Raw genomic sequence first — 72089 nt, forward strand, 5'->3', positions numbered from 1 at the left:
CTGTCCTGTCCCCGACTCTGTCCTGTCCCCGACGGACTCTGTCCTGTCCCCGACTCTGTCCTGTCCCCGACTCTGTCCTGTCCCCGACTCTGTCCTGTCCCCGACTCTGTCCAGTCCCCGACTCTGTCCAGTCCCCGACTCTGTCCAGTCCCCGACTCTGTCCCCAGTCCCCGACTCTGTCCTGTCCTGACTCTGTCCCTGTCCCTGACTCTGTCCCAGTCCCTGACTCTGTCCAGTCCCCGACTCTGTCCTGTCCCCGACTCTGCCCAGTCCCTGACTCTGTCCAGACTGACTCTGTCCCTGTCCCTGACTCTGTCCCTGATTGACTCTGTCCTGTCCCCTGACTCTGTCCTGTCCCTGACTCTGTCCTGTCCCCGTCTGTCCTGTCCCTGACTCTGTCCCTGACTGACTCTGTCCCTGACTGACTCTGTCCCAGTCCCTGACTCTGTCCTGTCCCCTGACTCTGTCCAGTCCCCGACTCTGTCCAGTCCCTGACTCTGTCCTGTCCCCGACTCTGTCCTGTCCCCGACTCTGTCCTGTCCCCGACTCTGTCCAGTCCCCGACTCTGTCCAGTCCCCGACTCTGTCCAGTCCCTGACTCTGCCCTGTCCCTGACTCGGTTCCTGACACCGTCCCTGACTGACTCTGTCCCTGACTGACTCTGTCCTGTCCCCGTCCTGTCCCTGACTCTGTCCTGTCCCTGACTCTGTCCTGTCCCTGACTCTGTCCTGTCCCTGACTCTGTCCTGTCCCTGACTCTGTCCTGTCCCTGACGCTGTCCCTGACTGACGCTGTCCTGTCCCTGACTGACGCTGTCCTGTCCCTGACTGACGCTGTCCCTGACTGACGCTGTCCTGTCCCTGACTGACGCTGTCCTGTCCCTGACTGACGCTGTCCCTGACTGACGCTGTCCCTGACTGACGCTGTCCCTGACTGACGCTGTCCCTGACTGACGCTGTCCCTGACTGACTCTGTCCCTGACTGACTCTGTCCCTGACTGACGCTGTCCCTGACTGACGCTGTCCCTGACTGACGCTGTCCCTGACTGACGCTGTCCCTGACTGACGCTGTCCCTGACTGCTGTCCCTGACTGCCCTGTCCCTGACTGACGCTGTCCCTGACTGACGCTGTCCCTGACTGACGCTGTCCCTGACTGACGCTGTCCCTGACTGACGCTGTCCCTGACTGACGCTGTCCCTGACTGACTCTGTCCCTGACTGACTCTGTCCCTGACTGACTCTGTCCCTGACTGACTCTGTCCTGTTCCTGACCCTGTCCTGTCCTGTCCTGTTCCTGACTCTGTCCCTGACCCTCTCCCTGACCTCCTCCCTGATTCTCTCCCTGACCTCCTCCCTGATTCTCTCCCTGACCTCCTCCCTGACTCCCTCCCTGACCTCCTCCCTGACTCTGTCCCTGACCTCCTCCCTGACTCTCTCCCTGACCTCCTCCCTGACTCTCTCCCTGACCTCTCTCCCTGACCCTCTCCCTGACCTTCTCCCTGACCTCCTCCCTGACCCTCTCCCTGACCCTCTCCCTGACCCTCTCCCTGACCCTCTCCCTGACTCTCCCCCTGACCTCCTCCCTGACCGCCTCCCTGACCGCCTCCCTGACCTCCTCCCTGACCTCCTCCCTGACCCTCTCCCTGACCCTCTCCCTGTCGCTGTCCGACCCTCCTCTGGTCAAATCTAAGAGTTTCAATATTCACAGCCCTATGTACATATATACAGTCATTTACACTGCTGTTACCAAATGTTAATCTTTAATCAGAAACTAAATGAAGTTAAATGCCATCTATAAGAGCTAAAGAATACAACATGTAGTTCATGCTGTTTGTATATCATTATGTCTATCAATGTTGGAGACTACATTCAACATTATCAAGAAGGCCTAAAACTTACGCTAATCAGCGTTTCAAATATAACAAGTCAAAACAGCTGAAAGTGTTAGAAAAATTATTAAAAGTTCTCTACACTACAAATTAGAGTTGTTTCCTATAATAATACTTGTTCTTTTTTGTATGTGTTCTATGTGTGTAGGCCTACCCCCATGTGTGTGTGTGTGTGTGTGTGTGTGTGTGTGTGTATTGCACAGTGTCGAGTGCAGACTGTGTTGACCACACGGTTGGGTTAATTCATAGTTTGTTCCTCCTCTCTTCTCCCTGCCTCTAAAGACAATAGGAATAGATACAACTTGTTTGTGTTAAAATACAAGGGTTTCCCTTTGTCTGGCACCAGGCTAACTTCCCAAATCACAACCTCTCTGGTCGCCATTTTGGAATCCTATCACATCCATCGATCAGCGAGGTAGAGTTATTTTTACCCAGCATTCCTCTCTGCGAATGTTTAGCTGTTAACCTGTAAGAGAGAGAGCAAGTGGAAAGAGAGAGAGACAGAGAGAGAGAGACAGAGAGAGAGAGAGACAGACAGAGAGACAGAGAGAGACAGATAGGAGAGAGACAGATAGGAGAGAGAGCGAGAGAGAGACAGAGAGAGAGAGAGAGAGAGAGAGAGAGAGACAGAGAGAGAAAGACAGAGAGAGAGACAGAGAGAGAGACAGAGAGAGACAGATAGAGACAGACAGAGAGACAGATAGAGAGAGAGCGAGAGAAAGACAGAGAGAGAGACAGATAGAGACAGACAGACAGAGAAAGACAGAGAGAGAGAGAGAGAGCGAGAGAAAGACAGATAGAGAGACAGATAGAGACAGACAGAGAGACAGATAGGAAAGAGACAGATAGGAGAGAGACAGATAGGAGAGCGAGAGAAAGACAGAGAGAGAGAGAGCGAGAGAGAGAGAGAGAGAGAGAGAGAGCGAGAGAAAGACAGAGAGAGAGACAGATAGAGACAGACAGAGGGACAGATAGGAGAGAGACAAGAGCGAGAGAAAGACAGAGAGAGAGAGAGAGAGACACGGAGAGACAGAGAGAGAGACAGATAGGAGAGAGCGAGAGACAGAGAGAGAGCGAGAGAGACAGAGACAGAGAGAGAGAGAGAGAGAGAGAGAGAGAGAGAGAGAGAGAGAGAGAGAGAGAGAGAGAGAGAGAGAGAGAGAGAGAGAGAGAGAGAGAGAGAGAGAGAGAGAGAGAGACAGAGAGAGACAGAGAGAGACAGAGAGAGAGAGAGAGAGAGACAGAGAGAGACAGAGAGAGACAGAGAGAGAGATTATTAGAATGGTTGATCGTTGACTCACAGGATGTTGATTCATGGGAATGTGACTTACAGGCAGGACTTGAGAGGTGGTGTGTGTGTGTGTGTTCCCAATGTCACCACCAGGGGTCAGTAGCTTCGTCACTAACTGTCAGGGATGGGATGCCAACTGGCAATTTGATGCAAAAATACAATTTAATTCATTCACTCGTCAGCACTGACAAACCGTAAGTGTGTCGTGATTGTGTGTGTCACATTTAAACCTGCTGAGCTAGACATGTGTGTTTTTGTCACTGATGACTAACTAGGGAGTGAGTGTGTGTTGTTGAGGGAGTTCTTCCCAGCACCACAATGACAGGCAATGTGTTACTATTCCATAATTCAGCAGTCACTAGAAGAATATGATCTCCTCTGTGTGCTGCCAGGGTCTCCTGAGAGAACTCAAGAAGCAGATTGTTCTGTGGACTGGAAAGAGGAAGAGAGGAAGTGAAAATAAAACGAGAGGGAGTATCAGCAAGACAGGAAGTAACCATCACCTCCTGTGTACCCCTGGCAGCTGGTGAGGATGATGACGAGGATGACTTGTTCGCCCCCAGCAGAGATGAATCCTCCACTGGGTCTGAGTCACTCGACTCTGGGCAGAACGTCATCTCCACGGAACCAGGCCTCTGCTCCTGAATCTGAGCCACCTGAAACCTGTCAATCAAACGGAAGATTGGTGCATGGATATATACAGTGCATGGATATATACGGTGCATGGATATATACAGTGCATGGATATATACGGTGCATGGATATATACAGTGCATGGATATATGGTGCATGGATATATACGGTGCATGGATATATACGGTGCATGGATATATACGGTGCATGGATATATACAGTGCATGGATATACGGTGCATGGATATATACGGTGCATGGATATATACGGTGCATGGATATATACAGTGCATGGATATATACGGTGCATGGATATATACGGTGCATGGATATACAGTGCATGGATATATACAGTGCATGGATATATACAGTGCATGGATATATACAGTGCATGGATATATGGTGCATGGATATATACGGTGCATGGATATATACGGTGCATGGATATATACAGTGCATGGATATATACAGTGCATGGATATATACAGTGGTGCATGGATATATACGGTGCATGGATATATACAGTGCATGGATATATACAGTGCATGGATATATACAGTGCATGGATATATACAGTGCATGGATATACGGTGCATGGATATATACGGTGCATGGATATATACAGTGCATGGATATATACAGTGCATGGATATATACAGTGCATGGATATACGGTGCATGGATATACGGTGCATGGATATACGGTGCATGGATATATACGGTGCATGGATATATACGGTGCATGGATATATACAGTGCATGGATATATACAGTGCATGGATATATACGGTGCATGGATATATACGGTGCATGGATATATACAGTGCATGGATATATACAGTGCATGGATATATACAGTGCATGGATATATACAGTGCATGGATATATACAGTGCATGGATATATACAGTGCATGGATATATACAGTGCATGGATATATACAGTGCATGGATATATACAGTGCATGGATATATACAGTGCATGGATATATACAGTGCATGGATATATACGGTGCATGGATATATACAGTGCATGGATATATACAGTGCATGGATATATACGGTGCATGGATATATACAGTGCATGGATATATACAGTGCATGGATATATACAGTGCATGGATATATACGGTGCATGGATATATACAGTGCATGGATATATACGGTGCATGGATATATACAGTGCATGGATATATACAGTGCATGGATATATACAGTGCATGGATATATACAGTGCATGGATATATACAGTGCATGGATATATACAGTGCATGGATATATACGGTGCATGGATATATACGGTGCATGGATATATACAGTGCATGGATATATACAGTGCATGCATGCATGGATATATACAGTGCATGGATATATACAGTGCATGGATATATACGGTGCATGGATATATACAGTGCATGGATATATACAGTGCATGGATATATACAGTGCATGGATATATACAGTGCATGGATATATACAGTGCATGGATATATACAGTGCATGGATATATACGGTGCATGGATATATACAGTGCATGGATATATACGGTGCATGGATATATACGGTGCATGGATATATACGGTGCATGGATATATACGGTGCATGGATATATACGGTGCATGGATATATACGGTGCATGGATATATACGGTGCATGGATATATACAGTGCATGGATATATACGGTGCATGGATATATACAGTGCATGGATATATACAGTGCATGGATATATACAGTGCATGGATATATACAGTGCATGGATATATACAGTGCATGGATATATACAGTGCATGGATATATACAGTGCATGGATATATACAGTGCATGGATATATACAGTGCATGGATATATACAGTGCATGGATATATACGGTGCATGGATATACGGTGCATGGATATATACGGTGCATGGATATATACGGTGCATGGATATATACGGTGCATGGATATATACGGTGCATGGATATATACGGTGCATGGATATATACGGTGCATGGATATGCCTACGTACAGTTGAAGTCGGAAGTTTACATACACTCATTAAAACTCATTTTTCAACCGCTCCACAAATTTCTTGTTCAGAAACTATAGTTTTGGCAAGTCGGTTAGGACATCTACTTTGTGCATGACACAAGTAATTTTTCCAACAATTGTTTACAGACAGATTATTTCACTGTATCACAATTCCAGTGGGTCAGAAGTTTACATACACTAAGTTGACTGTGCCTTTAATTAAACAGCTTGGAAAATTACAGAAAATGATGTCATGGCTTTAGAAGTGTCTGATAGGATAATTGACATCATTTGAGTCAACGTTTGACCTCTGTCATTGCCAACAAAGGGTATATAACAAAGTATTGAGATAAACTTTTGTTATTGACCAAATACTTATTTTCCACCATAATTTGAAAATAAATTCATTAAAAATCCTACAATGTGATTTTCTGGATTTTTTTCTTCTCATTTTGTCTGTCATAGTTGAAGTGTATCTATGATGAAAATTCCAGGCCTCTCTCATCTTTTTAAGTGGGAGAACTTGCACAATTGGTAGCTGACAAAATACTTTTTTGCCCCACTGTATATCCACAGTAAAACGGGTCCTATATCGACATAACCTGAAAGGCCACTCAGCAAGGAAGAAGCCCCTGCTCCAAAACCGCCATAAAAAAGGCCGACTACGGTTTGCAACTGCACATGGGGACAAAGATGGTACTTTTTAGACAAATGTCCTCTGGTCTGATGAAACAAAAATAGAACTGTTTGGCCATAATGACCATCGTTATGTTTGGAGGAAAGAGGGGGAGGCTTGCAAGCCGGAGGACACCATCCCAACCGTGAAGCACGGGGGTGGCAGCATCATGTTGTGGGGGTGCTTTGCTGCAGGAGAGACTGTTGCACTTCACAAAATAGATGGCTTCATGAGAAGGAAAATTATGTGAATATATTGAAGCAACATCTCAAGACAGTCAGGAAGTTAAAGCTTGGTCGCATATGGGTCTTCCAAATGGACATTGACCCCAAGAATACTTCAAATGTTATGGCAAAATGGCTTAAGGACTTCAAAGTCAAGGTATTGGAGTGACTATCACAAAGCCCTGACCTCAATCCCATAGAAACTGTGTGGGCAGAACTGAAAAAGTGTTTGCGAGCAAGGAGGCCCACAAACCTGACTCAGTTACACCAGCTCTGTCAGGAGGAATGGGCCAAAATTCATCCAACTTATTGTGGGAAGCTTGTGGAAGGCTATCTGAGACATTTGACCCAACAATTTAAAGGCAATGCAACCAAATATCTAATTGAGTGTATGTAAACTTCTGACCCACTGGGGATGTGATGAAAGAAATAAAAGCTGAAATAAATCCTTCTCTCCACTATTATTCTGACATTTCACATTCTTAAAATAAAGTGGTGATCCTAACTGACCTAAGACAGAGAATTTTTACTAGGATTAAATGTCAGGAATTGTGAAAAACTGGGTTTAGATGTATTTGGCTAAGGTGTATGTAAACTTTCGACTTCAACTGTATGTACACAATGCTCACACTTAGCAACAGTATGTGTGTGTGTTTCCATCCTCACCTCCCAACAGACCGGGTCACCTCCCCAGGAATCCTCCACTTCCCTTCAGGGAGTAACCCTGACCCAGCCCTGGGCGTCTGGGAGATCTTAGTGGTGGAGTGGTGTGTGTCCACGGGGGGCAGGAGAGGGGTCTTCTGGAGGTCCAGAGGGGGTAACAGGAGAGACTGAGGGGGTTTGAGGGGGGTCAGGAGGAACTTTGGGGGTTTGAGGGGGCCGAGGGGGGGCCATTTCTTCTGGGCACAGCGGGAGCAGCAGTAGCCATGTCGGGGGCCAGACAGACCAGAGATGGTGTGGAGGTGAGACTGGTGAGGACATAGTCTGGGTAAGGAGAGGAAATGAGTCAACGGAGACAGCACCGGGAACCTGGAGTTGGGAGAGAGAGAGAACATGTATGAGCAGGTTTGCAGGCGCACACACACACACACACACACACACACACACACACACACACACACACACACACACACACACACACACACACACACACACACACACACACACACACACACACACAAAAGCAGGTATGCACAGACGGGGAAATGACCATAGTGCTTCACACATGCAAAACACACACTTTTACATGGTTTTGGCGTGTGTGTAAGTGTAATAGGTTAGGGACAGACAGCAATACCCCACATCTGGTTTCTGTCCAACTACATCGCCCTCTTCAGAAACCAACCCCACTAGCCTAATGAAATCCTTGGCCTACTGAAGCCCCTGGTCTACTCAATCCCCTGGTCTACTGAAGCCCCTGGCCTACTGAAACCCCTGGTCTACTGAAGCCCCTGGTCTACTCAATCCCCTGGTCTACTGAAGCCCCTGGTCTACTGAATCCCCTGGTCTACTGAAGCCCCTGGTCTACTGAAGCCCCTGGTCTACTGAAGCACCTGGTCTACTGAATCCCCTGGTCTACTGAAGCCCCTGGTCTACTCAATCCCCTGGTCTACTGAAGCACCTGGCCTACTGAAACCCCTGTTCTACTGAAGCACCTGGCCTACTGAATCCCCTGGTCTACTGAAGCCCCTGTTCTACTGATGCACCTGGCCTACTGAAGCACCTGGTCTACTGAAGCCCCTGGTCTACTGAAGCCCCTGGTCTACTGAAGCCCCTGGCCTACTGAAGCCCCTGGTCTACTGAAGCCACTAGCCTACTGAGGCCCCTGGTCTACTGAAGCCCCTGGTCTACTCAATCCCCTGGTCTACTGAAGCCCCTGGTCTACTGAAGCCCCTGGCCTACTGAAACCCCTGGTCTACTGAAGCCCCTGGTCTACTGAAGCCCCTGGTCTACTGAAGCCCCTGGCCTACTGAAGCCCCTGGCCTACTGAAGCCCCTGGTCTACTGAAGCCCCTGGTCTACTGAAGCCCCTGGTCTACTGAAACCCTGGTCTACTGAAGCCCCTGGTCTACTGAAGCCCATGGTCTACTGAAGCCCCTGGCCTACTGAAGCCCCTGGCCTTCTGAAGCCCCTGGCCTACTGATGCCCCTGGTCTACGGAAGCCCCTGGCCTACGGAAGCCCCTGGTTTACTGAAGCCCCTGGTCTACTGAAGCCCCTAGCCTACCAGGGAAATGCCTGGCAAGGGGCAGAGCCTCCCTTTATTAAAATGCAGTGTCCAAGCGGCTCTGCCATCCCAGCCTTTATGAAACCACCCAGTGCAGAGCTGTCTATTGTTCCATTGTGTGGGAGGGTCCTGTGATGCTTCTCTGACCCCAACGACCCCCACTAACCTCTGGTTACCCCTGGACCACAGAAAAGGTATGTCTGTTTGTGTGCGTGTGTGCATAATGCTTGTGTGTGTGTGTGAGCATGTAGAGCGTTCCAGAACGCACGCTGACAGGCAATGTCACAAACTCACAGGAGAGAACAGCAGAATATTTCAGAACATCTGAAGGTCTTTTCCATTAAGCTGCACATTATATCCTTCTGCTGTCTGTGTTCTATACCCTATCCAATAACCTGTGTTCTATACCCTGTGTTCTATACCCTGTCCTGTAACCTGTTCTCTATACCCTGTCCTGTAACCTGTTCTCTATACCCTGTCCTGTAACCTGTTCTCTATACCCTGTCCTGTAACCTGTTCTCTATACCCTGTCCTGTAACCTGTGTTCTATACCCTGTCCTGTAACCTGTGTTCTATACCCTGTCCTGTAACCTGTTCTCTATACCCTGTCCTGTAACCTGTTCTCTATACCCTGTCCTGTAACCTGTGTTCTATACCCTGTCCTGTAACCTGTGTTCTATACCCTGTCCTGTAACCTGTTCTCTATAGCCTGTCCTGTAACCTGTGTTCTATACCCTGTCCTGTAACCTGTGTTCTATACCCTGTCCTGTAACCTGTGTTCTATACTCTGTGTTCTATACCCTGTCCTGTAACCTGTTCTCTATACCCTGTCCTGTAACCTGTGTTCTATACCCTGTCCTGTAACCTGTGTTCTATACCCTGTCCTGTAACCTGTGTTCTATACCCTGTCCTGTAACCTGTGTTCTATACCCTGTCCTGTAACCTGTGTTCTATACCCTGTGTTCTATACCCTGTCCTGTAACCTGTGTTCTATACCCTGTCCTGTAACCTGTTCTCTATACCCTGTCCTGTAACCTGTGTTCTATACCCTGTCCTGTAACCTGTGTTCTATACCCTGTCCTGTAACCTGTGTTCTATACCCTGTCCTGTAACCTGTGTTCTATACCCTGTCCTGTAACCTGTGTTCTATACCCTGTCCTGTAACCTGTGTTCTATACTCTGTGTTCTATACCCTGTCCTGTAACCTGTCCTCTATACCCTGTCCTGTAACCTGTTCTCTATACCCTGTCCTGTAACCTGTGTTCTATACCCTGTCCTGTAACCTGTTCTCTATACCCTGTCCTGTAACCTGTTCTAACCTGTCCTGTAACCTGTTTCTATACCCTGTCCTGTAACCTGTTCTCTATACCCTGTCCTGTAACCTGTTTCTATACCCTGTCCTGTAACCTGTTCTCTAACCTGTAACCTGTGTTCTATACCCTGTCCTGTAACCTATGCCCTGTCCTTCCTGTTCTCTATACCCTGTCCTGTAACCTGTAACCTGTTCCTGTAATATACCCCCTGTCCTGTAACCTGTGTTCTATACCCTGTCCTGTAACCTGTTCTATACCCTGTCCTGTAACCTGTTCTCTATACCCTGTCCTGTAACCTGTTTCTATACCCTGTCCTGTAACCTGTTCTCTATACCCTGTCCTGTAACCTGTGTTCTATGCCCTGTCCTGTAACCTGTTCTCTATACCCTGTCCTGTAACCTGTTCTCTATACCCTGTCCTGTAACCTGTTCTCTATACCCTGTCCTGTAACCTGTGTTCTATACCCTGTCCTGTAACCTGTGTTCTATACCCTGTCCTGTAACCTGTTCTCTATACCCTGTCCTGTAACCTGTTCTCTATACCCTGTCCTGTAACCTGTTCTCTATACCCTGTCCTGTAACCTGTTCTCTATACCCTGTCCTGTAACCTGTTCTCTATACCCTGTCCTGTAACCTGTTCTCTATACCCTGTCCTGTAACCTGTTCTCTATACCCTGTCCTGTAACCTGTGTTCTATACCCTGTCCTGTAACCTGTTCTCTATACCCTGTCCTGTAACCTGTTCTCTATATACCTGTCCTGTAACCTGTGTTCTATACCCTGTCCTGTGTTCTCTATACCCTGTCCTGTAACCTGTTCTCTATACCCTGTCCTGTAACCTGTTCTCTATACCCTGTCCTGTAACCTGTGTTCTATACCCTGTCCTGTAACCTGTCCTGTAACCTGTGTTCTATGCCCTGTCCTGTAACCTGTGTTCTATACCCTGTCCTGTAACCTGTTCTCTATACCCTGTCCTGTAACCTGTTCTCTATACCCTGTCCTGTAACCTCTTCTCTATACCCTGTCCTGTAACCTATACCCTGTCCTGTAACCTGTTCTCTATACCCTGTCCTGTAACCTGTCCTGTAACCTGTTCTCTATACCCTGTCCTGTAACCTGTTCTCTATACCCTGTCCTGTAACCTGTTCTCTATACCCTGTCCTGTAACCTGTTCTCTATACCCTGTCCTGTAACCTGTTCTCTATACCCTGTCCTGTAACCTGTTCTCTATACCCTGTCCTGTAAATACCCTGTCCTGTAACCTGTTTCTATACCCTGTGTAACCTGTGTTCTAACCCTGTCCTGTAACCTGTTCTCTATACCCTGTCCTGTAACCTGTGTTCTGTACCCTGTCCTGTAACCTGTGTTCTATACCCTGTCCTGTAACCTGTGTTCTATGTTCTATACCCTGTCCTGTAACCTGTCCTGTAACCTCTATACCCTGTCCTGTAACCTGTTCTCTATACCCTGTCCTGTAACCTTCTCTATACCCTGTAACCTGTAACCCTGTCCTGTAACCTGTTCTCTATACCCTGTCCTGTAAATGCCCTGTCCTGTAACCTGTGTCCTATACCCTGTCCTGTAACCTGTTCTCTATACCCTGTCCTGTAACCTGTGTCTCTATACCCTGTCCTGTAACCTGTTCTCTATACCCCCTGTCCTGTTCTCTATACCCTGTCCTGTAACCTGTTCTCTATACCCTGTCCTGTAACCTGTTCTCTATACCCTGTCCTGTAACCTGTTCTCTATACCCTGTCCTGTAACCTGTGTTCTATACCCTGTCCTGTAACCTGTGTTTTACACCTGTCCTGTAACCTGTGTTCTATACCCTGTCCTGTAACCTGTAACCCTGTCCTGTAACCTGTGTTCTATACCCTGTCCTGTCCTGTAACCTGTTCTCTATACCCTGTCCTGTCCTGTAACCTGTCCTGTAACCTCTATACCCTGTCCTGTAACCTGTGTTCTATACCCTGTCCTGTAACCTGTGCTATACCCTGTCCTGTAACCTGTGTTCTATACCCTGTCCTGTAACCTGTGTTCTATACCCTGTCCTGTAACCTGTGTTCTATACCCCTGTAACCTGTGTTCTATACCCTGTCCTGTAACCTGTTCTCTATACCCTGTCCTGTAACCTGTTCTCTATACCCTGTCCTGTAACCTGTTCTCTATACCCTGTCCTGTAACCTGTTCTCTATACCCTGTCCTGTAACCTGTTCTCTATACCCTGTCCTGTAACCTGTTCTCTATACCCTGTCCTGTAACCTGTTCTCTATACCCTGTCCTGTAACCTGTTCTCTATACCCTGTCCTGTAACCTGTGTTCTATACCCTGTCCTGTAACCTGTGTTCTATACCCTGTCCTGTGTTCTATACCCTGTCCTGTAACCTGTGTTCTATACCCTGTCCTGTAACCTGTTCTATACCCTGTCCTGTAACCTGTTCTCTATACCCTGTCCCTGTTCCTACCCTGTCCTGTAACCTGTTCTCTATACCCTGTCCTGTAACCTGTTCTCTATACCCTGTCCTGTAACCTGTTCTCTATACCCTGTCCTGTAACCTGTTCTCTATACCCTGTCCTGTAACCTGTTCTCTATACCCTGTCCTGTAACCTGTTCTCTATACCCTGTCCTGTAACCTGTGTTCTATACCCTGTCCTGTAACCTGTGTTCTATACCCTGTCCTGTAACCTGTGTTCTATACCCTGTCCTGTAACCTGTGTTCTATACCCTGTCCTGTAACCTGTTTCTATACCCTGTCCTGTAACCTGTTCTCTATACCCTGTCCCTGTTCTCTATACCCTGTCCTGTAACCTGTATACCTGTGTAACTGTTCTACCCTGTCCTGTACCCTGTCCCTGTCCTGTAACCTGTGTTCTCTATACCCTGTCCTGTAACCTGTTTCTATACCCTGTCCTGTCCTGTAACCTGTGTGTTCTATACCCTGTCCTGTAACCTGTGTGCTATACCCTGTCCTGTAACCTGTACCCTTCTATACCCTGTAACCTGTTCTCTAACCTGTGTTCTATACCCTGTCCTGTAACCTGTTCTCTATACCCTGTCCTGTAACCTGTGTTCTATACCCTGTCCTGTAACCTGTGTTCCTGTACCTGTGTTTTACCTTGTCCTGTAACCTGTGTTCTATACCCTGTCCTGTAACCTGTGTTTTACACTGTCCTGTAACCTGTGTTCTATACCCTGTCCTGTAACCTGTGTTCTATACCCTGTCCTGTAACCTGTGTTCTATACCCTGTCCTGTAACCTGTTCTATACCCTGTCCTGTAACCTGTGTCCTGTAACCTGTGTTCCATACATTGTCCTGTAACCTGTGCTATACCCTTTTAACCTGTGTGCTATAGTCCTGTAACCTGTGTTCACCCTGTCCTGTAACCTGTGTTCTATACCCTGTCCTGTAACCTGTGTGCTATACCCTGTCCTGTAACCTGGTTCCACCCTGTGTTCACCTTGTCCTGTAACCTGTGTGCTAAGACACTGTAAGGAGTTCTGTAACCTGTGTTTTACATTGTCCTGTAACCTGTGTTTTACAGCACTACTGTCAGGCATTGTGTGAAGACACAGGAGTTCAAAACAGGGTTCCACCATTTTAGTGAATGGAAAAAAGAAAACTGTGTGGTCAGTCTTCGTATAAATAAAAACATGTTTTGACGACAATGATTCCACGGAGGACCGAGTGTCTTCACTCCTCCCTTGCACTTGATTGATGAACTAAGGTCACTGATTACAAAGGCTCTTTCCACAACTGGTTGTCTAGGTCTTAATTGAAAGTAAAACACTAAAACCAGCAGACACTAGGCCCTCCATGGAAGGAGTTTGACAGCCCTGATTAATTGTAGCTTGCAGTACCCCGGTCAGACTTTAACTTGAGTTACTCAATGAGCGAGCACAGACATCTGCAACATCACTTCCTGGAGTAGCTCAAACAGTCATGTCTTCATGAGACACCATCTTAACGGACTTCATTTGGCTTAGATGGGCTATTGAGTCTTCACATAGGATCTCAAAGGGAGGGGATATTACTGGAAACTTTCTAAGTTTACCAGTAAGCTACCAGAATGCTTGTATCTTTCTATATTTTTTTGTCATTTATCACAAAATATCTTGTGGCCCTTTTGAGTACTTCAGATTATCTCAGTTGTCTAATTATCTCTGGCCCACTGTGAGGCCTTACCACATGTCAAATATATGAAATAATTAAGCAAATGATTTTAAAATAAAAAAAATAGAATGACAAAGCTGTAAATCATTATACTAAATATAAACTGTCAATTTAGTGAATACTAAGTGTTTTAATATGAGGGTTTCAGCATGAAATATCCTTTATATATTTTCTCAAACTAAGGAAAATATATGTATTTTCAAAATATAACAAAATATATTTGTTGTCAATGTTCTGATGTCAAACTGGTGACAATTGAGGTAATTGATTACTTGCGTAGCCTAGTGGTTAGAGCGTTGGACTAGTAACCGGAAGGTTGCGAGTTCAAACCCCTGAGCTGACAAGGTACAAATCTGTCGTTCTGCCCCTGAACAGGCAGTTAACCCACTGTTCCCAGGCCGTCATTGAAAATAAGAATATGTTCTTAACTGACCTGCCTGGTTAAATAAAGGTAAAATTAAAAAGAAAAAAAATTAGGATATTTTCTCATGAACCATTATGGTCTATTCTACTAGAAAGTCATGGATAATATGGAAACAGATATAATACATGAAAACCATGTATGAATACATTTAGTTGTGTTAGAGTCTGTATAAAGATGTTTTGTCACTGGCTTACTCACAATACCCACAATGTTAAAGTGGACTTGTGTGTTTTTTAAAATGTGTATGTTGCATGAACTCATTCTGTGTGCAACAATAATGTTTAACATGATTTTTGAATGACTACCTCATTTACAATTATATGTAATGTCCCTCGGTTGAGCCGTGAATTTCAAACACAGATTGAACCACAAAGACCAATTCCTGGCAATGAAGGGCACCTATTGGTAGATAGGTAAAAATAAAATACAAAATACATTGAATATCCCTTTGAGCATGGTGAAGTTATTAATGACACTTTGGATGGTGTATCAATACACCCAGTCACTACAAAGATACAGACGTCCTTCCTAACTCAGTTGCCGGAGAGGAAGGAAACCACTCAGGATGGATCAGCAACATTATAGTTACTCCACAATACTAACCTAGTTGACAGAGTGAGAAGAAGGAAGCCTGTACATAAGAAATTCAAAAACATGCATCCTGTTTGCAACAAGGCACTAAAGTAATACTGCAAATGTGCTATGTTTTGGGCAAATCCAATACAACACATTACTGAGTACCACTCCATATTTTCAAGCATAGTGGTGACTGCATCATGCTATGGGTATGCTTGTAATGGTTAAGAACGGGCAAGTTTTTCAGGATAAAAAATAAAGGAAATGAGCTAAGCACAGGCAGAATCCTAAAGGAAAACTTAGTTCACTCTGCTTTCCACCAGACAATGGGAGATTCATTTCCCTTTCAGCTGGGCAATAACCTAAAACACGAGGCCAAATCTACACTGGAGTTGCTTACCAAGAAGACAGTGAACGTTCCGGAGTGGCAGAGTTACAGTTTTGTCTTAAATATGCTTGATAAACTATGGCAACACCTGAAAATGAGTGTCTAACAATGACCAACAGCCATTTTGACAGAACTTGACATATTTAGAAAATAAAAATTGCCTAATGTTGCACAATCCAGGCGTGGAAATCTCTTAGAGACTTATCCAGAAAGACTCACAGTTGTATTTACTGCCAAAGGTGCTTCTACAAAGTATTGACTCAGGGGTGTGACTACTTATGTCAATGAGATACGTCTGTATTTAATTTTCAATAAATTTGCCAAAAAATTCTAAAAACATATTTTCACTTAGTCATTATTGTGTATTGTGTGTAGATGCGTGAGCAAAAAATACATGTCATCCATTTTGAATTCAGGCTGTAACACAACGTAGAATAAGTCAAGGGGTATGAATACTTTGTGAAGGATCTGAGTACAGGCATTGCTCTCACCCAATAGGACTAAGCAGAACACTGTTTAAGGTAGGTATGTCTATGCATGTATTATATTTAGGGTTCTCACTTGATTGAGGAGGCTTTGCTGATGGCCATCTGTTTACTCTCGTACTCCAGTAGCAGCTCCTCCAGGGCAGCAGCATTCTCTACAACACATACAGCACTTCAGCAAATACTGCCTAGAATTACTACATACATAACTGTAGGAGTGATTGCACCCACCCACCCACCCACCCACCCACCCACCCACCCCACACACACACCACACCACACACACACACACACACACACACACACACACACACACACACACACACACACACACACACACACACACACACACACACACACACACACACACACACACACACACACACACACACGCACAGAGAGAGATATTCTTTAGGGAAGATATTATTGACAGTGGATGAAATCAGATCAGTGTGATGACCGCGCTCAAACTCAATTGGCTATTATCTCGTATTGATGAAGTTAGTGGTTTCAAAACCCACAAACCTATTAGCAGAGACGTCTCTCTGTGTTTGCAGATCTGAACAGACTAGGCAATATGCCTAAACCTGGCCTTGTAATGGGCATAGGAGAGCCCACACCCATCATTTTCACTTTCAAATAACCAACACAGAAGGGGTAAAGGCTAGGGGTTGCTTTATGCTCAGGCCTATGACATCATCAGAAACAGTGACGTCATCAGAAACAGTGACGTCATCAGAAACAGTGACGTCATCAGAAACAGTGACGTCATCATAAATGAACTAGTACCTTTCTTCTCTGTGATGAGGCGCACTAGAACACTGATGGTGTCTTCATTAGGATCGTCTACGATGTAGGGACAAGCATTACCTACAGAGAGAGAGGGAGCGAGAGAGAGGGGGGGGGCGCAGAGGGAGTGAGGGAGAAAGAGAGACGGAGGGAGAGAAATATTCAACATTACTACCCAGAGAAAAAGACAGGCCATTTTTAAGTAACAGACCGGGGAATCAGACAGTGACTGAACTGGGTTTAGAAATAAGGAAACATTCCACAGGGATTTGAACCAAAATTACTTTTCATTAAAGAGGAGGCACAAAGGAAATCATGAAGACGGTCTTTGTCTATTTGAATATGTGTGATGTATGTGTTTGAATGACACTTTAGTGTGATGTATGTGTTTGAGTGACACTTCAGTGTGATGTATGTGTTTGAGTGACACTTCAGTGTGATGTATGTGTTTGAGTGACACTTCAGTGTGATGTATGTGATGTAAAAAGTGTGATGTAGGTGACACTTTAGTGTGATGTATGTGTTTGTGACACCAACAGTGGGAGATGAGTGAAACTTTAGTGTGAAATCTCAGTGGGATGTATGTGTTTCTGTTCAGTGTGATGAGTTCTGAGTGACACTTCAGTGGGATGTATGTGTTTCTGAATTTAATGTGTTTTCAATTTAAAGAGTGACACTTCAGTGGGAATGTGGAAAATAAATAAACATAATTAGTGGGTTGTATGTGTTTGAGTGACAACAGTGTTTGTTCTTCACTGGTTGCCCTTTTCTTGTGGCAGTGGGACAGGTCACAAATATTGCTGCTGGGATGACATCACACTGTGGGATGTATTTCACCCAGTAGATATGGGAGTTTATCAAAACTTCAGTGGGTTTGTGTTTCAAACTTCTTTGTGGATCTGTGTAATCTGAGGCAAATATGTTTGTCTTCAGTGTGATGTATGTGTCATGACATTGGGCAGGAGGTTAGTGGAAGTGCAGCTCAGTTTCCACCTCATTTTGATGATGTGTGAGTGCACATAGGATGTATGTGTTTTGACTCTCAGTGAGCCATGGTTGCCTACTTTCTCAATATGCAAGTCTATGCTCACTAAGCTTCCTTCGGTTTGGGTCATGTAGTCAGGTATTCTGCCACTGTGTACTCTCTGTTTAGGGTCAGTCACGGTAGTCAGGTATTCTGCCACTTTGTTTCTCTGTTTAGGGAAAATAAATAAACATAATTATGGGTTGTCAGGTATTCTGCCACTGTGTACTCAGGTCACAAATTTGCTGCTATGACATCACACAGTATTTCACCCAGTAGATATGGGAGTTTATCAAAGGTGGGTTCTGCCACTTTGTACTCTCTGTGTTTAGGGTCAGTCACAATATGGTCATAGTGGGCAGGAGGTTAGGAAGTGCCACTGTTTGTACTCTCTGTTTAGGTCCAAATAGCATTCTAGTTTTGCACTGTTTTTTCTTAATTCTTTCCAATGCGTCAAGTAATAATATTTTTGTTTTCTCATGATTTGGTTGGGTCTAATTGCGTTGCTGTCCTGGGGCTCTGTGGGGTGTGTTTGTGTTTGTGAACAGAGCCCCAGGACCAGCTTGCTTAGAGGACTCTTCTCCAGGTTCACCTCTCTGTTATGGAAGGTTTGGGAATCACTTCCTTTTAGGTGTTTGTAGAATTTAACGTATCTTTTCTGGATTTTGATCATTTGCAGGTATCGGCCTAATCCTACTCTGCATGCATTATTTGGTGTTTTACGTTGTACACAGACAATCGTTGTACACAGAGTTTCAATTTGGTGTTTGTCCCATTTTGTGAATTCTCTCTCTCTCTCTCTCTCTCTCTCACACACCCTAGTACAACTGACTATCCTACCAATCCTCGACTTCGGCGATGTCATCTACAAAATTGCTTCCAACACTACTCAGCAAACTGGATGCAGTTTATCACAGTGCCATCCGTTTTGTTACTAAAGCACCTTATACCACCCACCACTGCGACATGTATGCTCTAGTCAGCTGGCCCTCGCTACATATTCGTCGCCAGACCCACTGGTTCCAGGTCATCTACAAGTCCATGCTAGGTAAAGCTCCGCCTTATCTCAGTTCACTGATCATCCCTAAAGCCAACACCTCATTTGGCCGCCTTTCGTTCCAGTTCTCTGCGGCCTGTGACTGGAACGAATTGCAAAAATCACTGAAGTTGGAGACTTTTATCTCCCTCACCAACTTCAAACATCTGCTATCTGAGCAGCGAACCGATCGCTGCAGCTGTACATAGTCTATCGGTAAATAGCCCAACCATTTTTACCTACCTCATCCCCATACTGTTTTTATTTATTTACTTTTCTGCTCTTTTGCACACCAATATCTCTACCTGTACATGACCATCTGATCATTTATCACTCCAGTGTTAATCTGAAAAACCTCCTCATGCCTTTTGCACACAATGTATATAGACTCCCCTTTTTAAAATGTTTTTTTTCTACTGTGTTATTGACTTGTTAATTGTTTACTCCATGTGTAACTCTGTGTTGTCTGTTCACACTGCTATGCTTTATCTTGGCCAGGTCACAGTTGCAAATGAGAACTTGTTCTCAACTAGCCTACCTGGTTAAATAAAGGTAAAATAAAACTCTCTCTCTCACACTCTCTCTCACACTCTTTCTGATCTGTCTCGCTCTGTATTCAGCCTCTCTGATAAAAGGTATGTATGTATGAGAGCAACCAACAGAGAATAGATGTCTCTGTAGCAACCGGCACCAACCCATAGCACCAGAGGTGATCAGATGGGGGAACTAGAATAGCTCACTCCGCTACACGCTCCATTCAACACTAGGTGTTTGCTAGAGTGTGTGTGTTGGTCTCCATGGACAACAATATCTCAGCAGCAGCCTGAGTTGACCTATCTCTGTGTGCTTCCACAGCCAGCTAATGCTAGCAGATATGTATCACAGCCAGTAATGCTAGCAGATATGTATCACAGCCAGCTAATGCTAGCAGATATGTATCACAGCCAGCTAATGCTAGCAGATATGTATCACAGCCAGCTAATGCTAGCAGATATGTATCACAGCCAGCTAATGCTAGCAGATACGTATCACAGCCAGCTAATGCTAGCAGATACGTATCACAGCCAGCTAATGCTAGCAGATACGTATCACAGCCAGCTAATGCTAGCAGATACGTATCACAGCCAGCTAATGCTAGCAGATACGTATTCTGTAGAGCTTGTACAACCCCATGTTCTCAAATGAGTGTTCCCCTTGAGTGGAGTTAAAAGAGAACTGACGTAGGAAAAGGTGTCACACACACACGAATGGGTAAAGTGCTGGTGTAAGGGATTTCTCTTCAGCCCACTCAGGACTAGCCCACTGTCAGACAGCACTGTTATGTAAGCATATATACAGAGAGAGAGAGAGTAGGGGGGAGAGAGAGAGAGAGAGAGAGAGAGAGAGAGAGAGAGAGAGAGAGAGAGAGAGAGAGAGAGAGAGAGAGAGAGAGAGAGAGAGAGAGAGAGAGAGAGAGAGAGAGAGAGAGAGAGCGAGAGAGAGAGAGAGAGAGAGAGAGAGAGAGAGAGAGAGAGAGAGAGAGAGAGAGAGAGAGAGAGAGAGAGAGAGAGAGAGAGAGAGAGAGAGAGAGAGAGAGAGAGAGAGAGAGAGAGAGAGAGAGAGAGAGAGAGAGAGAGAGAGAGAGAGAGAGAGAGAGAGAGAGAGAGAGAGAGAGAGAGAGAGAGAGAGAGAGAGAGAGAGAGAGAGAGAGAGAGAGAGAGAGAGAGAGGAGAGAGAGAGAGAGAGATGGATGAACAGGAGGGATGTTAATTAGATGAGTTCTAACCTCTGTTGCCTCATTCCCTCTATCACCCAGTATTGCTCTTCGCTCTCCCCTCTTCATCTTTCATAGTTCCTTTTCTTTTTCACTATTACCCATCACTTGACACCATCCTCCTCTCTTAACACCCCCCCCCCCCATCTCGCTCTCTCTGTCTCTCTCTTTCTGTCTGTCTCTGCACCACTGCAGCAGCTGCCCTCAATGCTGCACGCAACAGTAAACCCTAAAGACCTGAGACCTGGAGCATGTCCAAACACACAGCAACACACTGACACCGAGGGATGGAGCAGGGAGGGGAGAGAGGAGAGGAGAAGTGGAGGATATGATGGAGAGAAAAGGAGAGGATAAGTGGAGGATAGGAAAGATAGGAAAGGAAATGAGAAGTAGATGAGAGGAAAGGAGAGGATAAGTGGAGGATAGGAAAGATAGGAAAGGAGAGGATAAGTGGAGGATAGGAAAGATAGGAAAGGAGAGGAGAAGTGGATGATATGATGGAGAGGAAAGGAGAGGAGAAGTGGAGGATAGGAAAGATAGGAGAGATAGGAAAGGAGAAGTAGCTGATAGGAAAGATAGGAAAGGAGAGGAGAAGTGGATGATATGATGGAGAGGAACGGAGAGGAGAAGTGGAGGATAGGAAAGATAGGAAAGGAGAAGTAGCTGATAGGAAAGATAGGAAAGGAGAGGATAAGTGGGTGATAGGAGAGATAGGAAAGGAAATGAGAAGTAGATGAGAGGAAAGGAGAGGATAAGTGGAGGATAGGAGAGATAGGAAAGGAAATGAGAAGTAGCTGATAGGAAAGGAGAAGTGGATGATAGGAAAGATAGGAAAAGAGAGGAGAAGGGGATGATAGGAAAGGAGAGGAGAAGTGGATGATAGGAGAGATAGGAAAGGAGAGGATAAGTGGATGATAGGAGAGATAGGAAAGGAGAAGTAGCTGATAGGAAAGATAGGAAAGGAGAGGATAAGTGGATGATAGGAGAGATAGGAAAGGAAAGGAGAGGTAGATGATAGGAAAGGAGAGGAGAAGTGGATGATAGGAGAGATAGGAAAGGAGAGGAGAAGTGGATGATAGGAGAGATAGGAAAGGAGAGAATAAATGATTGAATAATTGATCTGGGAAAGGAGAGATAGATTGATAGAGAAGAAGGAGGGGTGGGTGTTTCTCCATGGTACAGGGCAGCTACGGCTTCACAATACAAGAACTGTGTTCCATTACTCATACTAACCTCACTAACTGTACTATTTGTGATGTAAATTGAGTATGTAGTATGCTTATTGGTCATAGTATGGATATAGTTAGTATGCTAAAAGTTCCCAGATGTCGTACTAAATTCACCAAAATACAAAGTATATTTGCAGTGGAGACTATTTCTGTGCTTTTAGGGCCCATAATGCAAATTCTTCTGAAAATGGGCGTGGCTTCACAACGCTTTCAGATTTGAAGAAAATGGCGAAAAATAGTCAGACGACAGTGGATACAAATTCATTACTTTAACTAATTATGACAAATGTTGAGAAAATGTTGAGCAATGTAATAAAGTAATGACTTTTCAAATAAGTTGGCTGACAATTTGTTAGCTACGCTATCCTTACGAACCGCATAGCATTACAGTTTGTACCGGTATGTTAGCTAGTTACCGTCCTAACGTTAGTTGGCTACTAATACATGGAACTTGCCAGGCAGTATATTAACTATATGCTATCTAACTAACTAGCCAGCATTTATTGATTTGATTATTTACGTCATTCTTAGCTAAGTGGTATAGTCGTTGTGAGTTCTCAATCGGCATTGTTAATTCTGGCAATCTACTCCGGTTTCAGAGCACTCTCGTCTGAGTGTGCCAGAGAGCAGAATAACTGATGAATTTACAAACACAACACCCGTTGAATATGGCCGGTGTCAATAAACGTCAGCAAAAACAAGCGTAATTAAATTGTTGCCAGCAGCACAGTTAGTCACCAACGCTCTAGACAACATGAAAACATCCTAACCAGCTCTGCTAGGGTGAGTAAAATGGTCAGAGTGAGGTGTTCTCTCTTTTGTGATGGAAGTAGCTAGCAAGATAGTCAATGTTAGCCAGTTAGCTTGGGTGCTTGACTGCCGTTGTGAGGTCAGAACGCTTGGATCAACCCTCCTCGGCAAGAGCGTCCAGTGTAAGACCCGAGAGTGAAACGCTCTGAATTTACAAACAGACAATCTGATAACGCTCTGGATTTGCGCACTCTGGCATTCTAGATTAACTTTAAGAACACACCCGAAGTCGTAAAATGTCTAGCTAGTTATGTGTTATGCTAACTAGCTAGCAAGAGATTGCATAGCAACAGCATCAACTTTCGGTAGATGGGTGAAGCACTAGTACGCTCAACTGAACTGAACAGTTACTAGCAACAACAGACAAGGAGATGGAGACTGAGACACTAGCAACACCAGACAAGGAGATGGAGACTGAGATACTAGCAACACCAGACAAGGAGATGGAGACTGAGATACAAGCAACACCAGACAAGGAGATGGAGACTGAGATACTAGCAACACTAGACAAGGAGATGGAGACTGAGATACTAGCAACACCAGACAAGGAGATGGAGACTGAGATACTAGCAACACTAGACAAGGAGATGGAGATTGAGACACTAGCAACACTAGACAAGGAGATGGAGATTGAGACACTAGCAACACTAGACAAGGAGATGGAGACTGAGATACTAGCAACACTAGACAAGGAGATGGAGACTGAGATACTAGCAACACTAGACAAGGAGATGGAGACTGAGATACTAGCAACACCAGACAAGGAGATGGAGACTGAGATACTAGCAACACCAGACAAGGAGATGGAGACTGAGATACTAGCAACACCAGACAAGGAGATGGAGACTGAGATACTAGCAACACTAGACAAGGAGATGGAGACTGAGATACTAGCAACACCAGACAAGGAGATGGAGACTGAGATACTAGCAACACCAGACAAGGAGATGGACCCTGAGACACAAGCAACACCAGACAAGGAGATGGAGACTGAGATACTAGCAACACCAGACAAGGAGATGGAGACTGAGATACTAGCAACACCAGACAAGGAGATGGAGACTGAGATACTAGCAACACCAGACAAGGAGATGGAGACTGAGATACTAGCAACACTAGACAAGGAGATGGAGATTGAGACACTAGCAACACCAGACAAGGAGATGGAGCCTGAGATACTAGCAACACCAGACAAGGAGATGGAGACTGAGATACTAGCAACACTAGACAAGGAGATGGAGACTGAGATACTAGCAACACTAGACAAGGAGATGGAGACTGAGATACTAGCAACACCAGACAAGGAGATGGAGACTGAGACACAAGCAACACCAGACAAGGAGATGGAGACTGAGACACAAGCAACACCAGACAAGGAGATGGAGACTGAGATACTAGCAACACCAGACAAGGAGATGGACCCTGAGACACAAGCAACACCAGACAAGGAGATGGAGACTGAGACACAAGCAACACCAGACAAGGAGATGGAGACTGAGATACTAGCAACACTAGACAAGGAGATGGAGATTGAGACACTAGCAACACCAGACAAGGAGATGGAGATTGAGACACTAGCAACACCAGACAAAGAGGTGGAGACTGCCAACCAGATTAGGAGTGTGTGTGTGTGTGTGTGTGTGTGTGTGTGTGTGTGTGTGTGTGTGTGTGTGTGTGTGTGTGTGTGTGTGTGTGTGTGTGTGTGTTGTATGATTAGGAATGCATTGTATTTCCAGAGAGCTGCCCTCTGACCTGTAGGGGGTTAGAATGTGTCATTCCCAAGCGTCAGAGTTAATCCGACGTTTAGTTCCCACCACCACACTGTCTACATGGCTTATAGTCTAACATGACTACTGTCTATGAAAAGGGCTGAAAGAAGAGATGTGTTTGTGCCCTGTGATCGTGAGAGGTGTAGTCGTGACACAGCTACCATCTGTACCAGAGGACCTTCATTTCTCTCTGTCCTTAGAGACATAATAGTATGTTGTTTCAGGGCCCTCCTTGTGTTCTGCTTCCCAGTGTGTGAGCAACAGGACATGCGATGCCCATGTGTATCTCCTTACATATAAAGCTGTGTGCCTTTCTAAGCAACCATTGAAGAGCTAAAACTAGGTTACCCATATTGGGGGAAGGCTTTGAAAATAGACGCCAGGTTTGAATTAGAGTCTGAGGAGTCAGGGTTACTGTCGAGACCCAGTTTTTGTAAAGTGATATGATCTCATTTTGACAATAGGATAGGGTTAAATGTTAGAATTGGGATTTTTCTAATCTGAAAATTTGATTCTGATCCTCCGGATAGGGATAAGGTTTTGGTAATCCAATCTAACCTTAAATCAGGATTGTATGTCATCAACCTGTTACTCCTACCCCCTACTTTTTCGAACATTCTGTTAAAAATCGCGCAACATTTCAGCGCCCTGCTGCTCATGCCAGGAATATAGTATATGCATATGATTAGTATGTGTGGATAGAAAACACTCAGACGTTTATAAAACTGGTTAAATCACGGCTGTGAATATAACAGAACGTGCGTTTCATCGAAAAGCGCAGGAAAATCTGATCACTGAAAATGGAAAAATATATCCATCCGCCACTTCAACCCATTGTTAAAGGCGAACCACATTAAATGGGGCTGAGGTTGCAATACCTACAGCTTCCACACGATGTCAACAGTCTTGTCATTTTCCTAGGCTTTGTTTCTTGGTCAAACGAAGAAGAGACAAGCCATTTGTTCAGGTCTCCGACCGGATATTTTGGCTGAGATTTACCCGGACATTATTTCCAGACGAACCCCATATAGAATATACATCGCCTCGTAATCAATTTGATCGCTTATTAACGTGTACTAATATCTAAAGTTGCATTACAAAATTATTTCGAAGTGTTTTGTGAAAGTTTATCGTCAACTTTTTTTATTTAAAAAAATGACGTTACAAGACGCTATTTTTTTCCCGTTTATCACACAGTCTTCATAGATCGATATCTAGGCTATATATGGACCGATTTAATCTAAAAAAAAGACCCAATAGTGATTATGGGACATCTAGGAGTGCCAACAAAGAAGATGGTCAAAGGTAATGAATGTTTTATATTTTATTTGTGCGGTTTGTGTAGCGACGACTATGCTAATTATTTTGTTTACATCCCCTGCGGGTCTTTTGGGGTGTTACATGCTATCAGATAATAGCTTCTCATGCTTTTGCCGAAAAGCATTTTAAAAATCTAACTTGTTGCCTGGATTCACAACGAGTGTAGCTTTAATTCAATACCCTGCATGTGTATTTTAATGAACGTTTGAGTTTTAACTAGTACTATTAGCATTTAGCGTAGCGCATTTGCATTTCCAGATGTCTAGATGGGACGCCTGCGTGTCAGGTAGGAGCAAGAGGTTAAAGGATCCCACCGTACCTTCTCCACTATGCAATCTGGTTTCAGAGCTGGTCATGGGTGCACCTCAGCCACGCTCAAGGTCCTAAATGATATCTTAACCGCCATCGATAAGAGCCATTACTGTGCAGCCGTATTCATTGACCTGGCCAAGGCTTTTGACTCTGTCAATCACCACATTCTTATTGGCAGACTCAACAGCCTTGGTTTCTCAAATGATTGCCTCGCCTCGTTTACCAACTACTTCTCTGATAAGAGTTCAGTGTGTCAAATCGGAGGGCCTGTTGTCCGGACCTCTGGCAGTCTCTATGGGGCCACAGGGTTCAATCCTCGGGCCGACTGTCTTCTCTGTATACATCAATGATGTTGCTCTCGCTGCTGGTGATTCTCTGATCCACCTCTACGCAGACGACACCATTCTGTATACTTCTGACCCCTCTTTGGACACTGTGTTAAGTAACCTCCAGACGAGCTTCAATGCCATACAACTCTCCTTTTGTTGCCTCCAATTGCTCTTAAATACAAGTAAAACTAAATGTATGCTATTCAACCCGATCGCTGCCTGCACCTGCCTGCCCGTCCAGCATCACTACTCTGGATGGTTCTGACTTAGAATATGTGGACAACTACAAATACCTAGGTGTCTGGTTAGACTGTAAACTCTCCTTCCAGAGTCACATTAATCATCTCCAATCCAAAATTAAATCTAGAATTGGCTTCCTATATCGCAATAAAGCATCCTTCACTCATTCTGCCAAACATACCCTTGTAAAACTGACCAACCTTCCGATCCTCGACTTCGGTGATGCCATCTATAAAATAGCCTCCAACACTCTACTCACAAACTGGATGCAGTCTATCACAGTGCCATCCGTTTTGTCACCAAAGCCCCATACACTACCCACCATTGCGACCTGTACTCTCTCGTTGGTTGGCCCTCGCTTCATACTCGTCGCCAAACCCACTGGCTACAGGTTATCTACAAGTCTCTGCTAGGTAAAGCCCCGCCTTATCTCAGCTCAATGGTCACCATAGCAGCACGCGCTCCAGGAGGTATATCTCACTGGTCACCCCCAAAGCCAATTCTCCCTTTGGTCGTCTTTCCTTCCAGTTCTCTGCTGCCAATGACTGGAACGAACTGAAAAAATCTCTGAAGCTGGAGACTCATATCTCCCTCACTAGCTTTAAGCACCAGCTGTCAGAGCAGCTCACAGATCACTACACCTGTACATAGCCCATCTGTAAACAGCCCATCTATCTACCTACCTCATCCCCATACTGGTTTTATTTATTCATCTTGTTCCTTTGCACCCCTGTATCTCTACTTGCACATTCATCTTTTGCACATCTACCATTCCAGTGTTTAATTGCTATATTGTAATTACTTCGCCACCACGGCCTATTTATTGCCTTAACTGCCTTATCTTACCTCATTTGCACTCACTGTAAAAAGACTTATTGTTTTCTTTTGTTCTACTGTATTATTGACTATGTTTTGTTTATTCCATGTGTAACTCTGTGTTGTTGTATGTGTCAAATTGCTATGCTTTATCTTGGCCAGGTCGCAGTTGTAAATGAGAACTTGTTCTCAACTAGCCTACCTGGTTAAATAAAGGTGTTCTCAACTAGCCTCCCTGGTTAAATAAAGGTAAAGAAATGTGTAGATGTAGTACCACAACCTGACCATTAGATGGCAAGGCGTAGTCCTGTTCAAAGCACTGAAAATCTATCCAAATTCGTAGATCTTGATATTGTGGTATCTGGATCAGAATTATCTTATCTGATTATTTTCTAAAAAAAAACAGGCTCAACAGCAATTAAAGGCTGGATACCAAATAGAAGGATTAAAGGATCCGGATAATTATGAAAAACTGTGCCCTGGTGTCTCCTCTGGTCATGAAAAACTGTGCCCTGGTGTCTCCTCTGGTCATGAAAAACTGTGCCCTGGTGTCTCCTCTGGTCATGAAAAACTGTGCCCTGGTGTCTCCTCTGGTCATGAAAAACTGTGCCCTGGTGTCTCCTCTGGTCATGGAAAACTGTGCCCTGGTGTCTCCTCTGGTCATGGAAAACTGGGCCCTGGTGTCTCCTCTGGTCATGGAAAACTGTGCCCTGGTGTCTCCTCTGGTCATGGAAAAACTGGGCCCTGGTGTCTCCTCTGGTCATGGAAAACTGGGCCCTGGTGTCTCCTCTGGGAAAACTGTGCCCTGGTCTCCTCTGGTGGAAAACTGTGCCCCTCTGGTCATGGAAAACTGGGCCCTGGTGTCTCATGAAAAACTCTGGTCCTCTGGGAAAACTGGGCCCTGGTGTCTCCTCTGGTCATGGAAAACTGTGCCCTGGTGTCTCCTCTGGTCATGGAAAACTGGGCCCTGGTGTCTCCTCTGGTCATGGAAAACTGGGCCCTGGTGTCTCCTCTGGTCATGGAAAACTGGGCCCTGGTGTCTCCTCTGGTCATGAAAAACCGGGCCCTGGTGTCTCCTCTGGTCATGAAAAACTGTGCCCTGGTGTCTCCTCTGGTCATGGAAAAACTGGGCCCTGGTGTCTCCTCTGGTCATGAAAAACTGTGCCCTGGTGTCTCCTCTGGTCATGGAAAACTGTGCCCTGGTGTCTCCTCTGGTCATGGAAAACTGTGCCCTGGTGTCTCCTCTGGTCATGGAAAACTGGGCCCTGGTGTCTCCTCTGGTCATGGAAAACTGTGCCCTGGTGTCTCCTCTGGTCATGGAAAACTGGGCCCTGGTGTCTCCTCTGGTCATGGAAAACTGTGCCCTGGTGTCTCCTCTGGTCATGGAAAAACTGGGCCCTGGTGTCTCCTCTGGTCATGGAAAAACTGGGCCCTGGTGTCTCCTCTGGTCATCCAAAATATCAGTTCATGCATTGTCTCCTCTGGTCATGGAAAACTGTGCCCTGGGTCTCCTCTGGTCATGGAAAACACTTATTCAAGAGAAAATCTAAACGGTCTCCTCTGGTCAGCCCAGATACCTGTCATCTCATTGTTGTAAGGACCCTTGAAAACACTTCTCTCTGTGTCTGTGTCTCTCTCTCTGTGTCTCTCTGTCTCTGTGTCTCTGTGTCTCTGTGTCTCTCTCTGTGTCTCTCTCTCTCTGTCTCTGTGTCTCTCTCTCTGTGTCTCTCTATCTGTGTCTCTCTTACCCTCTTTCTGTGGTGTAGCATTCTCCTCGTCTCCTCCCTCCTTCTCAGCAGTGCAGTTGTATCCTTTCTTCTTGAGGATATTACAGATGAGGATCCCCAGGAGTCCCATCACACAGAAGATTGGCACCAGGGCGAACACTGCATACTCTGTACTCTTCTCCTCCGGGCTCCGCACTGCTGTACCGTTCACCGGCAGGCCGCCACTGCCCGTCGAACCCTTATCCACCGTACGCACCACGCGCACGTGGGTAGACTGGGCAGGGGGGGCTGGGGAGAGAGAAAGTGAGAGAATATGGCCCTGTTAAAACCATTATTCCTCCAGTGGAAACATAATCGATTCAACTATTTGTTGGCGTGATATTGTTTCTGTCCACACTCACCTCTCACACAGGCCAGGGTGGAGGCTGTCCTCCCAGCAGTGGGGTGGAACCTGGTGGCACCAACACAGGCACATATTAATATCACAACAGAACCATACCATGTTATCATAGCAGTGTATTCATTTCATGGTCATTTAGCAGACGCTCTTATCCAGACAAACTTACTATTGGTGCATTCGTCTTAAGGTAGCTAGGTGAGACAACCCCATATCAAAGTCCTAGTAAGTAAAACTTTTCCAACTGACCATATTTAAAGGTCAACAGTCTATTTCTGTAGAGAGGGGTGGTCCTGGTCGGAGGGTAGAGACATGCTAACCGGGCTATACAGTGACTGGTCAGGATACAAGCAATTCGCTACACGCGCAAATAACATCAAATAACAAATGAAGATGTAGGACCACAGTAATACACCTGTTTACTAAGCAGGACCACCGAGAGAGAGAGATTATTGTGTTGCAGTGTTGTTTTACAGCAGAAGAATCATTCAACCGTTTTGCCTGTATCTAATGTGGCTTATGAAGAAAAACACATGCTTGTTGGTACTTGTTGGTACTTGTCGGACTTGTTTGGTGAATTACAAAGGGAGAGGGTAGAGATTGTCTTGTATGTGGATACATACCCATACAGACAGTCTCCGCAGACAGCATCAGAGTGCGATGTACCAGAGGTCACAACCTTTTTGTTGAGGACCCCACAGGAGGAATGTGGGCGGCATTGATCAGAGTCATAGCCGTCCGAAAAAGTACCAGCTGGACAAGATTGGCATCGCATCGCCTTGCCTGGCCCCTCGACCTGCCAGCAAGCCTGGCAGGAGAACACATCTTCACATCTCAGAACAGAGTACATGAACCACTGTAATTACATACTTTAGTCACATCTCAGAACAGAGTACATGAACCACTGTAATTACATACTTTAGTCACATCTCAGAACAGAGTACATGAACCACTGTAATTACATACTTTAGTCACATCTCAGAACAGAGTACATGAACCACTGTAATTACATACTTTAGTCACATCTCAGAACAGAGTACATGAACCACTGTAATTACATACTTTAGTCACATCTCAGAACAGAGTACATGAACCACTGTAATTACATACTTTAGTCACATCTCAGAACAGAGTACATGAACCACTGTAATTACATACTTTAGTCACATCTCAGAACAGAGTACATGAACCACTGTAATTACATACTTTAGTCACATCTCAGAACAGAGTACATGAACCACTGTAATTACATACTTTAGTCACATCTCAGAACAGAGTACATGAACCACTGTAATTACATACTTTAGTCACATCTCAGAACAGAGTACATGAACCACTGTAATTACATACTTTAGTCACATCTCAGAACAGAGTACATGAACCACTGTAATTACATACTTTAGTCACATCTCAGAACAGAGTACATGAACCACTGTAATTACATACTTTAGTCACATCTCAGAACAGAGTACATGAACCACTGTAATTACATACTTTAGTCACATGTGGTTCTGTGTTCAATAAGATGTTCCAAAATAACTAACACTGCCGTTTTGGACAGAAACTAAGATACATTACCTATTTTTCAGATTCATATGTACACATTTTCATATGAAACCAATTATTTTTTATATATACAGTTGATGTCGGAAGTTCACATACACCTTACTCAAATAAATTTAAACTCAGTTTTTCAAAATTCCTGACATTTAATCCTAGTAAAAAAATCCCTGTTAGTTAAGATCCCTGTCAGTTAAGATCACCACATTATTTTAAGAATGTGAAATGTCAGAATAATAGTAGAGATAATTATTTATTTCAGCTTTTATTTCTTTCATCACATTCACAGTGGGTCAGAAGTTTACATACACTCAATTAGATATTTGGTAGCATTGTCTCTAAATTGTTTAACTTGGGTCAAACGTTTTGGGTAGCCTTCCACAAGCTTCCCACAATAAGTTGGGTGAATTTTGGCCCAGTCCTCCTGACACAGCTGGTGTAACTAAGTCAGGTTTGTAAGGCCTCCTTGCTCGCAAAACACTTTTTCAGTTCTGCCCACAAATTTTCTATAGGATTGAGGTCAGGGCTGTGTGATGGCCACGCCAATACCTTGACTTTGAAGTCCTTAAGCCATTTTGCCGCAACTTTGGAAGTATTCTTGGGGTCATTGTCCATTTGGAAGACCCATATGCGATCAAGCTTTAACTTCCTGACTGATATATTGAAGACATCAAGACATCCACATAATTTTCCTTCCTCTTGATGCCATCTATTTTGTGAAGTGCACCAGTCCCTCCTGCAGCAAAGCACCCCCACAACATGATGCTGCCACCTGTGCTTCACGGTTGGGATGGTGTTCTTCAGCTTGCAAGCCTCCCCCCTTTTTCTTCCAAACATAACGATGGTCATTATGGCCAAACAGTGACCAGAGGACATTTCTCCAAAAAGTAAGATCTTTGTCCCCATGTGCGGTTGCAAACCGACTTTTTTATGGCGGTTTTTACTCCTTGCTGAGTGGCCTTTCAGGTTATGTCGATATAGGACTTGTTTTACTGTGGATACAGATACTTTTGTACCTGTTTCCTCCAGCATCTTCACAAGGTCCTTTGCTGTTGTTCTGGGATCGATTTGCACTTTTCGCACCAAAGTACATTCATCTCCTTCTTGAGTGGTATGACGGCTGCGTGTTCCCATTGTGTTTATACTTGCATACTATTGTTTGTACAGATGAACGTGGTAACTTCAGACGATTGGAAATTGCTCCCAAAGATGAAACAGACTTGTGGAGGTCTACAATTATTTTTCTGAGGTCTTGGCTGATTTATTTTGATTTTCCCATGATGTCAAACAAAGAGGTACTGAGTTTGAAGGTAGGCCTTGAAATACATCCACAGGTACACCCCCAATTGACTCAAATTATGTCAATTAGTCTATCAGACGCTTCTAAAGACATGACATAATTTCCCAAGCTGTTTAAAGGCAGAAGTCAATAGTGTTTGTAAACTTCTGATCCATTGGAATTGTGATATAGTGAATTAGAAGTGAAATAATCTGTCTGAAAACAATTGTTGGAAAAATTACTTGTTCATGCACAAAGTAGATGTCCTAACCGACTTGACAAAACTATAGTTTGTTAACAAGAAATTTGTGGAGTGATTGAAAATTGAGTTTTAATGACTCCAAACTAAGTTTATGTAAACCTCTGACTTCAACTGTATATATATTAGGCATGTATCAACAAATTAACAAAAACATAGTACAGATGTGGGATCTTAATTTGACCAGTGCTGTCGTGGCAAAACAATCCTGCAGCAACAGGATTTTAACGTATCGTCCATGTTGTTGCTTCATTGGTGGTTAGTCTATTAGCTGGACAAAAGAATGCCACATGTAAAGTGGAATACTGTCAATATAACCATTTGTTAACGTAGGTTTTCAGTGAATTGATGTTAATCCCAAAGCTCATCTGTTCTTCCAGATTAGGAGGACAATTCTCAGCAACAAAAGAGTGATCAAATTAAGATCCTACATCTGCATATTGGTCGTATATAAAATAAGAGCAGACCCACTGGGAAAAGTTGTTTCAAAGTTGTTTCACCATCATTTCAATGAAACTACGTTGAACCAACGTGGAGTAGACGTTGAATTGACATCTGTTCCCAGTGGGGAGAAACACAACTTCCATGTAGTAACACGGATGAGAAAGTGGAGAGGTAGAGGTGGCCTCTGTTGACAAAGGGATTGACGGTGGTAATGTAGTGGAAGAGAGGGTGGGGGGTTTGGCCTGTATAGTGACAAGTGAGTTATAAAAAGACATTTAGGATGACAGGGTAATGAGAGGTGAGTTAGGATGACAGGGTAATGAGGGGTGAGTTAGGATGACTGGGTAATGAGAGGTGAGTTAGGATGACAGGGTAATGACAGGTGAGTTAGGATGACTGGGTAATGAGAGGTGAGTTAGGATGACAGGGTAATGACAGGTGAGTTAGGATGACTGGGTAATGAGAGGTGAGTAGGGATGACAGGGTAATGAGTGGTGAGTAGGGATGACAGGGTAATGAGAGGTGAGTAGGGATGACAGGGTAATGAGAGGTGAGTAGGGATGACAGGGTAATGAGAGGTGAGTAGGGATGACTGGGTAATGAGAGGTGAGTTAGGATGACTGGGTAATGAGAGGTGAGTTAGGATGACAGGGTAATGAGAGGTGAGTAGGGATGACTGGGTAATGAGAGGTGAGTTAGGATGACTGGGTAATGAGAGGTGAGTTATGATGACTGGGTAATGAGAGGTGAGTTAGGATGACTGGGTAATGAGAGGTGAGTTATGATGACTGGGTAATGAGAGGTGAGTAGGGATGACAGGGTAATGAGAGGTGAGTTATGATGACTGGGTAATGAGAGGTGAGTTATGATGACAGGGTAATGAGAGGTGAGTTATGATGACTGGGTAATGAGAGGTGAGTTATGATGACAGGGTAATGAGAGGTGAGTTAGGATGACAGGGTAATGAGAGGTGAGTTATGATGACAGGGTAATGAGAGGTGAGTTATGATGACTGGGTAATGAGAGGTGAGTTATGATGACAGGGTAATGAGAGGTGAGTTATGATGACAGGGTAATGAGAGGTGAGTTATGATGACAGGGTAATGAGAGGTGAGTTATGATGACAGGGTAATGAGAGGTGAGTTATGATGACAGGGTAATGAGAGGTGAGTTATGATGACTGGGTAATGAGAGGTGAGTTAGGATGACAGGGTAATGAGAGGTGAGTTATGATGACAGGGTAATGAGAGGTGAGTTAGGATGACTGGGTAATGAGAGGTGAGTTATGATGACAGGGTAATGAGAGGTGAGTTAGGATGACAGGGTAATGAGAGGTGAGTTATGATGACAGGGTAATGAGAGGTGAGTTAGGATGACAGGGTAATGAGAGGTGAGTTAGGATGACTGGGTAATGAGAGGTGAGTTATGATGACAGGGTAATGAGAGGTGAGTTAGGATGACAGGGTAATGAGAGGTGAGTTATGATGACTGGGTAATGAGAGGTGAGTTATGATGACTGGGTAATGAGAGGTGAGTTAGGATGACTGGGTAATGAGAGGTGAGTTAGGATGACTGGGTAATGAGAGGTGAGTTATGATGACAGGGTAATGAGAGGTGAGTTATGATGACAGGGTAATGAGAGGTGAGTTATGATGACAGGGTAATGAGAGGTGAGTTATGATGACAGGGTAATGAGAGGTGAGTTAGGATGACTGGGTAATGAGAGGTGAGTTAGGGATGAGGGTAATGAGAGGTGAGTTATGATGACTGGGTAATGAGAGGTGAGTTATGATGACAGGGTAATGAGAGGTGAGTTAGGATGACAGGGTAATGAGAGGTGAGTTATGATGACAGGGTAATGAGGGTGAGTTGATGAGGTAATGAGAGGTGAGTTATGATGACTGGGTAATGAGAGGTGAGTTATGATGACAGGGTAATGAGAGGTGAGTTAGGATGACTGGGTAATGAGAGGTGAGTTAGGATGACTGGGTAATGAGAGGTGAGTTATGATGACTGGGTAATGAGAGGTGAGTTATGATGACAGGGTAATGAGAGGTGAGTTAGGATGACTGGGTAATGAGAGGTGAGTTAGGATGACTGGGTAATGAGAGGTGAGTTAGGATGACTGGGTAATGAGAGGTGAGTTATGATGACTGCGTAATGAGAGGTGAGTTATGATGACAGGGTAATGAGAGGTGAGTTAGGATGACAGGGTAATGAGAGGTGAGTTAGGATGACTGGGTAATGAGAGGTGAGTTATGTTAGAACTTCTGTCCTACCTTGATTGGCTCTTGGCCACTGGGGCACGCCAGACACACACACCCCTCCCCCCACCGACACTGCACGGCTACAGTCCCTCCAGTGCCAAACACCTGGAATACACACACAGATCAGTGACACAAATAATTACACACACACACACACACCGTGAGAAGGACGAGAGCTGAGCCACACACACACACACACACACACACACACACACACACACACACACACACACACACACACACACACACACACACACAGCCACACACACACACACACACACACACACACACACACACACACACACACACACACACACACACACACACACACACACACACACACACACACACACACACACACACACACACACACACCGTGGGAAGGACAAGAGCTGAGCCACACACACACACACCGTGAGAAGGACAAGAGCTGAGCAGCAAAGGTGGTTCCTCATCTTCTTCCAGGTATTCTTCTATGAACATATGATCTAGAACAGAGAGGATCATGGGACAACGGGTGAGCTATAGTCAGGGAGGAAATCGAATGCATAATCAAGAAGTCTGGTTTTGCCTGAGGAGATAGACCTCTGACTAAAGCGTGATTCAACATGTGTCAGGGGGCTGGGGTGAATCTGTTATATCTGGAGTACTTCTCCTGTCTTATCCGGTGTCCTGTGTGAATTTAAGTAGGATCCCTCTAATTCTCTCTCCCTCCCGGAGGACTGGAGCCCTAGGACCATGCCTCAGGACTACCTGGCCTGATGACTCCTTACTGTCCCCAGTCCACCTGTCCGTGCTGCTGCTCCAGTTTCAAATGTTCTGCCTGTGGCCATGGACACCTGACCTGTTCACCGGACGTGCTACCTTGTCCCAGACCTGCTGTTTTTGACTCTCTCTCTACCGCACCTGATGTCTCTAACTCTGAATGATCGGCTATGAAAAGCCAACTGACATTTACTCCTGAGGTACTGACCTGTTGCACCCTCTATAACCACTGTGATTATTATTATTTGACCCTGCTGGTCATCTATGAACGTTTGAACAGCTTGGCCATGTTTTGTTATAATCTCTACCCGGCACAGCCAGAAGAGGACTGGCCACCCCTCATAGCCTGGTTCCTCTCTAGGTTCTTCCTAGGTTAATGCCTTTCTAGGGAGTTTTTCCTAGTCACCGTGCTTCTACATCTGCATTACTTGCTGTTTACAGCAACAACCTGACATAACACACTCCTGAATCATTACAGTAATAACCCGACATAACACACTCCTGAATCATTACAGTAATAACCCACATAACACACTCCTGAATCATTACAGTAATAACCCAACATAACACACTCCTGAATCATTACTAACAACCCAACATAACACACTCCTGAATCATTACAGTAACAACCCGACATAACACACTCCTGAATCATTACAGTAATAACCCGACATAACACACTCCTGAATCATTACAGTAATAACCCAACATAACACACTCCTGAATCATTACAGTAATAACCCAACATAACACACTCCTGAATCATTACAGTAATAACCCGACATAACACACTCCTGAATCATTACAGTAATAACCCGACATAACACACTCCTGAATCATTACAGTAATAACCCGACATAACACACTCCTGAATCATTACAGTAATAACCCAACATAACACACTCCTGAATCATTACAGTAATAACCTGACATAACACACTCCTGAATCATTACAGTAATAACCCACATAACACACTCCTGAATCATTACAGTAATAACCCACATAACACACTCCTGAATCATTACAGTAACAACCCAACATAACACACTCCTGAATCATTACAGTAATAACCCAACATAACACACTCCTGAATCATTACAGTAATAACCTGACATAACACACTCCTGAATCATTACAGTAATAACCCAACGTAACACACTCCTGAATCATTACAGTAACAACCCAACATAACACACTCCTGAATCATTACAGTAATAACCTGACATAACACACTCCTGAATCATTACAGTAATAACCCAACATAACACACTCCTGAATCATTACAGTAACAACCTGACATAACACACTCCTGAATCATTACAGTAACAACCTGACATAACACACTCCTGAATCATTACAGTAATAACCCAACATAACACACTCCTGAATCATTACAGTAATAACCCCATAACACACTCCTGAATCATTACAGTAATAACCCACATAACACACTCCTGAATCATTACAGTAATAACCCACATAACACACTCCTGAATCATTACAGTAACAACCCAACATAACACACTCCTGAATCATTACAGTAACAACCCAACATAACACACTCCTGAATCATTACAGTAATAACCCAACATAACACACTCCTGAATCATTACAGTAATAACCCACATAACACACTCCTGAATCATTACAGTAATAACCCAACATAACACACTCCTGAATCATTACAGTAATAACCCAACATAACACACTCCTGAATCATTACAGTAATAACCTGACATAACACACTCCTGAATCATTACAGTAATAACCCAACATAACACACTCCTGAATCATTACAGTAATAACCCAACATAACACACTCCTGAATCATTACAGTAATAACCTGACATAACACACTCCTGAATCATTACAGTAACAACCCAACATAACACACTCCTGAATCATTACAGTAATAACCCGACATAACACACTCCTGAATCATTACAGTAATAACCCAACATAACACACTCCTGAATCATTACAGTAATAACCTGACATAACACACTCCTGAATCATTACAGTAACAACCCAACATAACACACTCCTGAATCATTACAGTAATAACCCACATAACACACTCCTGAATCATTACAGTAATAACCCAACATAACACACTCCTGAATCATTACAGTAATAACCCAACATAACACACTCCTGAATCATTACAGTAATAACCCAACATAACACACTCCTGAATCATTACAGTAATAACCCAACATAACACACTCCTGAATCATTACAGTAATAACCCACATAACACACTCCTGAATCATTACAGTAATAACCCAACATAACACACTCCTGAATCATTACAGTAATAACCCAACATAACACACTCCTGAATCATTACAGTAATAACCCAACATAACACACTCCTGAATCATTACAGTAACAACCCAACATAACACACTCCTGAATCATTACAGTAATAACCCAACATAACACACTCCTGAATCATTACAGTAATAACCTGACATAACACACTCCTGAATCATTACAGTAATAACCCAACGTAACACACTCCTGAATCATTACAGTAACAACCCAACATAACACACTCCTGAATCATTACAGTAATAACCTGACATAACACACTCCTGAATCATTACAGTAATAACCCAACATAACACACTCCTGAATCATTACAGTAACAACCTGACATAACACACTCCTGAATCATTACAGTAACAACCTGACATAACACACTCCTGAATCATTACAGTAATAACCCAACATAACACACTCCTGAATCATTACAGTAATAACCCACATAACACACTCCTGAATCATTACAGTAATAACCCACATAACACACTCCTGAATCATTACAGTAATAACCCACATAACACACTCCTGAATCATTACAGTAACAACCCAACATAACACACTCCTGAATCATTACAGTAACAACCCAACATAACACACTCCTGAATCATTACAGTAATAACCCAACATAACACACTCCTGAATCATTACAGTAATAACCCACATAACACACTCCTGAATCATTACAGTAATAACCCAACATAACACACTCCTGAATCATTACAGTAATAACCCAACATAACACACTCCTGAATCATTACAGTAATAACCTGACATAACACACTCCTGAATCATTACAGTAATAACCCAACATAACACACTCCTGAATCATTACAGTAATAACCCAACATAACACACTCCTGAATCATTACAGTAATAACCTGACATAACACACTCCTGAATCATTACAGTAACAACCCAACATAACACACTCCTGAATCATTACAGTAATAACCCGACATAACACACTCCTGAATCATTACAGTAATAACCCAACATAACACACTCCTGAATCATTACAGTAATAACCTGACATAACACACTCCTGAATCATTACAGTAACAACCCAACATAACACACTCCTGAATCATTACAGTAATAACCCACATAACACACTCCTGAATCATTACAGTAATAACCCAACATAACACACTCCTGAATCATTACAGTAATAACCAACATAACACACTCCTGAATCATTACAGTAATAACCCAACATAACAACTCTGAATCATTACAGTAATAACCCAACATAACACACTCCTGAATCATTACAGTAATAACCCACATAACACACTCCTGAATCATTACAGTAATAACCCAACATAACACACTCCTGAATCATTACAGTAATAACCCAACATAACACACTCCTGAATCATTACAGTAATAATAAACCTGAATCATTACAGTAATAACCCAACATAACACACTCCTGAATCATTACAGTAATAATAACTCCTGAATCATTACAGTAACAACCCAACATAACACACTCCTGAATCATTACAGTAATAACCCGACATAACACACTCCTGAATCATTACAGTAATAACCCAACATAACACACTCCTGAATCATTACAGTAATAACCCGACATAACACACTCCTGAATCATTACAGTAATAACCCACATAACACACTCCTGAATCATTACAGTAACCCGAATAACAACTCCTGAATCATTACAGTAATAACCCAACATAACACACTCCTGAATCATTACAGTAATAACCCGACATAACACACTCCTGAATCATTACAGTAATAACCCACATAACACACTCCTGAATCATTACAGTAATAACCCGACATAACACACTCCTGAATCATTACAGTAATAACCTGACATAACACACTCCTGAATCATTACAGTAATAACCTGACATAACACACTCCTGAATCATTACAGTAATAACCTGACATAACACACTCCTGAATCATTACAGTAATAACCTGACATAACACACTCCTGAATCATTACAGTAATAACCCAACATAACACACTCCTGAATCATTACAGTAATAACCTGACATAACACACTCCTGAATCATACAGTAATAACCCACATAACACACTCCTGAATCATTACAGTAATAACCCACATAACACACTCCTGAATCATTACAGTAACAACCCAACATAACACACTCCTGAATCATTACAGTAATAACCCAACATAACACACTCCTGAATCATTACAGTAATAACCCAACATAACACACTCCTGAATCATTACAGTAATAACCTGACATAACACACTCCTGAATCATTACAGTAACAACCCAACATAACACACTCCTGAATCATTACAGTAATAACCCGACATAACACACTCCTGAATCATTACAGTAATAACCCAACATAACACACTCCTGAATCATTACAGTAATAACCTGACATAACACACTCCTGAATCATTACAGTAATAACCCACATAACACACTCCTGAATCATTACAGTAATAACCCGACATAACACACTCCTGAATCATTACAGTAATAACCCAACATAACACACTCCTGAATCATTACAGTAATAACCCAACATAACACACTCCTGAATCATTACAGTAATAACCCGACATAACACACTCCTGAATCATTACAGTAATAACCCGACATAACACACTCCTGAATCATTACAGTAATAACCTGACATAACACACTCCTGAATCATTACAGTAATAACCCGACATAACACACTCCTGAATCATTACAGTAATAACCCGACATAACACACTCCTGAAATAACACACTCCTGAATCATTACAGTAATAACCCAACATAACACACTCCTGAATCATTACAGTAATAACCTGACATAACACACTCCTGAATCATTACAGTAATAACCCACATAACACACTCCTGAATCATTACAGTAATAACCCACATAACACACTCCTGAATCATTACAGTAACAACCCAACATAACACACTCCTGAATCATTACAGTAATAACCCAACATAACACACTCCTGAATCATTACAGTAATAACCCGACATAACACACTCCTGAATCATTACAGTAATAACCCAACATAACACACTCCTGAATCATTACAGTAACAACCCAACATAACACACTCCTGAATCATTACAGTAATAACCTGACATAACACACTCCTGAATCATTACAGTAATAACCCAACATAACACACTCCTGAATCATTACAGTAATAACCCAACATAACACACTCCTGAATCATTACAGTAATAACCTGACATAACACACTCCTGAATCATTACAGTAATAACCCGACATAACACACTCCTGAATCATTACAGTAATAACCCAACATAACACACTCCTGAATCATTACAGTAATAACCCAACATAACACACTCCTGAATCATTACAGTAATAACCTGACATAACACACTCCTGAATCATTACAGTAATAACCCACATAACACACTCCTGAATCATTACAGTAACAACCCAACATAACACACTCCTGAATCATTACAGTAATACATAACACACTCCTGAATCATTACAGTAATAATAACATAACACACTCCTGAATCATTACAGTAATAACCCGACATAACACACTCCTGAATCATTACAGTAATAACCCAACATAACACACTCCTGAATCATTACAGTAATAACCTGACATAACACACTCCTGAATCATTACAGTAATAACCTGACATAACACACTCCTGAATCATTACAGTAATAAACATAACACACTCCTGAATCATTACAGTAATAACCCGACATAACACACTCCTGAATCATTACAGTAATAACCCAACATAACACACTCCTGAATCATTACAGTAACAACCCAACATAAACACTCCTGAATCATTACAGTAACAACCCAACATAACACACTCCTGAATCATTACAGTAATAACCCGACATAACACACTCCTGAATCATTACAGTAATAACCCAACATAACACACTCCTGAATCATTACAGTAACAACCCAACATAACACACTCCTGAATCATTACAGTAATAACCTGACATAACACACTCCTGAATCATTACAGTAATAACCCAACATAACACACTCCTGAATCATTACAGTAATAACCTGACATAACACACTCCTGAATCATTACAGTAATAACCTGACATAACACACTCCTGAATCATTACAGTAATAACCTGACATAACACACTCCTGAATCATTACAGTAATAACCCAACATAACACACTCCTGAATCATTACAGTAATAACCTGACATAACACACTCCTGAATCATTACAGTAATAACCCGACATAACACACTCCTGAATCATTACAGTAATAACCCGACATAACACACTCCTGAATCATTACAGTAATAACCCAACATAACACACTCCTGAATCATTACAGTAATAACCTGACATAACACACTCCTGAATCATTACAGTAATAACCTGACATAATAAATACTGTCACAACAATGACTGAGAGACAGGTAGAGGCTGGTAAATAGTATTGAGGTAACAGCCAGTGTTCATGGACAGTGGGCACAGGTCAGACAGTGACACAAAGAGATATTCAGAGGTGACAGCAGAGCCACAAATAGATAGTTTGGTCATGGAGGTTTCTAAGAATACATCATATAATTACAGTTGAAGTCGGAAGTTTACATACACTTAGGTTGTAGTCATTAAAACTTGTTTTTCAACCACTCCACACATTTCTTGTTAACAAACTATAGTTTTGGAAAGTTGGTTAGGACATCTACTTTGTGCATGACACAAGTCATTTTTCCAACAATTGTTTACAGACAGATTATTTCACTTATAATTTCACTGTATCACAATTCCAGTGTGTCAGAAGTTTACATAGACTAAGTTGACTGTGCCTTTAAACAGCTTGGGAAATTCCAGAAAATGATGTCATGGCTTTAGAAGCTTCTGATAGGCTAATTGACATCATTTGAGTCAATTGGAGGTGTACCTGTGGATGTACCTTCAAACTCAGTGCCTCTTTGCTTGACATCATGGGAAACTCAAAATAAATTAGCCAAGATCTCCACAACTCTGGTTCATCCTTGGGAGCAATTTCCAAACGGCTGAAGGTATTACGTTCATCTGTACAAACAATAGTATGCAAGTATAAACACCATGGGACCACGCAGCCGTCATACCACTCAGGAAGGAGACGCGTTTCAAGAGATGGACAATGACCAAGAGATGGACAATGACCCCAAGCATACTTCTAAAGTTGTGGCAAAATGACTTAAGGACAACAAAGTCAAGGTATTTTTTATTTATTTTACCGTTATTTAACTAGGCAGGTCAGTTAAGAACAAACTCTTATTTTCAATGACGGCCTAGGATCAGTGGGTTAACTGCCTGTTCAGGGGCAGAACAACAGATTTTTACCTTGGCAGCTCAGGGATTCGATCTCGCAACCTTAGAGTGGAGTGGCCATCACAAAGCCCTCAATCCTATAGAAAATGTATTTGGAGCTATACGTAGATAAACGGTGCGATATGAAGCTACACAGAGCCCCCTGCATTGTGGTACGGAGCTCCATTTGGCCTCTCTCTCTCTCTCTCTCACTCTGCAACTCTCTCTCTCACTCTGCAACTCTCTCTCTCTAAATCACAGTTAGAGAGAGAGAGAGAGAGAGAGAGAGAGAGAGAGAGAGAGAGAGAGAGAGTTGCAGAGCGAGAGAGCGAGAGAGCGAGAGAGAGAGAGAGAGAGAGCTAACTCACCCCAGACTGGCAGTGGACTTGGACTCAGTTGCCCTGGTAACAGACTGAGGATGCTACGGATGATGCTACAATGCTGAGTCAAGGAAATACATACACTGTTTGGGTCTCTCTCTCTTTCTACCAGACACACACACACTGTTCTCTCAGTTGGGCAGAGAGGTCCGTGACACAAGCAAAGTGAACTTGCACACACCTTACACTGCCTAGTCCTACAGAGCACTCAGAGTGGCACACACACACGCTCTCTCTCGCTCTCTTTGAACACACACACATACATACATGTACATACACACTTATTATTCTCTCTCTTAGGCTAGGCTGGCTGCAGTGTACCTGTGACTAAATAACTGTCATCATTTATACTGTCCCTCTCACCAGCCACACCCCTTCCTGCTTACTGGCCCTGCCCCTATATGCTCTCCAGCACCCTCTGCTCACGTACACACACACACACACACACACACACACACATGCATAGACACACACACACAAGCATGCATAGACACACACACACACACAGACACACACACACACACACACACACACACACACACACACACACACACACACACACACACACACACACACACACACACACACACACACACACACACACACACACACAGTGATTAGACAGGGTAAAGTATTGGTTATGACCGGTGACACTAACTAATATGTTTTGCTGTGTGGTCTGGGGTCAACATCACACTGTCCAGTACTGGGCTCACCTTAAATACACACACACCTGGTGATTTGAATGATGAATGCCTTTGTATGCCATTCCTTACTGCTCTACACAGTCCTACCAAACAGTTTAATATATTCATCTGCTCTACACAGTCCTACTAAACAGTTTAATATATTCATCTGCTCTACACAGTCCTACTAAACAGTTTAATATATTCATCTGCTCTACTAAACAGTCCTACTAAACAGTTTAATATTTACATCTGCTCTACACAGTCCTACTAAACAGTTTAATATTTACATCTGCTCTACACAGTCCTACTAAACAGTTTAATATATTCATCTGCTCTACACAGTCCTACTAAACAGTTTAATATATTCATCTGCTCTACACAGTCCTACTAAACAGTTTAATATATTCATCTGCTCTACACAGTCCTACTAAACAGTTTAATATATTAATCTGCTCTACACAGTCCTACTAAACAGTTTAATATTTACATCTGCTCTACACAGTCCTACTAAACAGTTTAATATATTCATCTGCTCTACACAGTCCTACTAAACAGTTTAATATATTCATCTGCTCTACACAGTCCTACTAAACAGTTTAATATATTCATCTGCTCTACACAGTCCTACTAAACAGTTTAATATATTCATCTGCTCTACACAGTCCTACTAAACAGTTTAATATATTCATCTGCTCTACACAGTCCTACTAAACAGTTTAATATTTACATCTGCTCTACACAGTCCTACTAAACAGTTTAATATTTACATCTGCTCTACACAGTCCTACTAAACAGTTTAATATTTACATCTGCTCTACACAGTCCTACTAAACAGTTTAATATATTCATCTGCTCTACACAGTCCTACTAAACAGTTTAATATTTACATCTGCTCTACACAGTCCTACTAAACAGTTTAATATTTACATCTGCTCTACACAGTCCTACTAAACAGTTTAATATATTCATCTGCTCTACACAGTCCTACTAAACAGTTTAATATTTACATCTGCTCTACACAGTCCTACTAAACAGTTTAATATTTACATCTGCTCTACACAGTCCTACTAAACAGTTTAATATATTCATCTGCTCTACACAGTCCTACTAAACAGTTTAATATATTCATCTGCTCTACACAGTCCTACTAAACAGTTTAATATTTACATCTGCTCTACACAGTCCTACTAAACAGTTTAATATTTACATCTGCTCTACACAGTCCTACTAAACAGTTTAATATATTCATCTGCTCTACACAGTCCTACTAAACAGTTTAATATATTCATCTGCTCTACACAGTCCTACTAAACAGTTTAATATTTACATCTGCTCTACACAGTCCTACTAAACAGTTTAATATATTCATCTGCTCTACACAGTCCTACTAAACAGTTTAATATTTACATCTGCTCTACACAGTCCTACTAAACAGTTTAATATATTCATCTGCTCTACACAGTCCTACTAAACAGTTTAATATATTCATCTGCTCTACACAGTCCTACTAAACAGTTTAATATATTCATCTGCTCTACACAGTCCTACTAAACAGTTTAATATATTCATCTGCTCTACACAGTCCTACTAAACAGTTTAATATATTCATCTGCTCTACACAGTCCTACTAAACAGTTTAATATATTCATCTGTGTACCACGACTAAACTGAGGGCAGTGGGGGGTGTGTGTGTTTCTCGGCTGTAACTTAACACAGGTCTCGAAAGCACTCCCATCCTCCCAGTCTCACACACTTCCAGAAACAACCTCTGCAGATTCATGCCTCTGAACCAACGACCAACGATCTCTTAGTACCCACAAATACAAAACATTTTCACATACAACATTTGAGTTTCAGATTTTTCGCCTGAGGACCTAAACATGGCGGCTGTGTCAAATGACAGGGTTCCGGGTAATCATTTCAGGGAGAGGGAGAACGATCATCTGAGAGGGAGAACGATCATCTGAGAGGGAGAACGATCATCTGAGAGGGAGAACGATCATCTGAGAGGGAGAACGATCATCTGAGAGGGAGAACGATCATCTGAGAGGGAGAACGATAAACTGAGAGGGAGAACGATCATCTGAGAGGGAGAACGATCATCTGAGAGGGAGAACGATCATCTGAGAGGGAGAACGATCATCTGAGAGGGAGAACGATAAACTGAGAGGGAGAACGATCATCTGAGAGGGAGAACAATCATCTGAGGGAGAACGACCATCTGAGGGAGAACAATCATCTGAGAGGGAGAACGATCATCTGAGAGGGAGAACGATCATCTGAGAGGGAGAACGATCATCTGAGAGGGAGAACGATCATCTGAGAGGAGAACGATCATCTGAGAGGGAGAACGATCATCTGAGAGGGAGAACGATAAACTGAGAGGGAGAACGATCATCTGAGAGGGAGACGATCACGATCATCTGAGAGGGAGAACGATCATCTGAGAGGGAGAACGATCATCTGAGAGGGAGAACGATCATCTGAGAGGGAGAACGATAAACTGAGAGGAGAACGATAAACTGAGAGGGAGAACGACCATCTGAGAGGGAGAACGACCATCTGAGAGTTTAAAAAACACCACTTCAAACAACAAAAATGATGAGAGGAGTTGCCTCTCTAAACTGAGGGTGAGCGAGAGAGAGGGAAAGCTGGATAGAGAGAGAGAAGGACAGAGAGAGAAAGAGGAGAGGTCGACAGAGACAGGTTTACATTAGCAGATAAGGCGTGATATTTAGACCCTTGGTTAAAGGGGTTGGATGTAGGCTAATTACAGGTCGTTGGCCAAGCATATTGCTCCTCTGCCTTAAGAAGCTGTGGCTTTGGGACAGCTTGAGAAAAACCTCCTGATCAATAAAACCACGAGAAGGAACAAAACCGGACAAGCAATTAACAGTTGCCGTTTTGGAACTTGTCAAGTAACAAATTGGAATGATTTGGGAGCGTCCTTTTAGGAACCATGGGGTGTGAACATGTCTGCTGCAATCCAGCACCAACACCCCAGATGAAAGTAATCCACCAGTCATCAAGCTCTGATCAAGAGAATCCTTTGAATGGTTTCCAGGAGTGAAACCAGAGAACATTGACCTAAATGTTTTCTACTTTGTCTCCCCCCTCTCTCTTCCCTCCCTCCTCTCTCCTATTCCTCCTTTCTCTCCCCCCTCCCCCCTCTTCCATCACTCCTCTCTCTCCTTCTCTCTCTTCCATTCCTCCTTTCTCTCCCCCCTCCCCCCTCTTCCATCCCTCCTCTCTCCCCTCTTTTCCATCTCTCCCTCTCTCCATCCCCCTCTCTTCCATCCCTCCTCTCCCCTCCCTCCTCTCTTTTCCATCCCTCCTCTCTCTTCCATCCCTCCTCCTCTCTCCCTCCCTCCTCTTCCTCCCTCCCTCCCCTCCTCTCTTCCATCCCTCCTCTCTCCCGCCCCTCTCTTCCATCCCTCCCCCTCTCTCTCTCCTCTCTCTCTCTTCCATTCCTCCTTTCTCTCCCCCCTCCCCTCTTCCATCCCTCCTCTCCCTCCTCTCTTTTCCATCCTCCTCTCTTCCATCCCTCCTCTCTCCCTCCCCTTTCTTCCATCCCTCCTCTCTCCCTCCCCCTCTCTTCCATCCCTCCTCTCTCTCTCCCCTCTCTTCCATCCCTCCTCTCTCTCTCCCCTCTCCTCCATCCCTCCTCTCTCCCCCTCCCTCCTCTCTCTCTCCCCTCTCTTCCATCCCTCCTCTCTCCCCCTCCCTCCTCTCTCTCCCGCCCCCATCTTCCATCCCTCCTCTCTGACTCTTCCATCCCTCCTTTCCCCTCCCTCCTCTCTTTCCATCCCTCCTCTCTCTTCCATCCCTCCTCTCTCACTCCCTCCTCTCTCTCCCTCCCCTCTCTTCCATCCCTCCTCTCTCCCTCCCCTCTCTTCCATCCCTCCTCTCTCCCGCCCCTCTCTTCCATCCCTCCCCTCTCTCTCTCTCTTCCATTCCTCCTCTCTCTCTCCCCTCTCTTCCATCCCTCCTCTCTCTCCCTCCCCTCCTCTCTCCCGCCCCTCTCTTCCATCCCTCCCCTCTCTCTCTCTTCCATCCCTCCTCTCTGACTCTTCCATCCCTCCGCTTTCCATCCCTCTTCCATCCCTCCTCTCTCCCTCCCTCTCTTCCATCCCTCCCCTCTCTCTCCTCCTCTCTCTCCCCTCCTCTCTCCCGCCCCTCTCTTCCATCCCTCCCCCTCTCTCTCTTCCATCCCTCCTCTCCTGACTCTTCCATCCCTCCTCCGCTTTCCCCATCCCTCTTCCATCCCTCCTCTCCCTCCCCTCTCTCCATCCCTCCTCTCTCCCCCATCCCTCTTCCATCCCTCCTCTCTCTCCTCCCTCCCTCTCCCCCATCCCTCTTCCATCCCTCCTCTCTCTCTCCTCCTCTCTCCCCCATCCCTCTTCTATCCCACTTTCATGCTCACTACCCCTTTCTCAGAGGCCTCTCTCTTCCATGAGAGGCTAACCAATTCACTCATTCACTTTCATGCAGACGTAGAGAGGCAATGAGAGGCATGCAGATGTAGAGAGGAAATGAGAGGCACGCAGATGTAGAGAGGAGAGGAAATGAGAGAAATGCCGCACGCAGATGTAGAGAGGAAATGAGAGGCACGCAGATGTAGAGAGGAGAGGAAGTGAGAGGCACATGCAGATGTAGAGAGGATGAGGAAGATGTAGAGAGGAAACGCAGATGTAGAGAGGAAATGAGCAGATGTAGAGAGGCACGCAGATGTAGAGAGTAGGAAATGAGAGGCACGCAGATGTAGAGAGGAAGTGAGAGGCACGCAGATGTAGAGAGGAAATGAGAGGCATGAGATGTAGAGGAGGAAATGAGAGGCATGCAGATGTAGAGAGGAAATGAGAGGCATGCAGATGTAGAGAGGAAATGAGAGGCACGTAGATGTAGAGAGGAAATGAGATGTAGAGAGGAAATGAGAGGCACGCAGATGTAGAGAGGAAATGAGAGGCACGCAGATGTAGAGAGGCAGAGTGAGAGGCACGCAGATGTAGAGAGGAAATGAGAGGCACGCAGATGAAATAGGGAGGAGTGAGAGGCATGCAGATGTAGAGAGGAAATGAGAGGCAGAGATGTAGAGAGAAATGAGAGGCACGCAGATGTGAGAGGCACGCAGATGAGAGAGGAAATGAGAGGCACGCAGATGTAGAGAGGAAATGAGAGGCACGCAGATGTGCAGATGTAGAGGAAATGAGAGGCACGCAGATGTAGAGAGGAAAGAGAGGCACGCAGAGTGAGAAATGGCACGCAGATGTAGAGAGGAAGTGAGAGGCACGCAGATGTAGAGAGGAAATGAGAGGCACGCAGATGTAGAGAGGAAATGGCACGCAGATGTAGAGAGGAAATGAGAGGAAATGAGAAAGGCACGCAGATGTAGGAGAGGAAATGAGAGGCACACAGATGTAGAGAGGAAATGAGAGGCACGCAGATGTAGAGAGGAAATGAGAGGCACGCAGATGTAGAGAGGAAATGAGAGGCACGCAGATGTAGAGAGGAAATGAGAGGCACGCAGATGTAGAGAGGAAATGAGAGGCACGCAGATGTAGAGAGGAAATGAGAGGCACGCAGATGTAGAGAGGAAATGAGAGGCACGCAGATGTAGAGAGGAAATGAGAGGCACGCAGATGTAGAGCGATGGACTGAGGAATAGAGTGTGAAGTAACTGAAAATAACTGAAATCTCCAAAAATGCATCGGACTAATAAAGAACCAACACAAACGCAGAAGATGGCACTGAAAATGAAAAAAAAAGGATAGAGAGGAATAGGAAGTTAAGAACAGTGGAGAGAAGGAGAAATACCATTTAAATCTGGTCAGCTGTGTTAAGCAGTAATTATTGGGCTTTGCCAAACTCCCCATCTTTGATTGACCAATGAAAAACATAGGATATGATGCCCACTGTTTGACGGTCAAGTTTTTGTTTTGTTAGCGGGCTGAAAAAGACAACAAAATGAATAGATGGCATAAACATGTGCATCATTCCACGGTGGTTTTGGGTGAAGTCTGAAATCACCGCCAAAGTGTGGCAAGTATTTTTCTGGGCCCATGATGTCATGCTTGGCCACACTGAGAAGAAACCTTGGGGTTAAAGAAACAGGGAAATAGGAGGCATGAAACCACAACAGTCACAAAAAGAGTGACTGGAATAAGTCTGCGAGTGCTCTATTTTTTAATATAGGTATCTCCTGGGGTACATTATCCCTGCCAGCATTCTCCTTGTCTTATCTTTGACTTCTATTGGGGAGGGAGGGGGGGGGGGATTTAATGAGGCACAATCAAGATAATATTCCACCCTCTCAGCTAGTGCAGTGTTCATCTGACTGGGGAGGAGAGAGAAGCCAAAGAGATACATACAATCTCTTACAGAGACACAGTAGAGACTATGTGATGTCACTGGGGTAAAATTCCACTGGAATGACATGGTGACATCCCTCACTAGTGGTGCGTCAGAGAGACAAACACACAGAGCCATAGAATTAGTATTAGTGGACAATATAACACACAGAGCCATAGAATTAGTGGACAGGATAACACACAGAGCCATAGAGTTAGTTAGTGGACAGGATAACACACAGAGCCATAGAATTAGTGGACAGGATAACACACAGAGCCATAGAATTAGTGGACAGGATAACACACAGAGCCATAGAGTTAGTGGACAGGATAACACACAGAGCCATATAATTAATGGACAGGATAACACACAGAGCCATAGAGTTAGTGGACAGGATAACACACAGAGCCATAGAGTTAGTGGACAGGATAACACACAGAGCCATAGAGTTAGTGGACAGGATAACACACAGAGCCATAGAGTTAGTGGACAGGATAACACACAGAGCCATAGAGTTAGTGGACAGGATAACACACAGAGCCATAGAGTTAGTGGACAGGATAACACACAGAGCCATAGAGTTAGTGGACAGATTAACACACAGAGCCATAGAGTTAGTGGACAGGATATCCCCTCTAAACTACATGCGGTGGTGGTGCTCATCACATCAACTCGCAAGTCAGTGGTTTCATCCAGTTCTCTGGCAAGTTGGAGTACGACATCTGATGTCACAATGGAAACAGAAGAGGGACACTAGTGGTGCAGAGCTACACTGTCCCTGTTTCCCTCAGCAACACAGCATGACACACTTAGCAGCCTCTGTCAAGGATGTACAATGAGCTCAGGTTAGGGAATGAATCACACGGCCCCATTGATAGATACACCATATCTACAGTGAGCTCAGGTTAGGGAATGAATCACACGGCCCCATTGATAGATACACCATATCTACAATGAGCTCAGGTTAGGGAATGAATCACACGGCCCCATTGATAGATACACCATAGTTCTACAATGAGCTCAGGTTAGATAACACACAGAATGAATCACACGGCCCCATTGATAGATACACCATATCTACAATGAGCTCAGGTTAGGGAATGAATCACACGGCCCCATTGATAGATACACCATATCTACAGTGAGCTCAGGTTAGGGAATGAATCACACGGCCCCATTGATAGATACACCATATCTACAATGAGCTCAGAGCCATAGACAGGTTAGGGAATGAATCAATCACCCCATTGATAGATACACCATATCTACAATGAGCTCAGGTTAGGGAATGAATCACACAGGCCCCATTGATAGATACACCATATCTACAATGAGCTCAGGTTAGAGGAATGAATAACACACGGCCCCATTGATAGATACACCATATCTACAGTGAGCTCAGGTTAGGGAATGAATCACACGGCCCCATTGATAGATACACCATATCTACAATGAGCTCAGGTTAGGGAATGAATCACACGGCCCCATTGATAGATACACCATATCTACAATGAGCTCAGGTTAGGGAATGAATCACACGGCCCCATTGATAGATACACCATATCTACAATGAGCTCAGGTTAGGGAATGAATCACACGGCCCCATTGATAGATACACCATATCTACAATGAGCTCAGGTTAGGGAATGAATCACACGGCCTCATTGATAGATACACCATATCTACAGTGAGCTCAGCTCGGACTGGGGAGAGGCGAAGGGACTCCCGTACGGACTGGGGAGAGGCGAAGGGACTCCCGTACGGACTGGGGAGAGCCGAAGGGACTCCCGTACGGACTGGGGAGAGGCGAAGGGACTCCCGTACGGACTGGGGAGAGGCGAAGGGACTCCCGTACGGACTGGGGAGAGGCGAAGGGACTCCCTACGGACTCAGGGGAGAGGCGAAGGGACTCCCTACGGACTCAGGGGGGAGGCGAAGGGACTCCCTACGGACTGGGGAGAGGCGAAGGGACTCCGTACGGACTGGGGGAGGCGAAGGGACTCCCGTACGGACTGGGGAGAGGCGAAGGGACTCCCGTACGGACTGGGGAGAGGCGAAGGGACTCCCGTACGGACTGGGGAGAGGCGAAGGGACTCCCGTACGGACTGGGGAGAGGCGAAGGGACTCCCGTACGGACTGGGGAGAGGCGAAGGGACTCCCGTACGGACTGGGGAGAGGCGATGGGACTCCCGTACGGACTGGGGAGAGGCGAAGGGACTCCCGTACGGACTGGGGAGAGGCGAAGGGACTCCCGTACGGACTGGGGAGAGGCGAAGGGACTCCCGTACGGACTGGGGAGAGGCGAAGGGACTCCCGTACGGACTGGGGAGAGGCGAAGGGACTCCCGTACGGACTGGGGAGAGGCGAAGGGACTCCCGTACGGACTGGGGAGAGGCGAAGGGACTCCCGTACGGACTGGGGAGAGGCGAAGGGACTCCCGTACGGACTGGGGAGAGGCGAAGGGACTCCCGTACGGACTGGGGAGAGGCGAAGGGACTCCCGTACGGACTGGGGAGAGGCGAAGGGACTCCCGTACGGACTGGGGAGAGGCGAAGGGACTCCCGTACGGACTGGGGAGAGGCGAAGGGACTCCCGTACGGACTGGGGAGAGGCGAAGGGACTCCCGTACGGACTGGGGAGAGGCGAAGGTCGAGAGCCGAAACACAACCCAACCAAGCCACACTGCTTCTTGACACACTGCCCACTTAACCCAGAAGCACCGATGTGTCAGAGGAAACATCGTACACCTGGTGACCATGTCAGCGTGCACTGCCTCCGGGCCGCCACAGGAGTTGCTAGAGCGCGATGGGACAAGGACATCCCTGCCTGCCAAACCCTCTCCTAACCTGGACGACGCTGGGCCAATTGTGCACCACCCCCATGGGTCTCCCAGTCACAGCCGGCTGCGACAGAGCCTGGACTCCAACCCAGAATCTCTAGTGGCACAGCTTCACTGTGATGCAGAGCCTTAGGGCCTCCTGAGTAGGGCAGTGGTCTATCACAAATGTTTTAAAAAACAGGACAAATCTGAGGGGGCACGTGCCCTTGTGCCTCTTATGGGCATTACTCCTATGGTGGGAATGATAACCAGCTCTCGGGAATGTTAAATTACTCAATGAGTGTGTGTGTATGAGCAGGGGTTTAGTCATGGGTGTTACAGTCGAGGCAGGTGCTACTTTCCTCATCTCTTCTCCTTTCCTAACTATCAGTTTACCTCCTACAGTATGTCCACATTTCACACACATATACTTATGCATCATAAACATTTTAGTTGGGTTCAATATCTTTATGAAAAATATGCTGCCTGCGGAAATTCAAGGTCTCAATTTCCTGCTGAATGCCATGTCATTACTTGGTGGTTGTTCTGTTTTTCAGACACAGTCATAGTTAGGCATCAAACATGGCTGCTGAAATAGTTGCATGATTGACTGAGGCTAAATTCAGTTCTGCCTGGCCTCGTTCAGGGGCAGAACGACAGATTTTCACCTTGTCAGCTCGGGGGATCCAATCTTGCAACCTTACAGTTAACTAGTCCAACGCAATAACGACCTGCCTCTCTCTCGTTGCACTCCACAAGGAGACTGCCTGTTACGTGAATGCAGTAAGCCAAGGTAAGTTGCTAGCTAGTTAAACTTATCTTATAAAAAACGATCATAATCATAATCACTAGTTAACTACACATGGTTGATGATATTACTAGATATTATCTAGCGTGTCCTGCGTTGCATATAATCTGACTGAGCATACAAGCATCTAAGTATCTGACTGAGCGGTGGTAGGCAGAAGCAGGTGCGTAAACATTCATTCAAACAGCACTGTCGTGCGTTTTGCCAGCAGCTCTTCGTTGTGCATCGCTCTGTTTATGATATCAAGCCTATCAACTCCCGAGATGAGGCTGGTGAAACCGAAGTGAAATGGCTGGCTAGTTAGCGCGCGCTAATAGCGTTTCAAACATCACTCGCTCTGAGCCTTGGAGTAGTTGTTTCCCTTGCTCTGCATGGGTAATGCTGCTTCGATGGTGGCTGTTTTCGTTGTGTTGCTGGTTCGAGCCCACAGAGGAGCGAGGAGAGGGACAGAAGCTATACTGTTACACTGGCAATACTAAAGTGCCTATAAGAACATCTAATAGTCAAAGGTTACTGAAATACAAATGGTATAGAGGGAAATAGTCCTATAATTCCTATAATAACTACAACCTAAAACTTCTTACCTGGGAATATTGAAACCCATGTTAAAAGGAACCAGCAGCTTTCATATGTTCTCATGTTCTGAGCAAGGAACTGAAACGTTAGCTTTCTTACATGGCACATATTCGACTTTTACTTTCTTCAACACTTTGTTTTTGCATTATTTAAACCAAATTGAACATGTTTCATTATTTACTTGAGGCTAAATAGATTTTATTGATGTATTATATTAAGTTAAAATAAGTGTTCATTCAGTATTGTTGTATTTGTCATTATTACAAAATAAATAATAATAATAATAATTGTCCGATTAATTGGTATCGGCATTTTTGGTCCTCCAATAATCGGTATCGGTGTGGGCGTTGAAAAATCATAATCAGTCGACCTCTAGTGTGTGTGTGTGTGTGTGTGTGTGTGTGTGTGTGTGTGTGTGTGTGTATATGTGTAACCGATGAGAAATGGCTAGCCAGTTAGCGGTGGTGCGCGCTAATAGCGTTTCAATCGGTGACGTCACTCACTTTGAGACCTTGAAGTAGTGGGCCGCGGCTTTTGTGGAGCGATGGGTAACGATGCTTCATGGGTGACTGTTGTCTGTGTGTGCAGAGAGTCCCTGGTTCGCGCCCGGGTCGGGGCGAGCGGACAGACTAAAGTTATACTGTTACATATGTACGTATGCATGTGTGTGCATGTATGTATATGTGTGTTTGTGCGTGTGTGTGCATGTATGCATGTGTGTGTTTGTGTGTGTGTGCGCGTGATGAGGTTTGGCTGGATGTAGCTGTGGCCACATCTTGCTCAGTTTGTCAGCAGTGTGGCTTTTGTCGCTTCTCGTTTTCTAAGATGGCTGCCACTCCTGTGGTCTCTCTTCTGTGGCTTCAGCTGACCCCAGTTCTGAAGAGGACATTCCTAAAGTCATGCACTCCCTGACATCTCACACTTTGACCTCGAATGAATAGATGGTTTCACCATTTCTTCCTTCTCCCCTAGACCCACCCCTCTTCATAATATATTAGCCACTCCCATCTCCTGGATTCATCCAATCAAATTAACAAAAGAGAGAGCAGAAAAGCCTTTGGTTATAATCACAAATATTTCAGAGGAAATTGAGATGTGGTTCATCAGGTGTGTGTGCTTCTGTGTGTCTATTTTATAGAATTAGAGAACCTAATTCCAATGCCGTGTTTCTGAGCATCTCCTGAAACTTGTAATTCCGCTGCGTGTCTAAAACCGAGATTACTGGGATACAGCTCTCCGGGTTCGGGAATGGATTCCCCATCTGGCTCGTGTCTCACAGTCTCTGGAATGATTCCCCATCTGGCTCGTGTCTCACAGTCTCTGGAATGATTCCCCATCTGGCTCGTGTCTCACAGTCTCTGGAATGATTCCCCATCTGGCTCGTGTCTCACAGTCTCTGGAATGGTTCTCCATCTGGCTCGTGTCTCACAGTCTCTGGAATGGTTCCCCATCTGGCTCGTGTCTCACAGTCTCTGGAATGGTTCCCCATCTGGCTCGTGTCTCACAGTCTCTGGAATGGTTCTCCATCTGGCTCGTGTCTCACAGTCTCTGGAATAGTTCTCCATCTGGCTCGTGTCTCACAGTCTCTGGAATGGTTCTCCATCTGGCTCGTGTCTCACAGTCTCTGGAATGGTTACCCATCTGGCTCGTGTCTCACAGTCTCTGGAATGGTTCCCCATCTGGCTCGTGTCTCACAGTCTCTGGAATAGTTAATAATAATAATAATATATGTCTCACAGTCTAGGAATAGTTCCCCATCTGGCTCGTGTCTCACAGTCTCTGGAATAGTTCTCCATCTGGCTCGTGTCTCACAGTCTCTGGAATGGTTCCCCATCTGGCTCGTGTCTCAGAGTCTCAGGAATAGTTCCCCATCTGGCTCGTGTCTCAGGAATAGTTCCCCATCTGGCTCGTGTCTCAGGAATGGTTCCCCATCTGGCTCGTGTCTCAGAGACTCTGGAATAGTTCACTATCTGGCTCGTGTCTCAGGAATAGTTCCCCATCTGGCTCGTGTCTCACAGTCTCTGGAATAGTTCTCCATCTGGCTCGTGTCTCACAGTCTCTGGAATAGTTCTCCATCTGGCTCGTGTCTCACAGTCTCTGGAATAGTTCCCCATCTGGCTCGTGTCTCACAGTCTCTGGAATAGTTCCCCATCTGGCTCGTGTCTCACAGTCTCTGGAATAGTTCCCCATCTGGCTCGTGTCTCACAGTCTCTGGAATAGTTCTCCATCTGGCTCGTGTCTCACAGTCTCTGGAATGGTTCCCCATCTGGCTCGTGTCTCAGAGTCTCAGGAATAGTTCCCCATCTGGCTCGTGTCTCAGGAATAGTTCCCCATCTGGCTCGTGTCTCAGGAATAGTTCACCATCTGGCTCGTGTCTCAGTCTCTGGAATAGTTCCCCATCTGGCTCGTGTCTCACAGTCTCTGGAATAGTTCTCCATCTGGCTCGTGTCTCACAGTCTCTGGAATAGTTCTCCATCTGGCTCGTGTCTCACAGTCTCTGGAATAGTTCTCCATCTGGCTCGTGTCTCACAGTCTCTGGAATAGTTCCCCATCTGGCTCGTGTCTCACAGTCTCTGGAATAGTTCTCCATCTGGCTCGTGTCTCACAGTCTCTGGAATAGTTCTCCATCTGGCTCGTGTCTCACAGTCTCTGGAATAGTTCTCCATCTGGCTCGTGTCTCACAGTCTCTGGAATAGTTCTCCATCTGGCTCGTGTCTCAGAGTCTCTGGAATGGTATCCCCATCTGGCTCGTGTCTCACAGTCTCTGGAATGGTTCCCCATCTGGCTCGTGTCTCACAGTCTCTGGAATAGTTCCCCATCTGGCTCGTGTCTCACAGTCTCTGGAATAGTTTTCCATCTGGCTCGTGTCTCACAGTCTCTGGAATGGTTTCCCATCTGGCTCGTGTCTCACAGTCTCTGGAATAGTTCCCCATCTGGCTCGTGTCTCACAGTCTCTGGAATGGTTCCCCATCTGGCTCGTGTCTCAGAGTCTCAGGAATAGTTCCCCTTCTGGCTCGTGTCTCAGGAATAGTTCCCCATCTGGCTCGTGTCTCAGGAATGGTTCCCCATCTGGCTCGTGTCTCAGAGACTCTGGAATAGTTCACCATCTGGCTCGTGTCTCAGGAATAGTTCCCCATCTGGCTCGTGTCTCAGAGTCTCTGGAATAGTTCACCATCTGGCTCGTGTCTCAGGAATAGGTCCCCATCTGGCTCGTGTCTCAGAGTCTCTTGAATGGTTCCCCATCTGGCTCGTGTCTCAGAAATAGTTCCCCATCTGGCTCGTGTCTCAGGAATAGTTCCCCATCTGGCTCGTGTCTCAGAAATAGTTCCCCATCTGGCTCATGTCTCAGGAATAGTTCCCCATCTGGCTCGTGTCTCAGTCTCAGGAATAGTTTCCCATCTGGCTCGTGTCTCAGGAATAGTTCCCCCTCTGGCTCGTGTCTCAGAGTCTCAGGAATAGTTTCCCATATGGCTTGTGTCTCAGAAATAGTTCCCCATATGGTTTGTGTCTCAGGAATAGTTCCCCCTCTGATCACTATGACTAGGATATAGCGTTCCAGGTCTGAAATAGTTCCCCCTCTAGCTCGTGTCGCAGTTTCTCCTTCAATTACAATGTTCCTGAGCCCTGCGTCCAGAGAACTGGGCCCAGGTCGAATTGAGACTTGGGATTGAAGTGGGAATTTCCTTGGCAGGGATATTCTTGGCTGACATTGGAATGGGGACCGCAGTGGCACGGGCCGCCTGGATGTGTTCCCAACTGCTCCATTTCCTGTATGTACGGCAGGACAGACGGACGGCTTCATAACTGCCCAGCCACACCGCTGTATCCTACCAACACACACAGGCCAAAATGTTTTTAAGTCAGGGCATTAAACGTTTCCAAGGTGTGTAGGAGAGTCAAAGTAAGATCCACAACTTACAAAGAATATACCTGACCCATTAACTATTACCATAGATCATGTATGACTTTGTACAGTGTGTGTGTGTGTGTGTGTTCCCAGTGAATACAGTGTAATGTGTGTAGTTTAGGTTGGTTTCCTCCTCTTGTCCCAAATCCTCAGAGGTGAGAGGCTGCAGTAAGCTTCCTGTTGCTTTTGGAGTAACCACAGTTACAGTCACTATCAGCTGGGACATTTAAGAGCTTGATTGTGGTGTCTCCTCTTTTCTGTCTGTCTGTCTGTAGAGGCATGCTGGGTGACATTCCTTTCACTCCTTCTCCTCCTCCCTATCCACTGTTCTTAACCTCTCCCTTTCCTCCTTATCCACTGTTCTTAACCTCTTCCTTTCTCCTTATCTACTGTTCTTAACCTCTTCCTTTCACTCCTTATCCACTGTTCTTAACCTCTCCTTTCCCTCCTTATTTACTGTTCTTAACCTCTTCCTTTCACTCCTTATCCACTGTTCTTAACCTCTTCCTTTCACTCCTTATCCACTGTTCTTAACCTCTTCCTTTCACTCATTATATCCACTGTTCTTAACCTCTTCCTTTCACTCCTTATCCACTGTTCTTAACCTCTCCTTTCTACTCCTTATCTACTGTTCTTAACCTCTTCCTTTCACTCCTTATCTACTGTTCTTAACCTCTTCCTTTCACTCCTTATCTACTGTTCTTAACCTCTCCCTTTTCCTTATCTACTGTTCTTAACCTCTCCCTTTCACTCCTTATCTACTGTTCTTAACCTCTTCCTTTCACTCCTTATCCACTGTTCTTAACCTCTTCCTTTCACTCCTTATCTACTGTTCTTAACCTCTTCCTTTCACTCCTTATCTACTGTTCTTAACCTCTTCCTTTCACTCCTTATCTACTGTTCTTTACCTCTTCCTTTCACTCCTTATCCACTGTTCTTAACCTCTTCCTTTCACTCCTTATCCACTGTTCTTAACCTCTTCCTTTTCCTTATCTACTGTTCTTAACCTCTTCCTTTCACTCCTTATCTACTGTTCTTAACCTCTTCCTTTCACTCCTTATCCACTGTTCTTAACCTCTTCCTTTCACTCCTTATCCACTGTTCTTAACCTCTTCCTTTCACTCCTTATCTACTGTTCTTAACCTCTTCCTTTCACTCCTTATCTACTGTTCTTTACCTCTTCCTTTCACTCCTTATCTACTGTTCTTTACCTCTTCCTTTCACTCCTTATCCACTGTTCTTAACCTCTTCCTTTCACTCCTTATCCACTGTTCTTAACCTCTTCCTTTCACTCCTTATCCACTGTTCTTAACCTCTTCCTTTCACTCCTTATCCACTGTTCTTAACCTCTTCCTTTCACTCTTATCCACTGTTCTTAACCTCTTCCTTTCACTCCTTATCCACTGTTCTTAACCTCTTCCTTTCCTCCTTATCTACTGTTCTTAACCTCTTCCTTTCACTCCTTATCTACTGTTCTTTACCTCTTCCTTTCACTCCTTATCTACTGTTCTTTACCTCTTCCTTTCACTCCTTATCCACTGTTCTTAACCTCTTCCTTTCACTCCTTATCTACTGTTCTTAACCTCTCCCTTTCACTCCTTATCCACTGTTCTTAACCTCTCCCTTTCACTCCTTATCCACTGTTCTTAACCTCTTCCTTTCACTCCTTATCCACTGTTCTTAACCTCTCCCTTTCACTCCTTATCCACTGTTCTTAACCTCTTCCTTTCACTCCTTATCTACTGTTCTTAACCTCTTCCTTTCACTCCTTATCCACTGTTCGTAACCTCTTCCTTTCACTCCTTATCCACTGTTCGTAACCTCTTCCTTTCACTCCTTATCTACTGTTCTTAACCTCTTCCTTTCACTCCTTATCTACTGTTCTTAACCTCTTCCTTTCACTCCTTATCTACTGTTCTTAACCTCTTCCTTTCACTCCTTATCCACTGTTCTTAACCTCTTCCTTTCACTCCTTATCCACTGTTCTTAACCTCTCCCTTTCACTCCTTATCTACTGTTCTTAACCTCTTCCTTTCACTCCTTATCCACTGTTCTTAACCTCTCCCTTTCACTCCTTATCCACTGTTCTTAACCTCTTCCTTTCACTCCTTATCCACTGTTCTTAACCTCTTCCTTTCCTCCTTATCTACTGTTCTTAACCTCTTCCTTTCACTCCTTATCTACTGTTCTTTACCTCTTCCTTTCACTCCTTATCTACTGTTCTTTACCTCTTCCTTTCACTCCTTATCCACTGTTCTTAACCTCTTCCTTTCACTCCTTATCCACTGTTCTTAACCTCTTCCTTTCACTCCTTATCCACTGTTCTTAACCTCTTCCTTTCACTCCTTATCCACTGTTCTTAACCTCTTCCTTTCACTCCTTATCCACTGTTCTTAACCTCTTCCTTTCACTCCTTATCCACTGTTCTTAACCTCTTCCTTTCACTCCTTATCTACTGTTCTTAACCTCTTCCTTTCACTCCTTATCTACTGTTCTTTACCTCTTCCTTTCACTCCTTATCTACTGTTCTTTACCTCTTCCTTTCACTCCTTATCCACTGTTCTTAACCTCTTCCTTTCACTCCTTATCCACTGTTCTTAACCTCTTCCTTTCACTCCTTATCCACTGTTCTTAACCTCTTCCTTTCACTCCTTATCCACTGTTCTTAACCTCTCCCTTTCACTCCTTATCCACTGTTCTTAACCTCTTCCTTTCACTCCTTATCCACTGTTCTTAACCTCTTCCTTTCACTCCTTATCTACTGTTCTTAACCTCTTCCTTTCACTCCTTATCCACTGTTCTTAACCTCTTCCTTTCACTCCTTATCCACTGTTCTTAACCTCTTCCTTTCACTCCTTATCTACTGTTCTTAACCTCTTCCTTTCACTCCTTATCTACTGTTCTTAACCTCTTCCTTTCACTCCTTATCCACTGTTCTTAACCTCTTCCTTTCACTCCTTATCTACTGTTCTTAACCTCTCCCTTTCACTCCTTATCCACTGTTCTTAACCTCTTCCTTTCACTCCTTATCTACTGTTCTTAACCTCTTCCTTTCACTCCTTATCTACTGTTCTTAACCTCTTCCTTTCACTCCTTATCCACTGTTCTTAACCTCTCCCTTTCACTCCTTATCCACTGTTCTTAACCTCTTCCTTTCACTCCTTATCTACTGTTCTTAACCTCTTCCTTTCACTCCTTATCTACTGTTCTTAACCTCTTCCTTTCACTCCTTATCTACTGTTCTTAACCTCTTCCTTTCACTCCTATATACTGTTCTTAACCTCTCCTTTCACTCCTTATCCACTGTTCTTAACCTCTTCCTTTCACTCCTTATCCACTGTTCTTAACCTCTTCCTTTCACTCCTTATCTACTGTTCTTAACCTCCTCCTTTCACTCCTTATCTACTGTTCTTAACCTCTTCCTTTCACTCCTTATCCACTGTTCTTAACCTCTCCCTTTCACTCCTTATCCACTGTTCTTAACCTCTTCCTTTCACTCCTTATCTACTGTTCTTAACCTCTTCCTTTCACTCCTTCTCCTCCTCCATATCCACTGTTCTTAACCTCTCCCTTTCACTCCTTATCCACTGTTCTTAACCTCTTCCTTTCACTCCTTATCTACTGTTCTTAACCTCTCCCTTTCACTCCTTATCCACTGTTCTTAACCTCTTCCTTTCACTCCTTATCCACTGTTCTTAACCTCTCCCTTTCACTCCTTATCTACTGTTCTTAACCTCTTCCTTTCACTCCTGATCTACTGTTCTTAACCTCTTCCTTTCACTCCTTATCCACTGTTCTTAACCTCTCCTTTCACTCCTTATCCACTGTTCTTAACCTCTTCCTTTCACTCCTTATCTACTGTTCTTAACCTCTTCCTTTCACTCCTTATCTACTGTTCTTAACCTCTCCTTTCACTCCTTATCCACTGTTCTTAACCTCTCCCTTTCACTCCTTATCCACTGTTCTTAACCTCTTCCTTTCACTCCTTATCCACTGTTCTTAACCTCTCCCTTTCACTCCTTATCCACTGTTCTTAACCTCTTCCTTTCACTCCTTATCCACTGTTCTTAACCTCTCCCTTTCACTCCTTATCCACTGTTCTTAACCTCTTCCTTTCACTCCTTATATACTGTTCTTAACCTCTTCCTTTCACTCCTTATCCACTGTTCTTAACCTCTCCCTTTCCTCCTTATCCACTGTTCTTAACCTCTTCCTTTCACTCCTTATCCACTGTTCTTAACCTCTCCCTTTCACTCCTTATCCACTGTTCTTAACCTCTTCCTTTCACTCCTTATCTACTGTTCTTAACCTCTTCCTTTCACTCCTTCTCCTCCTCCATATCCACTGTTCTTAACCTCTCCCTTTCGCTCCTTATCCACTGTTCTTAACCTCTTCCTTTCACTCCTTATCTACTGTTCTTAACCTCTTCCTTTCACTCCTTATCCACTGTTCTTAACCTCTTCCTTTCACTCCTTATCTACTGTTCTTAACCTCTTCCTTTCCTCCTTCTCCTCCTCCATATCCACTGTTCTTAACCTCTTCCTTTGGCTCCTTATCCACTGTTCTTAACCTCTTCCTTTCACTCCTTATCTACTGTTCTTAACCTCTCCTTTCACTCCTTATCCACTGTTCTTAACCTCTTCCTTTCACTCCTTATCTACTGTTCTTAACCTCTTCCTTTCACTCCTTATCCACTGTTCTTAACCTCTTCCTTTCACTCCTTATCTACTGTTCTTAACCTCTTCCTTTCACTCCTTATCTACTGTTCTTAACCTCTCCCTTTCACTCCTTATCTACTGTTCTTAACCTCTTCCTTTCACTCCTTATCCACTGTTCTTAACCTCTTCCTTTCACTCCTTATCCACTGTTCTTAACCTCTTCCTTTCACTCCTTATCCACTGTTCTTAACCTCTTCCTTTCACTCCTTATCTACTGTTCTTAACCTCTCCCTTTCACTCCTTATCTACTGTTCTTAACCTCTTCCTTTCACTCCTTATCTACTGTTCTTAACCTCTCCCTTTCACTCCTTATCTACTGTTCTTAACCTCTTCATTTCACTCCTTATCTACTGTTCTTAAACTCTTCCTTTCACTCCTTATCCACTGTTCGTAACCTCTCCCTTTCACTCCTTATCTACTGTTCTTAACCTCTTCCTTTCACTCCTTATCTACTGTTCTTAACCTCTTCCTTTCACTCCTTATCTACTGTTCTTAACCTCTTCCTTTCACTCCTTATCCACTGTTCTTAACCTCTTCCTTTCACTCCTTATCTACTGTTCTTAACCTCTTCCTTTCACTCCTTATCTACTGTTCTTAACCTCTTCCTTTCACTCCTTATCTACTGTTCTTAACCTCTTCCTTTCACTCCTTATCTACTGTTCTTAACCTCTCCCTTTCACTCCTTATCCACTGTTCTTAACCTCTCCCTTTCACTCCTTATCTACTGTTCTTAACCTCTTCCTTTCACTCCTTCTCCTCCTCCATATCCACTGTTCTTAACCTCTCCTTTCGCTCCTTATCCACTGTTCTTAACCTCTTCCTTTCACTCCTTATCTACTGTTCTTAACCTCTCCTTTCACTCCTTATCCACTGTTCTTAACCTCTTCCTTTCACTCCTTATCTACTGTTCTTAACCTCTTCCTTTCACTCCTTCTCCTCCTCCATATCCACTGTTCTTAACCTCTTCCTTTCGCTCCTTATCCACTGTTCTTAACCTCTTCCTTTCACTCCTTATCTACTGTTCTTAACCTCTCCCTTTCACTCCTTATCCACTGTTCTTAACCTCTTCCTTTCACTCCTTATCCACTGTTCTTAACCTCTCCTTTCACTCCTTATCTACTGTTCTTAACCTCTTCCTTTCACTCCTTATCTACTGTTCTTAACCTCTTCCTTTCACTCCTTATCTACTGTTCTTAACCTCTCCCTTTCACTCCTTATCTACTGTTCTTAACCTCTTCCTTTCACTCCTTATCCACTGTTCTTAACCTCTTCCTTTCACTCCTTATCCACTGTTCTTAACCTCTTCCTTTCCTCCTTATCCACTGTTCTTAACCTCTCCCTTTCACTCCTTATCTACTGTTCTTAACCTCTTCCTTTCACTCCTTATCTACTGTTCTTAACCTCTTCCTTTCACTCCTTATCTACTGTTCTTAACCTCTCCCTTTCACTCCTTATCTACTGTTCTTAACCTCTCCCTTTCACTCCTTATCTACTGTTCTTAACCTCTCCCTTTCACTCCTTATCCACTGTTCTTAACCTCTTCCTTTCACTCTTATCTACTGTTCTTAACCTCTTCCTTTCACTCCTTATCTACTGTTTCTTAACCTCTTCCTTTCACTCCTTATCTACTGTTCTTTACCTCTTCCTTTCACTCCTTATCCACTGTTCTTAACCTCTTCCTTTCACTCCTTATCCACTGTTCTTAACCTCTTCCTTTCACTCCTTATCTACTGTTCTTAACCTCTTCCTTTCACTCCTTATCTACTGTTCTTAACCTCTTCCTTTCACTCCTTATCCACTGTTCTTAACCTCTTCCTTTCACTCCTTATCCACTGTTCTTAACCTCTTCCTTTCACTCCTTATCTACTGTTCTTAACCTCTTCCTTTCACTCCTTATCTACTGTTCTTTACCTCTTCCTTTCACTCCTTATCTACTGTTCTTTACCTCTTCCTTTCACTCCTTATCCACTGTTCTTAACCTCTTCCTTTCACTCCTTATCCACTGTTCTTAACCTCTTCCTTTCACTCCTTATCTACTGTTCTTTACCTCTTCCTTTCACTCCTTATCCACTGTTCTTAACCTCTTCCTTTCACTCCTTATCCACTGTTCTTAACCTCTTCCTTTCACTCCTTATCCACTGTTCTTAACCTCTTCCTTTCCTCCTTATCCACTGTTCTTAACCTCTTCCTTTCACTCCTTCTCCTCCTCCATATCCACTGTTCTTAACCTCTTCCTTTCACTCCTTCTCCTCCTCCATATCCACTGTTCTTAACCTCTCCCTTTCACTCCTTATCCACTGTTCTTAACCTCTTCCTTTCACTCCTTATCTACTGTTCTTAACCTCTCCCTTTCACTCCTTATCCACTGTTCTTAACCTCTTCCTTTCACTCCTTATCCACTGTTCTTAACCTCTCCTTTCACTCCTTATCTACTGTTCTTAACCTCTTCCTTTCACTCCTGATCTACTGTTCTTAACCTCTTCCTTTCACTCCTTATCCACTGTTCTTAACCTCTTCCTTTCACTCCTTATCCACTGTTCTTAACCTCTTCCTTTCACTCCTTATCTACTGTTCTTAACCTCTTCCTTTCACTCCTTATCTACTGTTCTTAACCTCTCCCTTTCACTCCTTATCCACTGTTCTTAACCTCTCCCTTTCACTCCTTATCCACTGTTCTTAACCTCTTCCTTTCACTCCTTATCCACTGTTCTTAACCTCTCCCTTTCACTCCTTATCCACTGTTCTTAACCTCTTCCTTTCACTCCTTATCTACTGTTCTTAAACTCTTCCTTTCACTCCTTATCCACTGTTCTTAACCTCTTCCTTTCACTCCTTATATACTGTTCTTAACCTCTTCCTTTCACTCCTTATCCACTGTTCTTAACCTCTCCCTTTCACTCCTTATCCACTGTTCTTAACCTCTTCCTTTCCTCCTTATCCACTGTTCTTAACCTCTCCCTTTCACTCCTTATCCACTGTTCTTAACCTCTTCCTTTCACTCCTTATCTACTGTTCTTAACCTCTTCCTTTCACTCCTTCTCCTCCTCCATATCCACTGTTCTTAACCTCTCCTTTCGCTCCTTATCCACTGTTCTTAACCTCTTCCTTTCACTCCTTATCTACTGTTCTTAACCTCTCCCTTTCACTCCTTATCCACTGTTCTTAACCTCTTCCTTTCACTCCTTATCTACTGTTCTTAACCTCTTCCTTTCACTCCTTTTCCTCCTCCATATCCACTGTTCTTAACCTCTCCCTTTCGCTCCTTATCCACTGTTCTTAACCTCTTCCTTTCACTCCTTATCTACTGTTCTTAACCTCTCCCTTTCACTCCTTATCCACTGTTCTTAACCTCTTCCTTTCACTCCTTATCTACTGTTCTTAACCTCTCCCTTTCACTCCTTATCTACTGTTCTTAACCTCTTCCTTTCACTCCTTATCTACTGTTCTTAACCTCTTCCTTTCACTCCTTATCTACTGTTCTTAACCTCTCCCTTTCACTCCTTATCTACTGTTCTTAACCTCTTCCTTTCACTCCTTATCCACTGTTCTTAACCTCTTCCTTTCACTCCTTATCCACTGTTCTTAACCTCTTCCTTTCACTCCTTATCTACTGTTCTTAACCTCTTCCTTTCACTCCTTATCTACTGTTCTTAACCTCTTCCTTTCACTCCTTATCTACTGTTCTTAACCTCTCCCTTTCACTCCTTATCTACTGTTCTTAACCTCTTCCTTTCACTCCTTATCTACTGTTCTTAACCTCTCCCTTTCACTCCTTATCCACTGTTCTTAACCTCTTCCTTTCACTCCTTATCCACTGTTCTTAACCTCTCCCTTTCACTCCTTATCTACTGTTCTTAACCTCTTCATTTCACTCCTGATCTACTGTTCTTAACCTCTTCCTTTCACTCCTTATCCACTGTTCGTAACCTCTCCCTTTCACTCCTTATCTACTGTTCTTAACCTCTTCCTTTCACTCCTTATCTACTGTTCTTAACCTCTTCCTTTCACTCCGTATCTACTGTTCTTAACCTCTTCCTTTCACTCCTTATCCACTGTTCTTAACCTCTCCCTTTCACTCCTTATCCACTGTTCTTAACCTCTTCCTTTCACTCCTTATCCACTGTTCTTAACCTCTCCCTTTCACTCCTTATCCACTGTTCTTAACCTCTTCCTTTCACTCCTTATCCACTGTTCTTAACCTCTCCCTTTCACTCCTTATCCACTGTTCTTAACCTCTTCCTTTCACTCCTTATCTACTGTTCTTAACCTCTTCCTTTCACTCCTTATCCACTGTTCTTAACCTCTCCCTTTCACTCCTTATCCACTGTTCTTAACCTCTTCCTTTCACTCCTTATCCACTGTTCTTAACCTCTCCCTTTCACTCTTATCCACTGTTCTTAACCTCTTCCTTTCACTCCTTATCTACTGTTCTTAACCTCTTCCTTTCACTCCTTCTCCTCCTCCATATCCACTGTTCTTAACCTCTCCCTTTCGCTCCTTATCCACTGTTCTTAACCTCTTCCTTTCACTCCTTATCTACTGTTCTTAACCTCTCCCTTTCACTCCTTATCCACTGTTCTTAACCTCTTCCTTTCACTCCTTATCTACTGTTCTTAACCTCTTCCTTTCACTCCTTCTCCTCCTCCATATCCACTGTTCTTAACCTCTCCTTTCGCTCCTTATCCACTGTTCTTAACCTCTTCCTTTCCTCCTTATCTACTGTTCTTAACCTCTCCCTTTTCTCCTTATCCACTGTTCTTAACCTCTTCCTTTCACTCCTTATCCACTGTTCTTAACCTCTTCCTTTCACTCCTTATCTACTGTTCTTAACCTCTTCCTTTCACTCCTTATCTACTGTTCTTAACCTCTTCCTTTCACTCCTTATCTACTGTTCTTAACCTCTCCCTTTCACTCCTTATCTACTGTTCTTAACCTCTTCCTTTCACTCCTTATCCACTGTTCTTAACCTCTTCCTTTCACTCCTTATCCACTGTTCTTAACCTCTTCCTTTCACTCCTTATCTACTGTTCTTAACCTCTTCCTTTCACTCCTTATCTACTGTTCTTAACCTCTTCCTTTCACTCCTTATCCACTGTTCTTAACCTCTCCCTTTCACTCCTTATCTACTGTTCTTAACCTCTTCCTTTCACTCCTGATCTACTGTTCTTAACCTCTTCCTTTCCTCCTTATCCACTGTTCTTAACCTCTCCCTTTCACTCCTTATCCACTGTTCTTAACCTCTTCCTTTCACTCCTTATCTACTGTTCTTAACCTCTTCCTTTCACTCCTTATCCACTGTTCTTAACCTCTTCCTTTCACTCCTTATATACTGTTCTTAACCTCTCCCTTTCACTCCTTATCCACTGTTCTTAACCTCTTCCTTTCACTCCTTATCCACTGTTCTTAACCTCTTCCTTTCACTCCTTATCTACTGTTCTTAACCTCTTCCTTTCACTCCTTATCTACTGTTCTTAACCTCTTCCTTTCACTCCTTATCCACTGTTCTTAACCTCTCCTTTCACTCCTTATCCACTGTTCTTAACCTCTTCCTTTCACTCCTTATCTACTGTTCTTAACCTCTTCCTTTCACTCCTTCTCCTCCTCCATATCCACTGTTCTTAACCTCTCCCTTTCACTCCTTATCCACTGTTCTTAACCTCTTCCTTTCACTCCTTATCTACTGTTCTTAACCTCTCCCTTTCACTCCTTATCCACTGTTCTTAACCTCTTCCTTTCACTCCTTATCCACTGTTCTTAACCTCTCCCTTTCACTCCTTATCTACTGTTCTTAACCTCTTCCTTTCACTCCTGATCTACTGTTCTTAACCTCTTCCTTTCACTCCTTATCCACTGTTCTTAACCTCTCCCTTTCACTCCTTATCCACTGTTCTTAACCTCTTCCTTTCACTCCTTATCTACTGTTCTTAACCTCTTCCTTTCACTCCTTATCAACTGTTCTTAACCTCTCCCTTTCACTCCTTATCTACTGTTCTTAACCTCTTCCTTTCACTCCTGATCTACTGTTCTTAACCTCTTCCTTTCACTCCTTATCCACTGTTCTTAACCTCTCCCTTTCACTCCTTATCCACTGTTCTTAACCTCTTCCTTTCACTCCTTATCTACTGTTCTTAACCCCTTCCTTTCACTCCTTATCCACTGTTCTTAACCTCTTCCTTTCACTCCTTATATACTGTTCTTAACCTCTCCCTTTCACTCCTTATCCACTGTTCTTAACCTCTTCCTTTCACTCCTTATCCACTGTTCTTAACCTCTTCCTTTCACTCCTTATCTACTGTTCTTAACCTCTTCCTTTCACTCCTTATCTACTGTTCTTAACCTCTTCCTTTCACTCCTTATCCACTGTTCTTAACCTCTCCTTTCACTCCTTATCCACTGTTCTTAACCTCTTCCTTTCACTCTTATCTACTGTTCTTAACCTCTTCCTTTCACTCCTTCTCCTCCTCCATATCCACTGTTCTTAACCTCTCCCTTTCACTCCTTATCCACTGTTCTTAACCTCTTCCTTTCACTCCTTATCTACTGTTCTTAACCTCTCCCTTTCACTCCTTATCCACTGTTCTTAACCTCTTCCTTTCACTCCTTATCCACTGTTCTTAACCTCTCCCTTTCACTCCTTATCTACTGTTCTTAACCTCTTCCTTTCACTCCTTATCTACTGTTCTTAACCTCTTCCTTTCACTCCTTATCCACTGTTCGTAACCTCTTCCTTTCACTCCTTATCCACTGTTCTTAACCTCTCCCTTTCACTCCTTATCTACTGTTCTTAACCTCTTCCTTTCACTCCTTATCCACTGTTCTTAACCTCTCCCTTTCACTCCTTATCTACTGTTCTTAACCTCTTCCTTTCACTCCTTATCCACTGTTCTTAACCTCTTCCTTTCACTCCTTATCCACTGTTCTTAACCTCTTCCTTTCACTCCTTATCCACTGTTCTTAACCTCTCCCTTTCCTCCTTATCCACTGTTCTTAACCTCTTCCTTTCACTCCTTATATACTGTTCTTAACCTCTTCCTTTCACTCCTTATCCACTGTTCTTAACCTCTCCCTTTCACTCCTTATCCACTGTTCTTAACCTCTTCCTTTCACTCCTTATCCACTGTTCTTAACCTCTCCCTTTCACTCCTTATCCACTGTTCTTAACCTCTCCCTTTCACTCCTTATCTACTGTTCTTAACCTCTTCCTTTCACTCCTGATCTACTGTTCTTAACCTCTTCCTTTCACTCCTTATCCACTGTTCTTAACCTCTCCCTTTCACTCCTTATCCACTGTTCTTAACCTCTTCCTTTCACTCCTTATCTACTGTTCTTAACCTCTTCCTTTCACTCCTTATATACTGTTCTTAACCTCTTCCTTTCACTCCTTATCCACTGTTCTTAACCTCTCCTTTCACTCCTTATCCACTGTTCTTAACCTCTTCCTTTCACTCCTTATCCACTGTTCTTAACCTCTCCTTTCACTCCTTATCCACTGTTCTTAACCTCTTCCTTTCACTCCTTATCAACTGTTCTTAACCTCTCCCTTTCACTCCTTATCTACTGTTCTTAACCTCTTCCTTTCACTCCTGATCTACTGTTCTTAACCTCTTCCTTTCACTCCTTATCCACTGTTCTTAACCTCTCCCTTTCACTCCTTATCCACTGTTCTTAACCTCTTCCTTTCACTCCTTATCTACTGTTCTTAACCTCTTCCTTTCACTCCTTATCCACTGTTCTTAACCTCTTCCTTTCACTCCATATATACTGTTCTTAACCTCTCCC

At 44.0% G+C, this 72089-nt stretch overlaps 1 protein-coding gene and 1 long non-coding RNA gene across 4 annotated transcripts in view; both read right to left on the minus strand.

The window, feature by feature from the left end:
• Positions 1-682: 682 nt before the first annotated feature.
• On the minus strand, positions 683-36169 carry LOC118379509 (tumor necrosis factor receptor superfamily member 19L). 3 transcript variants are annotated; one of them, XM_052468271.1, is made up of 12 exons: positions 36071-36169; positions 35670-35762; positions 30472-30656; positions 29853-29902; positions 29473-29739; positions 17087-17167; positions 16374-16452; positions 7384-7746; positions 3681-3840; positions 1610-2344; positions 1077-1344; positions 683-967 (listed from the first exon to the last, which is right to left on the minus strand). In XM_052468271.1, the coding sequence occupies exons 1-10, from the start codon at positions 36110-36112 to the stop codon at positions 2294-2296; spliced, it is 1371 nt and encodes a 456-aa protein (XP_052324231.1). In that variant the 5' UTR covers positions 36113-36169; the 3' UTR covers positions 683-967; positions 1077-1344; positions 1610-2293. The 3 variants fall into 3 exon arrangements, with proteins under 3 accessions (XP_052324231.1, XP_052324229.1, XP_052324232.1); XM_052468269.1 differs by having other exon boundaries at positions 683-1344; XM_052468272.1 differs by having other exon boundaries at positions 683-1344; positions 1610-2352.
• A 24077-nt stretch (positions 36170-60246) lies between these two features.
• The window catches only part of LOC127908804 (uncharacterized), a 14971-nt gene continuing 3128 nt past the window's right edge, over positions 60247-72089 (minus strand). Inside the window, exons 6-25 of the long non-coding RNA XR_008068511.1 lie at positions 71811-72048; positions 71303-71540; positions 70138-70409; positions 69515-69786; positions 69142-69413; positions 67558-68169; positions 67263-67376; positions 66788-67025; positions 65916-66425; positions 65644-65711; positions 65441-65576; positions 64774-65045; positions 64230-64569; positions 63800-64049; positions 63529-63732; positions 63009-63394; positions 61787-62670; positions 60634-60939; positions 60331-60568; positions 60247-60299 (exon numbers count right to left, since the gene is read on the minus strand). This is a non-coding gene — a long non-coding RNA (uncharacterized LOC127908804). The remainder of the gene's footprint in view (positions 60300-60330; positions 60569-60633; positions 60940-61786; positions 62671-63008; positions 63395-63528; positions 63733-63799; positions 64050-64229; positions 64570-64773; positions 65046-65440; positions 65577-65643; positions 65712-65915; positions 66426-66787; positions 67026-67262; positions 67377-67557; positions 68170-69141; positions 69414-69514; positions 69787-70137; positions 70410-71302; positions 71541-71810; positions 72049-72089) is intronic.

This window comes from Oncorhynchus keta, chromosome 18, assembly GCF_023373465.1.
Source record: "Oncorhynchus keta strain PuntledgeMale-10-30-2019 chromosome 18, Oket_V2, whole genome shotgun sequence".
Taxonomy (NCBI): domain Eukaryota; kingdom Metazoa; phylum Chordata; class Actinopteri; order Salmoniformes; family Salmonidae; genus Oncorhynchus; species Oncorhynchus keta.

Bases quoted from the DNA above. Each gene is read 5' to 3' on its own strand.
- LOC118379509 (XM_052468271.1), bottom strand. From the start codon at position 36,112: ATGAGGAACCACCTTTGCTGCTCAGCTCTTGTCCTTCTCACG. The intron at 29,740-29,852 runs GTGAGTGTGGAC...CTCTCTCCCCAG, and splicing joins CACCCTGGCCTGTGTGAGAG to CCCCCCCTGCCCAGTCTACC. The intron at 17,168-29,472 runs GTAAGAGAGACA...CTCTCTCTGTAG, and splicing joins TGCTACACCACAGAAAGAGG to GTAATGCTTGTCCCTACATC.